General features: G+C 37.8%; 3 protein-coding genes across 3 annotated transcripts; all 3 read left to right on the top strand.

Annotated features, from left to right (window-relative positions):
* Positions 1-3,793: 3,793 nt before the first annotated feature.
* LOC110914067 (extensin-3-like) lies at positions 3,794-4,480 on the top strand. Its single transcript, XM_022158886.1, has one exon. It carries the CDS (start codon positions 3,794-3,796, stop codon positions 4,478-4,480), a length of 687 nt encoding a protein of 228 aa, XP_022014578.1.
* A 486-nt stretch (positions 4,481-4,966) lies between these two features.
* Positions 4,967-8,251, top strand: LOC110912252 (alpha-copaene synthase-like). Its single transcript, XM_022156931.2, has 7 exons — positions 4,967-5,151; positions 5,901-6,171; positions 6,283-6,658; positions 6,758-6,976; positions 7,143-7,269; positions 7,387-7,635; positions 7,890-8,251. The coding sequence occupies exons 1-7, from the start codon at positions 5,020-5,022 to the stop codon at positions 8,181-8,183; spliced, it is 1,668 nt and encodes a 555-aa protein (XP_022012623.1). The 5' UTR covers positions 4,967-5,019; the 3' UTR covers positions 8,184-8,251.
* Positions 8,252-16,031: 7,780 nt separating this feature from the next.
* LOC110914068 (DNA-binding protein HEXBP-like) lies at positions 16,032-16,562 on the top strand. The gene has a single exon (XM_022158887.1). It carries the CDS (start codon positions 16,032-16,034, stop codon positions 16,560-16,562), a length of 531 nt encoding a protein of 176 aa, XP_022014579.1.
* The last annotated feature ends 40,404 nt before the right edge of the window (positions 16,563-56,966 follow it).

Here is a 56,966-nt window from a genome sequence, read left to right on the forward strand (position 1 = left end):
GGTTATCGAACGTTTCAGGTCCGTTGCCTACAAGTTAAACTTACCAGAAGAGCTCAATGGAATTCACAATGTGTTCCACATCTGCAATCTGAAAAAGTGCTTCGCTGATGAATCACTGGTAATACCCCATACAGATGTGCACATAGATGAGAGCTTAAAACTTGTGGAAAAACCTTTGTCGATTGAAGATCGACAGGTAAAGAAGCTTCGAAGGAAGCATGTACCTATAGTGAAGGTCAATTGGGATGCCCGTAGAGGTCCCGAATTCACGTGGGAGGTTGAATCCACGATGAAAGAAAAATACCCTTATTTGTTTCAGTAAATCTCGGGTCGAGATTTATTTTAAGGCGGTGAGGATGTAACACCTCGAAATTTTGTGTCCAATAATGTGTTGACACGTGTCATGAGTTTACACGTGGTATTAAATACTAAATAAAGGACTAAAGTTGACAAACCTTGAAAGTATGTAAATTCTAGGGTTAAAAATGTCAACAAAGGGTAAATATACTGTACAGTAACCCTAAACGATGCTCGTACCTTCAAACGAATAAATCATGGATCGTACGGAGCGAAATGCGGAAGAAAGTGAGAGATTACAAGCTACAGGGGTTAATTGTGTCAACATGTTTAATTTATACCTCTGAGTGACCCTTTGACGAACCCGAGGCTTTGTAACTGTAAAATACGCTCACTAGAATATACGATATAAATTTCGCGAAGTTCTGTTTTAAAACGAGAAAGTTATGATCAAATTCGTATGCGAGGGGTTAAAAGCGTCAACAATAAAAGTTAAGGCTTTTCGGGTAGTAATTAAACTAACCGGGGACTTAACAATGCGGGTAAATGTCACGAGGCCCTTAATTGTAAATAATCGAGGGCCAAATCGCAAAGTTACCCCTTCGAAACCGAAAGGTCAGGTTAATGATTACAAAAGATTTGAAAATCTTGAAAATCAAGTCCAATGCGGGCCGCGTGAGTGAAACCATCAAGATGATGCGGGCCGCGCGCCACCTGCAGATTTGTTTTCTGACTTAAAGATTCAGGCGGCCCGCGTGTGAGTTGCTTGAATCTTAAAGCGGGCCGCGTAAGGCCTACAGATGCAGAAAGTTTGGACATATTCAATGTTTGAGCTTGTGAACGATCATTGATGCATTAATTGAAGCATGGGCACCCTCTACATGCCCCCTAGCACTCAGGGACACCTGCTGATCATCCATAAGCAATTGTAGGGTGAGTTGTAATGATCTTATGCCAAATTTTCACTATAAAAGGCAATGCATTGCACACAATTGAAACACACCTCAAACCTGCTTTCTTGATCACCTCTGGAGCTCTCAAGCATTCTTCTAACATCCCTAGTCGTGCACCAAGCTTCTGTAAGTATGCCCAACCCTTTGTGGCTTAGTTTTTGCATAGTTTAGCTTAAAAGTCAATCCGTCGTAATTAACGATTGACTTTGCGATAAATCACAAATGGTCCAGTGGTTTGCCGAATCAAAGATAGTTATATGTTGGTAATCATGTGGGCTTTAAACCCCTAAAAGGGCACCCTCTGATTTCCACTCTAACTAGTCCGAATGTCGAGTCAAAGGTGCTTAGAAAAAGTCAACAGAAATGCTATTTTGCGATTTCTTACATAATCAGTAATTTAGATGATATGTAACCTGTTTAAACACTCATAAAGCATGATAATAAGTATATTAACTAATCTAAGCTTGTTTGATCCGACCATTTATTATTTTGACCCGGTTCGGAGCCGAAAGTCGTAAAACTTTGACTTTTGCTTTGACTTCAGTTCTGACCCGTTAAAGTATGATTTAGATATGCCTTAGGACTCTCTTAGGACTAGGTTACATGATGGTATGACCCTCTGTGACCGGTTCGTTGTTTGTCCGAGTCTTTTACACATTTCCGCTAAATGCTTAAAAGTTGACCGTAACGCCCATTTAAATTTAAAACGAGAATTTCGGACATGTGAAAGAACCATAACCTTAGTTACCGATTTCTAAGCATGTCCCTAAAATTTCACGTCAATCCGAGGTCCAGAATAGGAGTTATGCTAAATAGCGCAAATTACGGAAACTTTGTAATTAAATAAGCGTAATTAGCATAACGCCTATCTAAACCCAGATTTAGACGCCAACCCTTTTACACACTGATGTAAAATAATAATTTGGGATTTTTAAAGATTTCTAATTATTTTTAACCTGCTCATAACCTGCGGTAATGGCAACGGTTCGATAAATACCGAATATACCCTTTTCGGCCATAACTTGAGTTCTACAAGGTCTTTTGACCCAATTCCAGTTGCTACTGATTTTAAATAATAAATAAAGTATTTTGGACTTTATAAACTGTTCGGCAAACTCAGATTTCCTGTAGAACTCAGAAACCTCCTTTATAATCTTTAAAAAGACCGAAATACCCCTACGGGGCATAATATGAACTTAAACTCGTACGGGCATTATGGAAGGTATCCTACTGATACCACAACCTCTTTAAATCATATTGACTTAGGAAACCAGTGTAGGACTCTTACGGTTACCCGTTGCGCCTTTTGCGCGCACGGTTCGGCTTATGTAACTAGTTTACATGAACTAGCCGAAACGGGTCAAACCATATTGTTTTGACCCCAAAATCCAGAGTGTGGTTATTATACCCATATAAAACAAGTCTTCAAACTTGTTGGGTCCAAATCACATTCCATTCACGGTTTTCGCCTTTCACGCGATTAAACCGTAACTATGCTTTGAAACTGACCGGTCTAAGCTACGGCTAAATTAAAGACCCGTTAGGATTCTAATAGGTTATTTTAAACCTCCGTTCCAGAATAGGAGACCAGTAAAAGCTATCTGCAATTTATTTCGATTTAAGGATTTATACTTGCAAAGGTAAATACTTTTAACTTATTTTCCGTTATACGGGCTTGGGTTACGGTATTTAAAATACCGCTTGGTCGGGCAATTGACCCCAACTCATTAGTAGTTGGGTATTATCAATGTGACCCGTTTAAAAATTTGTTTTGTTGGCTTTACGCCTTTGGGGGCTTAATGACCATGTCCCGGATATCCTTGGCAGCATTTTACGAAATGGCCACGACCTTGACATCCGGGTGTAGGCGTACACCCGGCATTATGTCCATGATTATAAAGGTATAGCCGTTGGTTTTCCCGCCACGGTTTTATACTATGTGGTGTGTCTATTAAACTTTAACCCGGCACGACCCGGGCGACCGAACGCATAGTAAACATGTAATTCTTTACAAGATTTAATTATAAATTATCCCAAGTTATAAAGAGTTTGTGCCTTGTGCATCCAAATCAATTTCATTAAACATTTTACCAAAGTGTCGGTTGAATGTATTTACGAGTGTAAACTGACGTATTTTCCCAAAAAGATTAAATGCAAGTACTAAGCGTAATTGGCTGGCTATTTCTCCTTAGCATCAATAAAGAGTCTCGCAAGCTTAAGATGCCTACGTCTGTTGAACAATACTTATATTTTATTGATCCCCTGTGGATACATTTTCGACTATTCGTAATACATTGATATTGCAAGCAATGGTTGAAATATAATTATCTTTATGCTTCCGCTGTGCATTCATATATTGTGTGGTTTGACTATATTGTTGCCAACTACGTCACGATAATCCCCCACCGGGCCCACCGGTGAGACACGTGGAAATCGGGGTGTGACAGAAAGTACGGTAGAAAAAACTCAATTCTCTAGGGTAGTGTTTGTTATGCAGAAATGAGAGGTGGAATGGAATTAACTATTGCGAGAGAATGAAAAAAATGTGTTTGGTTGGTCAACGTAATGGAATCCCCCATTCCATAAGTCATTCCATTCCCTCAAATTCATTTTATCCACTCCCACTGTTTTTTCCCCATTTCATTCCCTCTCTCACCCTACGTCACAAAAACCGCCCATCACCACCACCACCATCTTCCGCCACCACCACTTGCCATCGTCACCATCCGCCACCAACCTCCGCCGACCACCACCATCGTCCTGCGCCACCACCGCCATTGACTACCATCGTTGCCACCCGCCATTGCAGACCTCGACCACTACCACCACCCTCCGCCGACCACGACCACCACCACCATCCTCCGCTGCCACCACCCGCCACTGTCGACCACCGCCACCCCGACCGCCGACCACCGCCACCCTCCGCCGACTGGCCAACCCGACCACTACCACCACCCTCCACCGACCACCACCACCATCATCATCCGCGGCCACCACCTGCCGTCGTCGACCACGACCACCCACCGTCGTCGCCACGACCACCACCTGCCGCCACCACAATCTCCGCCACCCGCCACCGCAGACCACCGCCAACCCTGAACATCGTCGCCGCCACCGCTAACAACCGTCACCCACCGACCATCGCCACCCACCGTTACTACCACCGCCACCCATCACTGCCACCGCCACTAGCCGCCACCGATCACCGCCACCACTCATCGCTGATTTAGTTCATTCCTCTTTTCTTACCTACCAAACAACACAAGGTAATGATTTATTCATTTCCTTAATGGTAACCAAACAAGACTATGGAATGTAATGATCCATTTCATTCCTTTGTCCATTCCATTACCTCGTCCATTCTATTCCTTCATCTATCCCATTACACCATACCAAACAGACTATGGTAGTGAAAGAATTGATATTCTGCTTAAAACTTTCTACCTTTTCATTCATTCTCAAAGAGTATGCTCCTAAAGAAAAGGAAAAACCTACCCACTACCCCATAACTTTGACTAAAACAAACTACCAATTACTTAATAAAACCACTAAAAATATGTGATTGAAATAAACTTCTAGAAACTTTCTGGATAACCGGTACCCGTTGTTCGATGACCATACAAATAATTAAGAAATCCATGACCATACAAATTAAGAAATCCATGCATGTGAGTGGATACATCATCTATAAATACTACTAAGTAGTGAATGGCCAATATCGATCCATTAAAACAAGAGGCTTTATTGGCTACCAACTCCCATTCCAGAAATGGCTGCAACTGAAGCTAACACTATCCCCCAGGCCAACACAGAATCCACCATACAGTTGGCACGTCCTTTGGCCAACTTTCCTCCTTCGATATGGGGTGATCGCTTCCTATTATTCTGTCCTGACAATTCGGTAAGTGTTCAATCGATTACTCACAAAAACTTGTGGCACACAGTACATACACTTGCAAAACATTGTTGTGTTGGTATGTATGTGGATTATTGATGTAGACTACGAAATGGGATACGAAATCGGACCTGTTGATTCACACAGAATACCAGGAACAATTCTTCCAAAATTCGTTGATTCTCGTGGAATACCGAAGATTGGGGGTTTCACACTCAAAACACTCACAAGTGAATTGGGAGAGAAAAATGACTTTTCATAAACTTCAAAACTGCTTATCTTCCTCCCTTTACATCCATATAAATAATAACGTAAATTCAAAACGGGCCTCAAAACACACTTGGGCCAAAAGCTAGAACGAAATAAAAGTTCACGAAAAGCACTAAAAAACATAAAAATATAAATAACTCATAGAAATAAGCGTTTTTGGGCCTGAACGATAACCCAAACCACCTACGGTGTTTGTAGAAAGATGGGCTTCGTTCTCACGATTGTTGCTCCTGGTCGCACGCCCAAAACGGACACCTGTAGCCCAAGTTAGAGCCATTTTAGTGAAGCCCCTTTTGCCACGCGATCTTGGGCCTCCAAATACAAGATGGCTCGCTCCTCCACACTTGGGCCTGCATCAATTATACTTTAGTACATTCACCTCTCATCAATTTCTATCATAGTCACACAAACTTGTGGCGCATACGCACAGTTGCAAAACATTCTTCTGTTTCTTAATATTAAGAATACGTTGTTTCATTTTCTAGCAATTGGAAGCATATGGTAAAGCTATGGAGCAGCCGAAAGAACAACTGAGAAGATTGATTGTAAACCCTGCTATTGATTCAAACGAAAAACTGAGCTTGATTTATTCAGTGTATCGTCTTGGTTTGGCATATCTTTTCTCGGAAGATATTGATGGCCAACTTGATAAACTTTTCAACCAGCTTAACATGCAAAGTTACCATGAAGCAGATCTCTATACAATATCTATTCACTTTCAAGTCTTTAGAATCTTTGGTTACAAATTTTCTTGTGGTAAGTCAGTCATAAAAATTGCTTAAACAAATATTTACTTGTACGTTTTTTTTTTTAAATTATTTTATGTTAACATGAATTAACTATCACACGATACCCGGGTTTATGCAGACGTGTTCAACAAATTCAAGGATTTTAGTATGGGTGAAATCACGGAAGACATTACTATAGATGCGAGGGGCATGATGAGTTTCTATGAGAGTGCTCAGTTAAGAATAAGTGGAGAATCTATCTTAGATGAAGCCGTTTCATTCCTAGAAAGTAAACTAAAAACCGTAGAGAAAACACTCCAAGGTGCTCTTGCACGACAAGTGAAACATGTGTTGGAGAGACCTTTTCATCGAGGGCATCCAATGTTTGAAGCAAGGCAGTATTTGTTGAATTTTGAAGAAGAAATTTCTGGATATGACTCACTACTAACTCTTGCAAAAGTGCATTTCAACTACTTGCAACTCCTACAGAAGGAAGAACTTCGAATTGTATCAAAGTAAGTTATCGCTGAAGAAAAATTTATGATTTATACTTTTTATCATCGATCCATTTCAAATTTGATAAAAAGTATAAACTATTTATACTTGTGATATAGGTGGTGGAAGGAGTTGGAATTACAAGTGAAAACATCTTATGTAAGAGATAGAGTGCCTGAGTGCTATGTATGGATATTATCACTATTCTCGGAGCCTTATTACTCTCAAGCCCGAATCATAACAACCAAAGTTATACTACTTGTGTTGGTGTTAGATGATACATATGATGCATATGCTACAATCGAAGAGATCCGGCTTCTAACAGATGCAATAAACAGGTATTCTTTATAATGCTCGTATATTAAGTAGAGGTCTTTGTGTACATCTTACAGAGTTAAAAGTGTTAAATCACATATATGTTGGTCTATCCTTTCACTTCAACATGTTAAGTGCTGATCAAATATTTGTTTAGTATGATATTAATTGTTGTTTCGATCTTTTTAGGTGGGACATTAGTGCGATGATGCAACTACCAGAATATATAAAACCATTCTACGAAATTATATTGAATGAGTATGCTGAATTCAAGAAACAAGGATTAACTGATTTTACCGAGGCATCAAAAAAAGCTGTATGGTTTCGCCGTACATTATATTGCGATATATATAATTTCTTATTTAGGAACAAAGTAAAGAAATTATACTATTATTGTTATGATTTTCCCTCATTTATGCTGTTATGAACCTAGTTTCAAGAACAAGCAAGAGGCTACCATCAAGAAGCTGAATGGAGGCATAGAAGAGAGGTGCCGTCATTTGAGGAATATATGAGGATTGGGTTACCAACATCAACACATGACCTTCTATGTAAGTCTGCCTTAATTGGTATGGGCAAGATTGTCACCCAAGAGGCTTATGCTTGGTACCAAAGTCATCCGAAGATCATGATAGCTTCACAGACGATTTCAAGACTCCAAGATGACGTGATGACTGTTGAGGTATTAAATTCACACTAATTATATTGCAACTTAATTATGAAAATGATTTTGTTACATTCCATAAAATTAGACCCCAAGAAGCTTATCGTATAAAACATTTACCATAGTGACTCTTTTGGAGCTTCTTTTAAAATCCATAAATTAGTTTACATGATTTTTTGGAAAGATTTTGTAGTATATAACATGCATATAGATCGCATTATGCTTTTTGTCATGACTAAAATAATCTTACAACGTTTGATATTCATATGAAGTTTGAGCGTGAAAGAGCTCCATCGGCCACAGGTATAGATGCATATATGAAGACTTTTGGGGTGTCAGAAAATGTTGCTGTGGAGGCAATAAAAAAAATGGTTGAAAATGCTTGGAAAGATATAAACGAGGGGTGTCTAAAGCCAAGGGAGGTCCCAATGGATCTACTCGCTCCAATTGTTAACCTTGCACGAATGATAGATGTGGCGTACAAACACAATGATGGGTTCACTTTTCCAGAAAAGACACTTAAGGAAATTATTACACTCTTGCTCTGTGTTTCAGTCCCCATGTAACAACCAGTGTGTTCGTTATTACTGTTTTATATCTTCCTTTATGTATTGATGACTAAGAATATCCAGTACGGCTATGTGTATGGTGTGTTTAATGCCTTCCTTTCCTTTATGTAACGATGAATAATGTTGATATCCATTATGGATACAAGATATTATATGAAATAAATTTATATGAAGTTAAAATGTTCAAATTTGATTAAAAAAGAACATTTTCGACTTTCTTACCCAATTCAAAACAAAAAACAGGACTCCGTTAAGGGCCCTCTTAGATACAAGAAATGAGTAATATTCCTGAAACAAAAACTGAATCTGAGCCTGAACTGTAGCCCAATGTAGAGCACCGCTTCCTGGTGAAGGCGAAGGACCAAGAGGTACATAATTCAAGTATTGATTGGATTGATTTTGCCATGATAACGGAACCAACTCCTAACAAAAATGTAATTGATATTACGATTTATATTGGATGTTAAACCGACAGAGGATATAAGATGATACCTCATAAACCCGCTGTTGAGAATGGCATAATCAGCTAGGTTTAGGACGGAAGGTTTCTGGCAGAACGCCTACGTTACCTTGTGTATACGTATTAAAATAGGCGGGCCCAACCCTTTCTTTGCGCTTCCTTCTCAACAAAGTTGAGGAGCAAGTTCACACGATATCATTTGAACAGCCAGTATACAACAAAATATGTTGGTTCAGGCCTAGTGACACACTACACTAACACACACTAAAAGAATACCACAACTCACGAACCAAAGAATTTATTTTCTGCTTAAAACTTTCTGCCCTTTCATTCATTCTCAAAAACTAAGAAAAGGAAAAAACATACCCACTACCCCATAACTTTGACTAAAACAAACTACTAATTACTTAATAAAACCACTAAAAACATGTGATTAAAAACTTCTAGAAACCTTCCGGATAACCGGTACCCGTTTGATGTTGTTCGGTGACCCGACTTACCCGTACTCGACCCGAACCATCACAATTAACCCAACAAAATATACATTAGTAATGGTCAAACGAAAAATCTGATTAGACAAATAAACCTTTTTAGTTGTAGCAAGTTCAATAAATGCAAAAGCCAAGTCGAGATTGTCATTTGTAGCAAGTTGAACTGCATTTTCAAGCAGTTCACTTGCAATATTCCCACTAAGTTCCTGAAGATTGTTTCTTTAGCTGACTTGATATTGAACCTCAAGGAGGTTCTTAATAACATATCAAAATCAGTGTTAATTATAGTGTAAGACAGGTAAATTCATAATTTAAAGATATAAATAAGCAATTCAACAAGAAACCTTGACCAGATGGAAGCTTATCAGACAAGCCTAAAGCTGAAAAGTCAACTAATATCACCTTGACCAACTAAAGATGGCAATTGTGCTTGTAGAAGCCTTGGAACTGTAGTTCATGAAGAAACATGGTCTGTTCAAGTCCTAAAGTTCGTTGAAGCAACGGTCAGATAATAAAGACAAAACATCTGTCTAGCAAAACAGATGTTTGGAATAATGCAACAGATGACAGCTCAGCAGATGCTTCCCAATGTAACAGTACTTGCTTTCTAATAGTGTTTAGCATAGTTAGAACAGTTGTTTGATTTTATAGATGTTTGCAATATCTGTGGAATCTTTTATGTTATGAATGTTAGATGTCACTATTAGGGTGATGTCACCCAATCACAAACAGAGCATATGTCACACCCTACAAAATCTAATTTGGTGTGATCTGACTGGTATCTTCATTGCACAGCGGAAGTATGAGATGCTAAGACTTCTAGAAAGTTGAACGCCCACTAAGTACTCGAATCACAATGGGTTCTCCTATTCCAAACGTGCCATAGTTTGAATGTGTAACCTGAGAAAGAACATGCAAAAAATCAACATAAAGTTGATGAGTTCATAGTTTGTTTGAAAAAGATTTAAAATAAATCTTCTTGATAACCGGTTTCAATAGTGTTGAGAAAACGTAATAAAACCATTTTCCTTGGCATGTCATTTGAATAAAAACTTTGTACTTGTAAAACTTGTTTAACAGTCAATGTCCGCGTACGACAAAGACAACATGCCCGCATGAGCCTATTACCAACCTCGAGCTAGAGAGTGCCTCGCCAAACCGTTTACTCAAGATGGTAGACTAGCAGGCGGTTATAGTTCCGATATGTAGCGAGTACTTCACTGTATAGTTTTAAGGACCCTACGACCCTTATAGTTGAGTAGAGGACAACCCAGTCCTTGTGTTTGTATGTAGGATAACCCAACCCATTAGTTGTATGTAGGACAATCCAATCCTATGTTTGTATGTAGGACAATCCAATCCCTATGTTTAGATATAGTACAATCCAGTCCCTAATTGTAACTAGGACAATCCCATCACTAGTCTTGAAACTCATGCATGTTTCGAAAAAGAGAACCCGTATGTTTATGTAAAACCGGTATGTTTAGCATAAACCTTTCATAAACCATTTGTGTTAGTTGGAATTTGTTTGTAAAATGGTTTAGAAATATGTAGTTTTCGTTCATCAAAATATTGTATGCTTTTGAAAAATTTGCATGTCTTTCCACCCCCGAAAACATTTACAAAAAAAATGTAAAACTGTAAAAGTGGGGGTTATGAACTCAACTCGATATCATTTTGCAAAGCTAGCTTAATATGATTCCATAATGTCGTTTCCAAAACGTAACTCACTAGCATGTAATCTATAACATTCCTATCAAAAAAAATAATTTATAAGTTTCTACCAAAATGATGTAGCTAAACTATGTGTAATCGAGCTCTACCAAATCGTTAACCGAATGATTCCATGGGAATATGTTAACTTGATGGAAACGATAACTACACTTGTTTAATTCCATTTATTGTCGGTGATAAACACTAAGTTTTGGAAACACTTAGTTTCCAAGAGGTTTAGAACATATATATATTTATATAAAAAATATAAATATATTGATTGAATCGTGTTAGTCGTCCCGAATGGTCGTACGTGTATGTAACGAATATTTATATGAAAACAATATGTTGTAAACTCGTATAATGTATTCACGTGTTTTTCCGAATAGTTGTCGTATCTGTTGACGGGCAATAATACGACTCGTCATAGTTTTCGTAAGATGTACATATGTATATGTAAAGTAAATACATATATGTATATATATGTAAATGTCGTGTAGCCGAAATAGAAATCCTCGTCTTGTATAATTATTGGAATAATTATATATAGTTGTGTGCTTGTTATAATCGAATCTCGTTCGTTTGTTATCAAAATAACTCGGCTAATAATATATGTAGAGATTGTACGGTATCGCGTCATGTTTCGTTTAAACGTTTGAAATAAATATAAATGTAAATAATTATATTTATTTCATAAAGTTATCGATTCGTAGACGTTGGAAATAAATAATACTAATTATATTTATTTCACATAATTGTCGAATAATAGACGTTTGAATTAAATATAAGTAATTATATTTATATGGTATAAGGTTCCGAGTTCCGTTAGTTTGTAAACAACGTTTGTCGAAATGCTATAAACTTGTTTTGTGAGTCGTGTAAACCGTCCAAATAAATTTACATTTATATGTATTTTTATAAACTTCATTTGAATCCTGATACATTCTCGTTGGTGTTGAGACTATAAAAATATATATTTTTAACGAAAACCGGGTTGAGTTTCCTCTGTTTTTTTTTTAACAAAAACTGACAATACAAGTTGTCGATATATTTTCCAAAACACAACAATCATTCATCATCATCATACTTAGTAAATCCCACCAATAGCAAAGCAAGGATAGGGTCTGAGGAGGGTAAGACATAGAGAGCATTGCCTCTACCTCGTAGGAATAGAGATGTTGCTTCCAGTGAGACCCCGGCTCGATAGTAGTTTTGCATCAAGCCTTGGACATAAGGCACATAACACTCAGCAATCGGGACAAAGACCGATTAGTGTGACAACTGTGCCTACAGTTATCACTAACCAATCCCGAACAATTTCGTAAGCAATAAAACCTTGTGTTTTATTTCTTGGATTGTGTAATTATCTATGATACTTGCACAATAACAATCCTTGTTGAAATTCAAACCCTTAAACACTTTCTGGAAAGTTATACGCAAACTAATACGTAAACGTAATCAGTTTAACGAGACAAACACTCCGGAATAGTGACTTATGCTTAACATACCTTAAATAAACTTTACATAACTTAGAAATAAGTTTTAAAGGGTTTGGTATGGCAAAAAGCAAGTTTGTTCGATCGCAGGGACTATTTGCATCAAACTATAAAAGTCTGCCGTTTTGTATGGCAACGTATATTCCGGAACATGATCATAAGCTTAACATACCTTAAATAACCTTTACATAGCTTAGAAATAAGCTTTGAAGGGTTCGGTATGCGAAAATGCGCTTATTTGCTCAATAAGGACTAAAAGCGTCAAAAAGTGCATAAGTTTGCATTTACGCGCATATCTTACATTCTGACCACATCCGGACATCCAAAATTTTTGTAGTCACTAAAATATTTTATTTTAGTGATAGGAATGCAAAAATACCATTCGTCGCTTAATTTGGATCGTTTTCGCGTCCGTCCGAATAACGCGATCGTCCGACCAAACGAACTGACATCCGTGATATTTCCAAGCATATTTCATGTCCCCTATACTTTAACATCCTTGTAGAGGCTTGAAATTGGGTTAACGGGGGTTAAACGCGTTGAAAAAACAAGTTTGGAGCATGAAGGGACCTGTTATGCCAAAACATGAAACTTCTGTCTGACCTCCCTCGCACCACGCGCCAGACCCAGGTGTTCCTGGCGCGACACATGACAGAGTTGTTTTTCATAATTTTCTATTTTCAGCAGCAGCCTTGGTTTTTCAAGTGGTTTTTGATATTGTGGGCTATTTTTGTGATCAACAAGGCTTTAATTCCTTGCCTAACACTTGTAAAGATCTTGTGTTTCCTTGATCATCACACAAAACACATGGCAATGATCGAATGGTGCTTGATTTTCTATAGATACCCAAGCATTTAAACCAGTGTTCCTTGCTCATTTGCTTTTCTTCTCTAAGCTGCTCTAAGTGGAGGCAATCACCTTGTTAAAGGCCACCTACCTTAGCATTCTTAGTCCTCTCTTCAAGCATTGGACCATTGTAAGTGTTCTTTCATGCTTATTTTGTTCAATCAAGCAAGAAAGTCAAACAGTGTTTGACTTTCAGCTTTGACCATGATTTGGTCAAGACAAAGTTCGTTTGAACTTTTAATGTGAGCGTAATCACGATGGTTATAGTCCCTTAGACTATACCTACTGATTACCACGTTGATTAGTCAAAGTGACGAGTCATAGTTTCGATCAAAATGCCGAATATGCGCATTTTGCGATGAAACTATTTTCGGGTATCAAAACACTTTGTTTTGTTATCAAACCTGCTTTCTAACTTAGTTAAACATGTTTTAACATGTTTAACTCGTCACTTTTAGTTTAGTGCTTACTTAGGGTCGTAAGTCAAGCGGTCTAAACAACCGCTTAAACTTTCGAACCCGGCCCGTTTGGTCGATCATTAGGATCCGACCAGACATATTTTGTGACCATAGTCGTATAGGGAATAACCTTCCGAGGTTATACCTTATGGTCACCTTGTTTAATTAAGTTGTATGATAGGTAGTTTATATTCCTTAGGAAAATGACCAAAATTCCCTTTTTGTGCATAATTTCATTTTAAGCATATGTAACTTAATTTTTGACACTTAAACTGATTATGCAATGTTATTAAACATGTTAGGGCATATAAATACTTGTCATAGGACTAGTTAGGCTATTCGTTTGCGCTTTTGCGCAAATGACGCGTTAAAGTAGCATAGACTACCTTAACTAGTCGAAACGGGTCAAAAGCACTTAGGATAACTTTCTAGTTAGAATGTTAGGTCTATTAAATCATGCCATATGAGTTCCAATACTCATTTGATTTAGAGAACTTCATTCTACCCTATCTCCCGATTTAGGATCCAATTATTGACATAGTTTCCTATACTTGGTGTCGTTTGATTCCGTGATCTTGCAAGCTTTATTTGGTCTTATTTTCAAGACTATTAAGCAATCCCAAGTGAGTACATAGTCCCCTCTTTTACCGTTTTCAAATATTTTGGGGTGATACACATGTGCCTACTTGTTATTTTCGTGCTTTTCATGCTTTCATGACGTACACTTTCTCTGTTCAACTAGTACGCATATAGCACATGATTTCCATTATGCTTTTCTATGTATATTGACTGAGCATGCTAGCATATTGTTTTACATTACATTTCTGCTGCATATGTTTACTCAGCATATTGGCACATTGATTTACATTATATTTCTACTTTGTATGTTTACTTAGCATACTTAGTACGTGGTTTTCATATGACATTTGATTATACACGACATTATACTTGTGGTTTGAGTAAAGACTTTTATTCACCATACAAGACATTGGTTGTTATCTGACATTTGATTATACAAGGCATAGTTTATACCTAACATTGTGACATTATACATTGTTTGTGCATAACATTTGACATTGGTTTGACAAGACATTTTGGTGGTTTATTTGGTAAGTGATTTAAATAACGAGGCGTGTGTAATATGATAAAAGCATGGTGGATACGCCGCTGGTACTTCCTATATATAAGTGCTTTTATGATATTACATATCGTAGCGTTATCTAAACCACTTTGACAGAAACAAAGACATGATACATTTTATACAAAGACTCGATATATTGTTTACAAGACACTGTTTTACAAATAACATATTTTATACAAACTCGTTTTTTATTGGTTAATTATTTAACCATACATCTTTCTTTTATATCAACTGATTATCTTATTGATTTTCACATGATTTTATAAAAGAAAACATTTTACAAGATTCATGACTACCTTTTGTTAAACACTTCTTTTAACTTACAAGTCATGAATCCTTCAACAACAAAACCTATGTATCTCACAGGCATGTTTCTGCTGACGTACCTATTTTCACATGTGTTTCAGGAGCTAATGTATGATGATGATCGTGCTACACTTAGGCGGACTTGGGCCTTAGTGACTTAGAATGAAGCAAGACAATTTAACCTATGTTATGTATTCGTTTAAATTCCAAGACATTGTAAACAATCATTCTAATAAAACCAAACTTTAAATACCATGTGTTGTGAAACAATGATTCTGTTACTCCACTCCCGACGTTTCCGCCGCGGTTTGTTGTATTACGCGGTCAGGGTGTGACAGAAAAGTTGGTATCAGAGCCCATGGTTATAGGGAATTAGGTTATTAGTAATGCTCTTGACCTAGTCTATAACCTTCTTAGGACCCTAACGCGAGTTTACTTGCGTTTGGATTCTAAAACAATACCGTCACCTATCTTTAGGTGATAACCACAACAAAAACACAAAATACAAATCCGATTTGAAAATCAATCATCTAATCTTAGATGATTTGTTATAAGGTTTTGAACCATCAAAGTTTTCAAAATCTCGTCAAAGTTCGGGTCTTTATAATGTGAACACGTGCAATCTGGAAAGGTGGGTGCCTGTACCTCGAGTTTTCTGTCTAAGGCTAGAGTGTTCGTACAAATCCGCAGTATCGGACCAGTCACTCTTACCTGGGAACTTTTGGGGTGAGTGTCCACTTATAGGCTAAAGCATGTCTTCGCGATACATTGTTATGACCCGCTTATTTTGATTAGTCACAGTGTCGTTTGTTTGTTTTAATTAACAAATAAATGGTCACAATCCTCATGTTTCACCGATATTTCTTTAACATTCAGCTTTGATTATCCGATAACATCTCACTTGTTTTCCTCTCATATTTCCACTATCTTTAGGATGTCTCCTCATCGTAGCGATACTCAAAGGTCTGAACTGACTGCTACAATTGCCCAACAACTAAGTATAGTACTCTATGGGACCATTAAGTTAGCTGTCGCCATGTCTCATCTCAAAAATGAAACCACCCAAGGGGCACTAAAGAAAACGAAAACCAAGCCTTCAAGAAAGTCAAAGAAGTGTAAGGCTTCACAGAACTTCGTCAGGGTTGCCCAAAACAATCAAGCTGCACCCAACCAACCAGCTCAACCCCCTGCAAAGAAACCTTATGCAGGTACTGCACCGCTATGCAACAGGTGTAATGCACACCACCAAGCTCACCTACAATGTCGTCAGTGCACATCATGTGGGCGACTTGGCCATTTGGCAAGTGCTTGCCGAACTATCCCGAGCCAAGGTGGTCCAAACCAACCTCAAGCCAACCCTGCTCAAGCTCATTTTCCACCTGGTTCATGCTACAACTGTGGCGAGATGGGCCATTTCAGAAACGATTGCCCAAATCTTGTTAATGCAAATCTGGCCCATGGATAAGCATTTGGCTAACTGGAAGACGACGCCGCTTTAAAACAACTGAACTTTATGTTTTGTTTCTTTTGTTATCCAAGTCTATGAAACAATTATTTTGGTTATGAATAAATCTTTATTTGCAAAATCGATGTACAAAAACAAATGTGATTACATATATATATATGACATACCCCTAAGATACCGACACTAAGGGACCATATTCCTTGTAAATCAAACTACTCATGTAGTTCTTGGTCGCTCGCGATCTCCACGAGAATCCTAAGTACTAGTTTCTTTTAAGAAACAAGGTACAAGGTACAAGTTACAACTCTGGACGAATACTCAAAGTACCACTTTAAATCCGTGCTTGAATATCTGAGGATACTTTTCATAAATCCTTAATTGGTCTTATACGATATGTCTATGTACATATCATTACATTCTTGTTTTCATAACAATATACATAGTAAATGATTTCAAAACATCATTCATGATTTCAAAAGACATTTCATATGGTTTAAAACATTTTAACATAGTATATTTACCTAACTGTAACACCTCGAAAATTCATGTCCAATAATATATCAACACGTGTCATGGACTTTAAACATGTAAAGAATTGATTTAGAGAGACTAAAGTTGACAAACAAGGAACCTATGTGTGTAAAAGGATTGAAAATGTCAACAATGGATAAATATACTTTTCAACGACCCTACTCGATGTCTATACCCTTAAACAAATGAATCATGGATCATACGAAGCTAATTGTGGAAGAGAGTGAGAGATTACAAACTACAAGGGTTAAATGTGTCAACATGTTTAAAGTATACCTCTGAGTGACCTTTTAGCAAACCCAAAAGCTTTGTAACAATTAATTATGCTCACTAGAATACGTGATAAAAATTTCACAAGGTTTCGATAAAGTATGAGAAAGTTATGACAATATTCGTATACGAGGGGTTAAAAGCGTCAACGTTGAAATTAAAGGCTTTTCGGGTAATCACAAAGTTAACCAAGGACTTAACAAAGTTTGGTTGTGCCTTGAGGTCCTTAGAAATTATTCTTGAAGGTTAAAAGTGCAATATGGAAGCTTAAAACCATGTTTGGAAGGACCAGGGGCTGAAATGTAATTAATCGAAACTTGTTTGGCTGGTAACTGAGGTGCTGGCGTAGCGCCACCAACAACCCCCTCTGCCGTCGCGCTACGCGACGGCCTTAGCTGGTCAGAATTCATGCACAGGTGCGAGTTCAGCAAGTTAAACCGACTTAGAAACCTTGTATTCGATTCTAGGGGCTTGTTTGATGGTTTTTCCATGCCTAGGGACACCTAGAAGTGATCAAGGAACAACTATAGGCTATTGTGGCATGATCTTGATGAATCAAACTCACTATATAAGAACCTACTTGTTGCACCATTTGATCATTCACTTGCAAACCTTCACAACTCTTCTTCTGGAGATTTTTGGAGCTCAAGCACCCTTCCTAGTGATCATTAGTCGTGCATAGGACCTTGGTAAGTGTCATTAACCTTCCTTAATTTTGTTTTGCTTAGTTAATTAGCCTAAGGTCAAACCATCGTAATTAAGATTTGACTTCGTCATTAATCTTAATTTGTCCAGTCAAATTCCAAATTGAAAATACCTATGAGTGGGTAATTATGTGGGCAATAAACCCTTAAAAGAGCACCCTCTGATTCCCACTCTAACTAGGTCAATTGTCGGGTCAAAGTTAATCTCAAAAAGTCAACAGAAAGCTTATTTTCAAATAAATGCATAATTAACAATGTAGAAGCTATGCAACCTGTTTTGTCATTAATATAACTTGGTAATTAATGTAAGAACATGTCTAAACATGTTCAACTCGACAATTTTCAGTTTAAGCTTGGTTCGGAACCGAAAGTCGCAAAAGTAGACTTTTGCTTTGACTTTCAGTTCTGACCCATTAGAGCATAGTTTAGAAATGCTATAGAGCTGTATTAGGACCAGGTTTCATGTTAGTATAACCCTCTATGATTATACAACTTGGTCCAATAGTTATCCGATTCATATGCATGTTTCCGTTAAGTGCTTAAATGTTGACTATTATGCCCATATGACCTTAAAACGTGATTTTTGAAAATATAAAAGAATAGAAACCTTCATTACTAATTTATAAACTTATCCCTAAAATTTGACATCAGTTTGAGGTCTAGATTAAGAGTTATGCTCATTAGCGTAATAAGAAAGCTTTTTAGTAATTAAACGGCGTAATTAGCATATAGCCTATCTAAACCCAAATTTTAATACCAAAATTTTTACCCTCTAATATAAGATAATATTTTGGGATTTTTGGAGATTTTTATTTATTTTTAGGTTAAACATAACATAGAGTTCCAAGCTTAAATCGGTAGTTGTCGGTTTTGCCCTTTTAGGCTATAAAATGAGTTTTACCAATCCTTTTGATACCAAACCTTTTTCTACTGATCCAATATGATAAATAGAATATTTTAAGCCTTCTGGAATAATAAGAATATCAGATTTTCTTATAAAACCCGAAAATCGCTTAAAATCGCCTTTTTACGCGTTTTAAGCGTATAGTATGTATTAAAACCATTTTAGATATATAAGACTTGATACCTACTAATGTTTTAAGTAAATTTTTATACTTTAGAAGTAAGCAAAAGTTTTAAACTCAGATTTCCAAATTTGACCTTTAAACCTTAGGTGAAATTGCCAAAATGCCCTTTCGGTGCATAGTATGGTTAGAAATGATAAATTTCACATATAGGTAATACCCTACTGATATAGCTTAGTAAATTAAGTATTTTTTTTACTGTTTACATCAGACCTGAAACTCAGATTTTTATATAAACTCTTTTATAACCCTTAAAATGACCAAAATACCCCTACGGGGCGTAATTTGAGTTTAAATCCGTTTTGGGCATAATAGAAGATATCTTACTGATGTCACAACATATTGAACGGATATTAACTTGGGAAACCTGTGTATGACTCATTTGGTTACCCGTTACGCACTTTTCGCGTTCGGATCGGCTTATGTAACTAGTTTGCATATATTAGCCGAAACGGGTCAAACCATATCATTTTCATCTCAAAATCCAGAATGTGTTTAGTTTACCCATATTAAACAAGCATCCAAGCTTGTCGGGTCTAAACCACATTCTAAACTGGTCTTCGCTTTATCATGCGTTTGAACCGTGTCTTCCTCTTTTGAAAACTAACCGGTCTAAGTTTAATTAAAGACCCGTTAGGATTCTAATAGGTTATTAAAAACCTTCGTTCCAGATTAGGAGCCCAGTAAAAGCTACGTGCACTTGCTGTATTTGATTTATACTTTGCTCAGGTAAATACTCTTAACTTATTTTCCCTATACGGGCTTGGGATACGGTATTATAATAATACCGCTTGGTCGGGTATGTAATCATTTAAATCGGATTGTGATTGATGTATTTACATAACTCGTTTTATTCTGTATTATTTGGTGTATGGCCTTTGGGGGTTAAATGACCATGTCCCGGATATCCTTGGCATCATTCAAAAAATGGCCACGACCTAAGCACGGGGTGTAGGCGTACACCTCACAGTTGCATTATGTAAAAACTGGTAATCCACTTAAAGGAATCAACCTTGTGGGCATTATACCTGTGGCGTGTCAGTTAATCTTGTCCCGCCCTACAAACCGGCCTTGATGGACGACAAATAAGTAAAACTGTATACAAGATTATTTTTAAATAATTGTCTCAAGTTATAAAAGATATTTTTGCCTAAGTGCATTCAAATTAATTTTCAAACTTTTTTCAAAATGAGTCAGTTAAGTTGTATTTACTAGTGTAAACTGACGTATTTTCCAAAAAGGTTAAGTGCAGGTACTAGACGAAATAGGCTGGCTACTCCTGGCATCATTAATTAAGTCTCGCAAGCTCTAGATGCTAAAGTCTGTTGAACAATTTCCTTTTTCTTTCGATCCGCCTGTGGATCATTTTCAACTATAATTTCCTTTTTCTTTCGATCCGCCTGTGGATCATTTTCAACTATCTTGTGATACTTAATATTACAATTTATTCAGTTGAAATGAATCTATCTTTTGCTTCTGCTGTGCATTTAAATTTGTGTTGTTTGACTATGATGATATCAACTACGTCGATACTCCCCACCGGGCCCACCGGTAATACGTGGAAATATCGGGGTGTGACACTAATATACCAAGTGCATAATTTCAAAAACATTACATAAGGTTTCAAAAACATTAAACACATTTTCAAAGAATCCCCATACATAGATTTCAAAAAACATTCTGCTTCATATATTGACTTAGCATATCCAACCCCTTGACTTCGTGAACATTTCACTTCGTGTGTTGACTTAGCCCACCTAGTACAAGGGATTCAAAACAATTTCTCGCTACTCAAATTCCAAAATCCTTATGGGATCTTCCTATCTTCATAGTTAGACCATTGTGGATGTTTAAAGCGCAAAATCAAAATCCTTAATTGGATTCTTTTTGTGCTTTAATACATATGTTACGGTTCAATGAGAACAAAACCGAATCCTTATAAGATCTTCCTAATTTCATAGTTAGATTCTTGTAAATATTTAAAGTACTAATTGAAATTCATTTGATTGGATTCCTGGTATACATTAAATGCATATAAACAAAATCAACGACAAGTTAATAACAAATGATAAGATTAATCACAAGCTGATAACAAGTAATCTAATTCACGTCGTTAACATATTATTTATTATATAAACAATATAATCTAATTCACGTCGTTAAGATTTTACCACATCTCGTGTTTGAACCATGTTGACCTGTTAACCATGGTTGGCTGGTTTGACCACGTTGACCATGTTGACTGAGTTGATTGGGTTGACTTGTGTTGACTGAGTTGACCAGGTTTGACCCACACCCAAATCTGACCTTGTTGACCACAGCTCACCCATGTTAACCCAGGTTTGACCCTAACACCAAAACTGAACCAAAGCTACCAGTTGACTGTTGTTGACCCGTGTTGACCTGTTGACCGTTGATCCGAGCCACAAATTGGACCCGAACCGAGACCCGACGTGCTCAAACACCTTAAACATTCCCGAACCCAAACCTTGAACAACCAAAAATAATGACCACCACTGTCGCCGCCGGCAGGCCCGAGTGCCACCGACTACGGCTTATTCTGCCACTTGCCGTCGTCCCAAACGTAATCGACCCCCCCCCCCCCGTCGTCTCTAACACCAGCAGCTCCACTGTTGCTGTTAACCACCGGAGAAGAAACCTTGATTCACGATTGCCGGAGTTGAAACTGCCACTTCTGTTGCTCGAACGGAAAAACTGACGCCGAAAGTGAGTTCGGGAGGTCCGATTTAGGGGGTACAATGTTACTCCGCCGCGAGATTCCACCGCCGCCACCATGTGCGGCGTCACCGCCACCGTGAACCGCTGTGTTCTGCCGCCATGGACTATCACCGACAGTCGCCGAATTTTCACCAGCCCACCGTGCCGTCGCTGAAGTACCGTTGGCTCCGTCGCGTCGTCGGTCAGAGTCCGACTGCCGGATTTAATGAGAGAGAGAGAGTTAAGTGGGTTTGAGTCAAGATTTTTTAAAATGGTGAAAATGGGGTAATGAGATGAATATATAGTAGGGTTTAGGTGGGTTGGGCCCAAGGCTCGTAAGCCCGTTTCTATGTAAGACCCTAGTTCGTATTTGACAAAAAGTCGCAACGGAAATTTGTACCATTAAATTTCTTTTGTTATAAATGTTTTGACTTACTAGAAAGTTCATTTTCCAAACTAACACTTTCACATAAGTTCATCAATCGACTCATTTACTAAATAAAAGCATAACTTATGTTTACTATTGATGCGTGTGTAGTGTAATATGTTTTAGGTATATATTTTAAGCCCTTTTTACACTTTCTTTAGCCAAGTTTTAAATTTATAAAACACGATATTTACTAACACTAAACACACATGTGGGCAAGTGTACCCATCGTGAACGTAGTATAGTGTTGGTAAGATACAGAGGTCGTCCAAGGACACAAGAGCTTTTAGTACCGGTTTATCCTCAACGTCTAATCAAATCAAAATGTTAGAAAAAAGTTTTAAACTAAGAAAATAAAACTAACTAAATGCTGAAAAATAAAAATAAAATAAAAACAGATAGACAAGATGAATCACTTGGATCCGACTCATGTATTAGTATAACCTTTGATTATTTTCGCACTTTTGCACTTGTTTAAGAGATTATCTTAGTTATTGTAGTAGGCCCCTCTTTTGAAGGTGACGTTACCCTCAACCCAGTAGTTTGAGTCAGCAAGGATACAATCCTAAAGGGTCGGATGAGTATGAAGGCTCATACCTTGGTTCATCAAAATATGAGTATGAGGGAGGAGGTTCATACCCTTGGTCTTCATAGGATGTGTATGAAGTCGATGGCTCGTACCCGGGCTCCTCGTAATAGTTGTATGAAGTCGATGGTTGAAATAAGTTACAATATTGTACCGAATGCGGGTTTCCACAATTAGTGCAATAGTCTCTCATATAATCATCCTCCTCATAGGTGTAGTTGTAGCCTCCTGAGTATTGATCCATAAGAATCACTCAACATACCACACTTGAGTCTTGGGACCAGAAAACAAAAACAAAGACGGAAACAGAAGCTGGACATGGCCCCGTGTTTAGTAGACACAGCCCCGTGTTCAGGGTCTGTATCTGGGCGTTTTTAATTAAAGTTACTGGACTTGTTGGACACGGAGGCGTGTTCGGTGGACACGGCCCCGTGTTCAGACTCTGTATCTGGGTATCTAACTAAAAATATGCAGCACGGGGGCGTGTTCAGTGAGCACGGCCCCGTGTTCAGGCTACTGTAAATGCAAACTAAACTAAAATGCATAAAAATGTGCGCGCGTTTAAAAAAAAGGTTTTGAAAAACTGATTAGGCCGTCGATTTTAAGCTTTCTTAAAATCCTTGTGTCCCCGGCAACGGCGCCAAAAACTTGATGCGTGTGTAGTGTAATATGTTTTAGGTATATATTTTAAGCCCTTTTTACACTTTCTTTAGCCAAGTTTTAAATTTATAAAACACGATATTTACTAACACTAAACACACATGTGGGCAAGTGTACCCATCGTGAACGTAGTATAGTGTTGGTAAGATACCGAGGTCGTCCAAGGACACAAGAGGTTTTAGTACCGGTTTATCCTCAACGTCTAATCAAATCAAAATGTTAGAAAAAGGTTTTAAACTAAGAAAATAAAACTAACTAAATGCTGAAAAATAAAAATAAAATAAAAACAGATAGACAAGATGAATCACTTGGATCCGACTCGTGTATTAGTATAACCTTTGATTATTTTCGCACTTTTGCACTTGTTTAAGAGATTATCTTAGTTATTGTAGTAGGCCCCTCTTTTGAAGGTGACGTTACCCTCAACCCAGTAGTTTGAGTCAGCAAGGATACAATCCTAAAGGGTCGGATGAGTATGAAGGCTCATACCTTGGTTCATCAAAATATGAGTATGAGGGAGGAGGTTCATACCCTTGGTCTTCATAGGATGTGTATGAAGTCGATGGCTCGTACCCGGGCTCCTCGTAATAGTTGTATGAAGTCGATGGTTGAAATAAGTTACAATATTGTACCGAACGCGGGTTTCCACAATTAGTGCAATAGTCTCTCATATAATCATCCTCCTCATAGGTGTAGCCTCCTGAGTATTGATCCATAAGAATCACTCAACATACCACACTTGAGTCTTGGGACCAGAAAACAAAAACAAAGACGGAAACAGAAGCTGGACATGGCCCCGTGTTTAGTAGACACGGCCCCGTGTTCAGGGTCTGTATCTGGGCGTTTTTAATTAAAGTTACTGGACTTGTTGGACACGGAGGCGTGTTCGGTGGACACGACCCCGTGTTCAGACTCTGTATCTGGGTATCTAACTAAAAATATGCAGCACGGGGGCGTGTTCAGTGAGCACGGCCCCGTGTTCAGGCTACTGTAAATGCAAACTAAACTAAAATGCAGAAAAATGTGCGCGCGTTTAAAAAAAAGGTTTTGAAAAACTGATTAGGCCGTCGATTTTAAGCTTTCTTAAAATCCTTGTGTCCCCGGCAACGGCGCCAAAAACTTGATGCGTGTGTAGTGTAATATGTTTTAGGTATATATTTTAAGCCCTTTTTACACTTTCTTTAGCCAAGTTTTAAATTTATAAAACACGATATTTACTAACACTAAACACAAATATGGGCAAGTGCACCCATCGTGAACGTAGTATAGTGTTGGTAAGATACCGAGGTCGTCCAAGGACACAAGAGGTTTTAGTACCGGTTTATCCTCAACGTCTAATCAAATCAAAATGTTAGAAAAAGGTTTTAAACTAAGAAAATAAAACTAACTAAATGCTGAAAAATAAAAATAAAATAAAAACAGATAGACAAGATGAATCACTTGGATCTGACTCGTGTATTAGTATAACCTTTGATTATTTTCGCACTTTTGCACTTGTTTAAGAGATTATCTTAGTTGTTATAGTAGGCCCCTCTTTTGAAGGTGTCGTTACCCACAACCCAGTAGTTTGAGTCAGCAAGGATACAATCCTAAAGGGTCGGATTATTGAAAGATAATTAATTAAGTTATTAATGCAAATTATGGTAGGCCCCTCTTTTGGAGGTGACGTTACCCTCGACTAAGTAGTCTGAGTCAGCAGGGATACAATCCTAAATAGCTGGGTTATAGTATTAATAGTAGTTTAACTTATGAGGGGATCAAAGAGTTTGGACCCCCGCCATCCAATACCTTTGGGTATTGAAAGAGGTCCTACTAAATTTGACCCAGGTCCCTTGCAGGACCTCTAAACGCTGAACAAGGGCAAGACTCTTACCAAACCGTTCCCTTAACCCCCGACCAGGTAGCCAACATACCTCCATATAGACCGTGGAGATATGAATGGTGAAAATCTTTTATTTTATATAGACAGTAAAATAATGCCAAGACACCACGGATAAACGATAAGGAAGAATCACCTTCAACATAAGAAACTAGTTATTAAAGTCATTAATACAAAACCAATTAAAGTGTGCAAAAGATTAAAAATAAAAAGTATTATACTAAACACTTGTCTTCACCAAGTGATGTAAGAGACTTAGGCAAACATGTCCTTGATTGTCAAGAACTCTTACGATCAATCTTGGATCCCGAGACGACTCACACACTCTATGATGGACAATGGATGATGGTGGTGGATGATGGTGGTGGATGATGGTGTTGTGATGGTTGTGGGTGGTGGATGAAGTGTGAGAGAGGTGGTGTGCCAAGGGATGAGTTGCAATGGCTCCAAGCACTCCTATTTATAGGCTAAACAGAAGTCTGGGCACGGCCCCATGTCCGCTGGGCACGACCCCGTGCCCGTCTGACACTCTCTCTCTCTTCATTAATTGTAATTTGCAGTTACAATGAATGCGCCTGCAGCACTCTGACCACGCCCTCGTGTCCGCTGGGCACGGCCCCGTGGTGGGCAATATAAGCTTCTATAGGTTTGTCTTTTCTGCTGCTTCTTGGGCACGGCCTCGTGCTCGCTGAGCACGGGGCGTGTTCAGTCTTCTGTCTTCTCTGTTTTGCTTGGGAGGACGCTGTCGAGGGGTCGGGCAATCCACTTTTGTTCCTTTTCTTATATTTATGTCAGATTTCACTGTCTTTTTGCTTCTTTTATTAATTTGAGCTCATTTAATCCTGAAAATACAAAAGGAACACAAAAGCACGCTTTTTCCAACATTAGTACTAAAAAAGGGTTAGTTTTATGCCACAATTGATATAATTTATATGTTGCTTTTTTGCGCGTATCAAATACCCCCACACTTGAATCTTTGCTTGTCCTCAAGCAAAACTCTTTATAATGTGGCTTTCTACATACATGCATAAGATCATACATACCTACCTACATACACTATATACAAACATACATACATTTATGCATACGTGCATAAGTTTATTCATACCTACCAACATACGCATGAACATATATACATACATACATCCCTACTTGCAACATACCTAACTCATACATGCCTACTCACATACATACCTTCATATATCCACGTATACTTGTTTAGATACATATAAACATGCATACTTACCTTCACACATACCTACGTTTACTAAATCATGAATTAAGTTGGTCATACTTAGCTTACGAGTGATTAAAACGCATTTAAATGAGTTCCCAAGACAAAACGAGTCGAGAAAACAATTTTTGCTGAAACGTGCCCCCGTCGCATCGCGCCACGGCCTGGGGCCCTCTCCGTCGCGTAGCGCCACGACCTGATTTGATTAGCAAGTTGCAGCTGGTTGCTGCAGATTCCCAGCACAATCCGGTTTTACGGAAACGAGCATAACTCTCTCGTTTTTGATCCGTTTTGCACGATTCTTTTTCCTACGCGTTCGTACTTTAATTCTATATCACATGGAGTTAACATCCAACATCCATGTTTACAAAATTTTAGACTTTTAAGCTTTCGACTCGTTACCCTTTTTACAAGTTTTGACCCGTTCATGCTTTCATCAACGTAACTTGTTTATTTGACTTCAATTTCTTATAAACCTCATAATTCTTAACATTTGTCTATTATATAAGGTTCCAATCACCGGTTTCTTACAACATCCCAACTCATTTCCACTTAAATGTTATTTTGACCTGTTAAGGGTATTTACGCATTTTTTAAGGACTTTGACTCGCAAAGATCATACTTTTCGCTTTCATACATGTCCAAAGTAATCATTTAATCTAATGGCTTGTTTCTAAACACCCTTTTAAAGTCGTTTGCCCGATATACCTATCAAGGGCATTTTTGTCAACTTCGCTCCATCCTTTACAACAAAGGACTTCATTGCACTTTCAACCAGCCCTATCACTTGACTACAACTCTAAACACACATACCTTGCTTGGATCAAAGTTAAGATCCGTTTAATACTTCATCCACCCAAATAGTTAGATGATAACAACGAGATCCGTTCGCTATTCAATCTGTGAATTCATTATACTTGACAAAACCATTCATTAGTCGATAATGCCAAATGGTGACATCTCCACCATTTGACCCATTAGTTCCAAATGTCCAATTTACCCTTTTTATACATCAACTTTAATTTCTTATCATACCCACATATTCTGACCCGTATCAAATACTTGTCGGAACGTCATACTTCACAAATTTACTTACCATGTTCGCAATCAATACAACGAATAGATATTCTACAAAAAAGGGTGTAAGCTTACTTACCTAGCATTCGAATATGCTTCCCGTGCGCATTAGTCTCATTTGACCCGCTTCCTTCCCAAGCTTCCATGTCGCTTATTAAGCATCAACTATCATATATCATTCTCAAGATAGTTAGCTTATTCATCATTCATCAAATCCTTTTTATCACACGGATCTTATATTAAGTTTATCATTTAACCTTAAAACATGCTAATCCATCATTTCTTATCCAATTTCTTGAAACATACTTACACATATATGATTTTTCAACATTATTAACATAAGCATATCATTACTTCTATCATATCATCAAAAACCCACTTCATAACTACTTTGTTAATCACTTACAAGTGATCTAATCTTAAGTTCTTCATAATTTCATCATACTTTTGATGTGTGTACTACCTCCTAAGCATAGTGTACAACTAGTTCATGCATATCCTTCTAATCTCATTCATAATTCATCAAATTCCTCCTTCTAATCAACATGAATCATTCATGCATAAACATCAAACATACTAGTATCACATTTCTTTCAATTCCTCTAACAAGAATCCATCATAAAAATCAAAATACATCAATTTAACACTAATTATCTCTTCTCTACGTCCCCTTGACGCGACCGCTAGCCCATCACGATGATTATCTCTTCTCTTCTCACTTTCACTAAATAGTGCTTGCTGCTAACGCACTTCATAGCTAGCGGTTCATTCATCATTTTGTTTGCTGGAGGAAATTCCAACTTCCCATTACTAACGTTCCTTTATGTTTATTTCGGTATTCATATCGTTTTCGTCGACTATACGATCTTACTTTGTAATTTATACATACTCATATATGCTTAACTCTAATTGGTACACCATAAAAATGGGTGACTATTCATTTTTTATTCATAAATTATTTAAATAGTTGACTTCTTCCTAACAAATCAATACTTTCCTTATCATACTTTCACATATCATTTTCATTTCCTTGACCTGTCAATAACGGGCCAATATACATGCTCCTTTAACTTGTAATCAGACATACATTCTTATGACCCGTTCTTAACGGATCTGATATCTTCATCTCATCTCAAAAATTACATTCTCTACATGCACTGTATAACATTTAACTTTTGTTTTGTTACCACAACAAAACTACTATTACATAATCCCACCTACGTGCTTAACTCCAACGTTAACCTCATTCTACGTTTTCTACGGTTACTTGTACCTTGCATACCTTTACGTTACTTTAAAATCATTTCCTTCATCTTTCGTTACTATTACTCTCAATTCCTGCATTACTTAATCTACCTAAGTAAACATGTCGTGCGAATTCATCATACAAAAGTTTAATAAATACTCAAAACTTCCTAGTCAAACTTTTGAAATTTACTTTTTAATGACATACTTTCTTCTTATGTCCATTGTAAAAAAAATTAAACATTCCATACCATACCATTCATATCCTATCAGTCATTTCGTAGGTCTTTCTCAACCTACCAATTCATACCTATCCAACATGAATTACACATTTTACTAACCTTGATTTCTTTGCATAATTCAACATTCCGTAAACCAGATCTATCCGCCTCTTCACGAGTACTAGCCATACCAGGCCGGATTTCCTTCATCCGTGTAGTGTGCTTCCGCTCGTGCACAGAAGAAGACGTTTTAGACAAAGACTTTGTCATTGTCGTTAACGATGATGTTAGTGGAACTTGAAGACTGAAGATTGAGACTTTAACCCATTTATAATTAAGGGGGGAGAATGAAAACCTAATTAATTATAAACTGGGTCAAACAAGGTTGGTGTGTTAGATTATTTAATTAGTCTAAATGGGTCAAACGTTAATTATGTATTATGTATTTATGGTCTTGAGGCCACATTACTTTATTACGTCAGGTTGTAATTAGAAATCCAACCAGGTTAAATGATAAGACACATTGTATGGATTAAAGGATGTGATGGTTATGAAGCCGTATCCCAAGCGACGCGTCTCTACACTCGTGTCGTATCAGTCTGTATATATAGTCTGTCAAGAAACGGATTGCATTAATTATCTCTCAATTTTAGAAATCAAAAGTGATCTTGTTATTATGATGTTTGTTTAATTGCTTGTTAGTATGCGAGATTGTTGGTCATGCAAGATGAATAACAAAGGCTTTTGTGATACATGGTCTGATTCAGAGGAAGATCGGTGTCACAACCCCCGCCCCCTATTTGTCCCGAGAACGGGCGGCCGTGAGAATCAGTATTGGTGGTATCGGTATTTATCAATTTGGCAGCGGAAATCACATCAGGACCGTAGTTAGGAAATATTTTATCAGAGTAAAACACCATATTTTATATAAATAAACATATTGGGATAAAATCCAAGTTTTCATTACAAAACGATTTATAGGGATAAATCCCATTTTATTGAAATAAAACGTCTTCTTTATTTAGGTAACTTTTATAGCCACTTTTCCAAGCTTTCAGTGTTGTCCAGCTGGCTTTTAGTTGCCTTTCACATTTTGTTACCTGAAACGCGTTTAAAAACATTTTGTCAGTGGGAAATACTGGTGAGTGAATCCCAATTTAATCAAGAAGAGTTTTATTGATTTGTAGTATTGAGAGCGATTACATTGTTTATATCTACACAATTACTCATTCAGTACTGTCAATCCTGACTGGTGGGTTATATTACACATTGGCTAACTCTTTATCCAATGGTAACGTGTCTCACATTTTGTATACAAAACCCCAACATATCGGCAGTAATTGAAGACTATAAAGACTCAATCACTGCTTAATCACATTGTAAAATATTTAAGGTTTTGTAAAACAGTTTGTAAAAAGGAGATTACTCACATTGTTGTCTTAGGTTTTCTGTAAGGGTTTCCTGGTGATTATCTATAATTTACACAAATGCACACGTGGTAGTATAATAACCCTTAATATTTACATTAGTAATACCCTCCCCGAGACGGCATTCCAACGACTACGTCGGCAGAACCTCGACAACCGTTACGGAACCCTGGATCAATCGGGCAATGTATCTAATACGTAATCGGGGTTATGATTCTTACAACGGAGCAGAACTTCGTTATTTAGGGGGGTATTATACCCGAGAATAGCTTCTACACTTAAGAAATTCGAGAGAGAAAGAGAGGTGTGAGCGAGTTGGGACTGAAGGCCTTCGTTGCAATTTATAGGGCCTGATTTCACCTTTGTCGCGCCCTGCGTAGAACACTGCCAGGGCCTTCGCGGCCTGCGAGGCTCCCTAGGGTAGGCCCTAGGGTTGCTGAGTCGACTACTAGGCACGACACGACTGGAACACGTGGCGGCTCAGGGGCTTGCCCTAACTCCTTGTTGTCGTAGCCCGCGTAGGTGGTAGCCAAGGGCTACGCGACCCGCGAGAGACCATTAAATTTGGTTTTTATTTTATTTTTGCAAATTAACGGTATTCGGGTCCCGTTTTCGCATATGGGGTGTATTTTAGAACATATTGGGAGATTTAAAATATATTATGGTGTCGAAAATATTCAGGAGGGTTGTTATATCATCCCCACCTTGTTTTAGAGCTCGTCCTCGAGATCTACTGGAACAAGTGTGGATATTTCCTTTGCATTTCTGATTCAAGCTCCCATGTGTATTCTGGTCCTCTTTTGGAGTCCCATTTCACTTTAACCAGACCTAATCTCTTGTGCTTGAGATTCTTAATCTTTCTGTCTTCAATCTGTAGAGGCCTTTCTACAAATTTAAGTTGTTCATTTACCTCTATGTCCTTAAGAGGCACTACCAGTGATTCATCATCTAAGCATTTCTTGAGATTAGAGACATGAAATACATCATGTATTCCTGCCTTTTCCTCTTGCAGTTGTAGCTGATAGGCTACAGGTCCTATTCTTCTAATAATCTCAAAAGGTCCAACATACCAGGGGCTTAGCTTTCCCCTTTTGATGAATCTGACTACTCCTTTCCAAGGAGAGACTTTCAATAATACTTTGTCTCCTTCCTTAAATTCCAATGGCTTTCGCCTGTTATCAGCATAACTCTTCTATCGATCACGTGTTGCCTTCAGTCGTTCCTTGACTTGAATGATCTTGTCGGTTGTTTCTTGTACTATCTCAGGTCCAGATAGTTGCTTTTCCCCAATATCTGCCCAAGAGACTGGGGTTCGGCACTTTCGTCCATATAGTGCTTCGAATGGTGCAGCATTGATACTTGTGTGATAGTTGTTATTGTAAGAAAATTCTATCAATGGTAAGTGATCGTCCCAATTACCTCTGAAATCAATTACACAAGCTCTAAGCATGTCCTCCATTGTCTGAGTTGTCCTTTCGCTTTGTCCATCTGTTTGAGGATGATAAGTTGTGCTTAGATTCAACTTGGTTCCCATTGCCTTTTAGAAACTTGCCCAAAAATGAGAGGTGAAACGACTATCTCTATCAGAAACAATTGATAAAGGAATTCCATGTAATGAAACTATTTCATTTACATACAATTTAGCTAACTGTTCCATACTGAAAGTTTCCTTCATGGGTAGGAAATGAGCTGACTTAGTTAGCCTGTCTACAATCACCCAGATTGTATCATTACCTTTTCTTGTTTTGGGTAATTTAGTAACAAAATCCATTGTTATTAATTCCTATTTCCATACTGGCATTTCTAATTGCTGCAATAAACCTGAGGGTTTCTGATGTTCAGCTTTGACTTGTGAACAGGTTAAAAACTTAGAGACATAAGCTGCTATATCCTTTTTCATTCCTATCCAACAAACATTCTTTCTTAGATCCTGATACATCTTATCATTTCCAGGATGCATCGTATACTTAGACTTATGGGCTTCTTCTAATATACGGTGGCATAGGTTTCCTAATTTAGGTATCCACATTCTTTTCTTATGGAATCTCCAAATTCCATCTGTTCCTTGTTCTAATTCCTTAATCATTCCTTTTAACTTTTCAGTATCATCCTTGATTACTGATTCTTGTGTCTTTCTAATCTGATCATTTAAATCTATCTGCGGATTTAACTTAAGAGAACGTACCCTTTTTGGCTTCTCATGATACTTTCGACTTAAAGCATCAGCCACTACATTGGCTTTTCCTGCATGATACTGAATATTACAATCATAATCGCTAATAATTTCCATCCAACGTCTTTGTCTCATATTCAACTCCTTTTGCCCAAAAACATACCTTAAACTCTTATGATCAGTGAAAATAGTAAACTTACTACCGTAAAGGTAATGTCTCCAAATTTTCAGGGCAAAAATTATAGCTCCTAATTCTAGATCATGGGTTGAATAATTCTCTTCATGATTCTTAAGTTGTCTAGATGCATAAGCTATAACCTTTTGGCGTTGCATCAATACACATCCATAACCTAACTTAAAAGCGTCACAATAGACTACAAAGTCTTCAGTTCCTTCTGGTAACGCTAGTATGGGTGCATGGGTTAGTCTTTACTTAAGAATTCTAAAGGCTTCTTCCTGTTTTGGTCCACATTCAAACTTAACAGATTTATAGGTTAGTTTAGTTAAGGGAATGGCTATTTATAGCAAGTTAAACTGCATAAGCCTTTTTCGGTTGCAACTTGTTCGATAAAAGCATAAGCCAAGTCAAGATTGTCATTTATAGCAAGTTGAACTGCATATTCAAGCAGTCCACTTGAAATATTCCCACTAAGATCCTAAAAATTGTTTCTTAGATGACTTGATATTGAACCACGAAGAGGTTCCTAATATGAGAATATCATCTATGAATACAATTATGAATTTATCCAAATATGGCTTACATATTCGGTTCATCATGTCCATAAATGCAGCTGGGGCATTGGTTAAACCAAATGGCATGACAGTAAATTCATAATGGCCATACCTTGTTCTGAATGCGGTCTTAGGAATGTCCTCTTCCTGTACCTTTAATTGATGATATCCTGACCTTAAATCGATTTTAGAGAAAAATCGAGCTCCTTGCAATTGATCGAACAGATCATCGATCCTCGGTAATGGGTACCGATTCTTAATCGTGACCTTGTTCAATTCGCGGTAGTCAATGTACATACGCATCGATTCGTCTTTCTTTTTAACGAATAAAATCGGTGCTCCCCATGGTGATGAACTTGGCTATATGAATCCTTTCTCCAACAATTCGTCTAGTTGTTTCTTCAGTTCCTGCATTTCTGCGGGTGCCAAACGGTAAGGTGCTTTGGCAATTGGTGTTGTTCCTGGTAGCAGATGGATTCTGAATTCGACTTCTCTGTCTGGTGGTAATCCTGGCAATTTTTCTGGTAATACATCTGAAAATTGGGATGCCACTGAATATATTTCAATTCTTTTCCTTTAGTGTTAGTGATTATGGACACCAAATACACTAATGACCCTTTTCTTATATAACTTGCTGTTTTCATCACAGAGATGAATTTCGTGGATCTAGATGGCTTATCTCCTTTAATTGTGATCTTTTCACCCCTTGGTGAATTTACTTTAATTGACTCTTAATCCCATAAAATATTGGCTTTATTGGCTATTAACCAATCCATTCCTAATACAACATCAAATCCTGCCAGATTCATTGGATAAAGGTTTGCAATAAACTTTTGATTTAAAAATTCTATTCTTGCTCCCTGCAAGATTTCAGAAATCCTAACGGTTTCTCCATTTGTTGTCTCTACAAGACATTCTTGTGAGAGTTTAGTTAATGATTGATTTAGAAGTTTGCAAAACGAAGTATTAATAAAACTTTGGTTCGCACCAGATTCAAATAATACTTTAGCAAAAACATCATTAACTAAAAACGTACCGGCTATCACGTCCGGAATCATCTTGGCTTCATCTGCAGTTAGAACAAACGCTCTAGCATTTTTAGTGTTCTTGTTGTTGGTAGCTGGAGCTAGTTTCGGACAGTTTGGCTTGATGTGACCTTGTTCTCCGCAATTGTAGCATATCCTGTTGTTAAGTTTCTTCCTGCAGCCTTCTTCCTTGTGTCTAGATATTTTGCAGAAATTGCAACATATGGAACATCTTCCTGAATGCTTCCTTTTGAAGTACTTGCAATATAGTGCAGAGGTAGAACCTACATTTTTCCCACGGTTGGAATTTCCAAAATGGAATTCCTGGGTAAGCCTTTGAGCTAGGTTCCTCCTTTGATCCTCTTCCCGTGTACGTACTAACTCATCTGTCAAGGTATTTGCTAGTTCTTCTTCTATAGTTTGAGCTCTAGCTGCCTTGACTACATGTCTAATCTCTCTGATTAATCCCCAGATGTAACGGGAGATTAATATTGGTTCGGGTGATGCAAGGGTTGGTACTATTCTAGCATATTCAAAGAATGTAGTAGTATAACCCTTACTATCCACTCCAGTCATCCTAAGGTTCAAGAATTTATTTGCTATCTGTTCCTTTTCATTGGGAGGGCATAATTTCCTTTCCACCATGTTCTTAAATTCCTCCCATTTCATATTGTAAACCCTATCACTTCCTCTAGACTGGAGGATAGTGTTCCACCATTCTAAGGCTGAGTTCTTAAACAGATTGGAAGCAAACATTATCTTATCTTATCTTATTCCGCACACTTGCTTATTTTCAGGACTGCCTCGGTCTTTTCTATCCAGCGTAAAGTTGCAATGGGTCCTTCATTGCTCGAGAATTCTATTGGTTTGCAGGACCAGAATTCTTTATAAGAACAACCATAAGATATGGTTCTTCTTCTTTTAGGAATGGGCACTTGAAGTAAGGGTCCATTGTTTACGCTGTGTTCAGGTTCAGTTGGTCGCTTACTGCTATGTTTACTTTTATTATCAGCTTCCTTAACTGTTTGAATAATAATAAATGGCATTGCATCTATGATTCCTTGTGCCACTATGTGTTGGATGGCACTATTATCCACTTGGTTTACATTGTTATTGTTGTTTGGATTTTCATTATTCGGGTTATTGTCGTTCTAGTTATTCTGGTTTTCCTGGTTCACTTCGTTGTCCATCTGAATTTTAAACATTTACCACATATTAATATCACAAAATAATATTTAATACAACCAATCACACAACGCGCATATTGATCAAAAACGTCGAGCATTGCGACTTACTCTTTCTTATATATTATGCATCTAATACAAACCAATACTGAAATTTAAAATTACAATACAACTTAAATTGAAATTACACTACTAGTAGGCATTTATAGTTATATATTATTATTATTTTTTTCCAAACATACACATATATTATTATATTATTATTACTACTTCCACCATCACCTTCACTGATATGGATTCATCCAGAAATCCATATTGCGCTCGTCGTACATCCAGACGAGTCGCTCTCCCACCTGTCTCATTCACTCGCTACTTTCTAAAATCTCTTCTCCGAAAGTTCGGAGCTCTTGCACATTTTCTGCACTCATTGGGGGTGCAGGTGCTGGGACTGGGTTTGGAATCTGGGGCATGGGTTCCTGGTACGGGTAAGGATTCTCTAAAATTTCCCTAATATATTGATCACTATCGTAGTAGGGATCTAGAGGGTCCAAACTTGGGTAAGCTCCTAGATTCGGCATGGGCATGTCTTCTGGTATCGGGTAACGTTGCACATAGTCCCTATTATCATCTAACCACGGGTCGTAGTCTGGGTCTAAGGGATTGGGTGCTGGTACCCTAGGTATCTCTTATGGGTTAAAATCATGCATTTCGACTTGATTTTCTGGGTTGTTTTCTATTTTCCATTGGCTGGTTAGGGAACAGTGATAGTGGTTGGGGTGCTATCAGTTGCTCCAAGTTAGGGTCGACAGCTGTGGTTGCTAGGATATGGAAATTGGCTAAACTACTATTAAGCATATCCTGTGTATGGGCATCCGTCTCTCTTTTAGCGGCTGCTAGGACTCTCTATTGTTGCAACTTTTTCATTCGTTTCCTACGTTCATGCACTCCCCTACTGAACCATCCTCTCTTTTTAGGAGGGAATGACTCTTCAGACTGAGCCTTAAACACGAATATCCTGTCTTCATTATCAGCAGAATACCCTAAGAGGGCAGGCTGTGAAGAGGTGCCTTCGCTTCTAGGCGAGCTGGACAACTGACGAAACGCGTCGGAAGGTCCTTGGTCGCTCATACTGTAAACTAACAAATAGTCAAATAACACATAACAATAAAATACAAATATGCACGTATTTCCGTAATTTATTTCCTAACACTTTAGATAACTTTTGGTGTCAGCAGAACAGTTCTGTGGCTGAATCAGTGGCTTAGCTCTGATACCACCTTCTGTCGCAACCCCTGCCCCCTATCTGTCCCGGGAACGGGCGGCCACGAGAATCAGTATTGGTGGTATCGGTGTTTATCAATTTGGCAGCGGAAATCACATCAGGACCGTAGTTAGGAAATATTTTATCAGAGTAAAACACCATATTTTATATAAATAAACATATAAACTGATTTATAGGGATAAATCCCATTTTATTGAAATAAAACATCTTCTTTATTTAGGTAAATTTTATAGCCATTTTTCCAAGCCTTCAGTGCTGTCCAGCTGGCTTCTAGTTGGCTTTCACATTTTGTTACCTGAAACGCGTTTAAAAACATTTTGTCAGTGGGAAATACTGGTGAGTGAATCCCAGTTTAATCAAGAAGAGTTTTATTGATTTGCAGTATTGAGAGCGATTACAATGTTTATATCTACACAATTACTCATTCAGTACTGTCAATCCTGACTGGTGGGTCATATTACACATTGGCTAACTCTTTGTCCAATGGTAACGTGTCTCACATTTTGCATACAAAACCCCAACATACCGGCAATAATTGAAGACTACAAAGACTCAATCACTGGTTAATCACATTGTAAAATATTTAAGGTTTTGTAAAACAGTTTGTAAAAAGGTGATTACTCACATTGTTATCTTAGGTTTTCCGTAAGGGTTTCCTGGTGATTATCTATAATTTACACAAATGCACACGGTTTAGTATAATAACCCTTAATATTTACATTAGTAATACCATCCCCGAGACGGCATTCCAACGACTACGTCGGGCAGAACCTCGACAACCGTTACGGAACCCTGGATCAATCGCGCGGCGTATCTAATACGTAACCGGGGTTATGATACTTACAAAGAAGCAGAACTTCGTTATTTAAAGGAGTATTATACCCGAGAATAGCTTCTACACTTAAGAAATTCGAGAGAGAAAGAGACGTGTGAGCGAGTTGGGACTGAAGGCCTTCGTTGCAATTTATAGGGCCTGATTTCACTTTTTTCGCGCCCCGCGTAGAACACGGCCGGGGCCTTCGCGGCCCGTGAGGCTCCCTAGGGTTGGCCCTAGGGTTGCTGAGTCGACCACTAGGCACGACATGACTGGAACACGTGGCGGCTCAGGGGCTCGCCCTAACTCCTTGCTGTCGCGGCCCGCGTAGGTGGTAGCCAAGGGCTACGCGCCCCGCGAGAGACCATTAAATTTGTTTTTTATTTTATTTTTGCAAAAATTAAAGGTATTCGGAGCCCGTTTTCGCATACGAGGCGTATTTTAGAATATATTGGGACATTTAAAATATATTAGGGTGTTGAAAATATTCAGGAGGGATGTTACAATCGGGCCAACACTTCTTACCAAAGTTGAGAAGCAAGTTCACTCTCTATTGTTTGTACATCCTGTATGCAACAAAATATGCACCAGTAATGCTCATACGAAAAATCTGATTAGACTAATAAACCTTTTTCGGTTGCAACTTGTTGGATAAAAGCATAAGCCAAGTCGAGATTGTCATTTATAGCAAGTTGAACTGCATATTCAAGCAGTCCACTTGAAATATTCCCACTAAGATCCTAAAAATTGTTTCTTAGATGACTTGATATTGAACCACGAAGAGGTTCCTAATAACATATCAGAATCAATGTTAATTATAGAGTAAGGCAGGTAAATTCATAATTTAAAAATATAAATAAGCAATTCAACAAGAGACACCTTGAGTAGATGGAAGCTTTTCAGGCAAGCCTAAAGCTGCAAAGTCAACTGATATACACAAGATATGAAAAAAGACACACATTGACCAACTAAAGATGGCAATTGTGCTTGTAGAAGTCATTGAGCAGATGGAAGCATATCACACAAAACGAATATTTGAGATAATATTCGTGACTGACCACCCAAAAGAGATGAATTACCAATTTCAACCGGTAAGTTGACTCTATATAGAGAAGATATCATATTAGACTTAACTTCCCCAACCGTTGGTTGCTGAGCCGGTCCATAATCTTTGTTAGAAACGTCAAGGTTGCCATCAATTTCCCTTACTCTGTCTATAAGAAGGGATGATGGGGTCACTTCCTTCAAATTCACATTAAGATTCTTAAACAATATCTGAAACGACACGACAAAAACATAATTACTAGATGTTTTTAATCAGTTAAGTTAGATCATACCTTAGCCAACTCATCAACAACATTATTAAGTTTAGTGATTACTCTAGCGTCACTAGGCATCATTGTTTGGATGAGAGATATTGCAAGTTCAGCTGACACCTCTGCTTAGCATATATACATGGCAATTATAGGAAGAAATCTCATATTAGTTAAGAAAACTATGAAACCCACATGAATGAATCTCCTTTTGCCACGTGCTACACCTTTTCTGTTGAAACATGTAACAGATTGACACGTGTAACATGTACTAAAAAAATATTTTTTATAACAGGTCTGCAACATGTACTAAAAAACACCTTTTTGTAACAAATATAATCTCCACCCTTCATTTTTTTGAATTGAAGGTTGTGATTAGGTTTCAAGAGTTTTTGTAACTCACATGGGCTTTCGTTCTATCCTCCCCTATAATATATATATATATATATATATATATATATATATATATATATATATATATATATATAGGATAAGGATCATGTGAGAAGTAGTAGGCTATTTGAGAAACTTGAGAAGCATTCTGGACCACACATTTTCCTTAAGCAAAAAAATGCAAAAAAAATGCAATTTTTTTTTTTTTGGAAAAATCGCAGGTTTTTCTTTAAGAATTTAATTTTTTTATTTTTTTTTTAAATTGGGATTTATACACATGTGTATATTGTTAATCTTTTTAACTATACATATATATATATATTGTCAATTATACATATATGTATATACATGTTTAAAATTGAAAAATAAGTGTTATTTAGGGTTTAGCATTAGGGTTTAGGGTTTAGTTTTATGGTTTAGGGTTAAGCTTTAGGGTTTAGCATTAGGGTTTAGCATTAGGGTTTAGTAATAGTATTTAGGGTTTAGCTTTTGGGTTTAGCGTTAGGGTTTAGCTTTAACTTTTGGGTTTAGCTTTATCTTTACGGTTTAGCATTAAGGGTTTAGCTTTAGGGTTTAGTTTTAGCTTTAGGGTTTAGCATTAGGGTTTAGCTTTTGGGTTTAGCATTAGGGTTTAGCTTTAACTTTTGGGTTTAGCTTTAGGGTTTACGGTTTAGCATTAAAGGTTTAGCTTTAGGGTTTAGTTTTAGTTTTAGGGTTTAGCATTGGGGTTTAGCTTTAGGTTTTAGAATTAGGGTTTAGCATTAGGGTTTAGAATTAGGGTTTAGCTTTAGGGTTTAGCATTAAGGTTTAGCTTTAGTGTTTATGGTATAAGGTTTAGGATTTATAACACATATTTTTTCAATTTTAAACATGTATATACATATATGTATAATTGTCAATATACATATATGTATAGTTAAAAGATTAACAATATACACATGTGTATAAAGCCTAATTTTTTTTAAATAAAAAATTTAATCGTTAAAGAAAAAACTGCGATTTTTCCAAAAAAAAAAAAAACAAAAAACAAAATTGCATTTTTTTTACCTTTTTTTGCATTTTTTGCTTAGGGAAAATGTGTGGTCCAGATTGCTTCTCAAGTTTCTCAAATAGGGTGGACTTCTCTTAGGATCTCTACCCTATATATATATATATATATATATATATATATATATATATATATATATATATATATATATATATGGGGTTCATTTGAAAAAAAAAATTAATTGAGAAAAAAAAAGAACCAATAGTATAATTGTAAAATATTAAGTAGTTTTTCTTTAATCTCGTTTATTACTATCTTTAACTAATTAGTTAGTCACTGATGTGTGAAAATGTATTAATTAAATTTAGCAAGTTTTAAAATTGGAAAAACCCATAAACCACACACTACCGGCAAGTGTACTGGTCGTAAGTAGTAAAACAAGTAAGCCCGAGTATCGAACCGTGGACACAATCTAGCGACTCTTGATACTAAACCTCTATCGACCCCTAGCCTAATAAATTAGTTTTGTTGTGAGAAAAATATTTTAAACTAAAAAGCAATTTAATTAAATAGACGACCAAATTAACACCAACAAGCGCAGGCAACTAAAGACTGGACTGAAACTCAAGTATGAGAAAAATAGGTTACCTAGGTAAGAATCCCTAGACTCATGAATAAAATCCTAACATTGGTTCTGAATGAAGACTCTGCCTAACCTGATAAACCCCTGGAAGGTAAACCGAACCTGACAGTATGACAAGTGATGAAGTGCTAAAATGGACTGACTCGAGTTATCGACCACCAAGTCCCACAACCATCAGGTATAAAGTAATTTATTTACTAAAACTCTCAAATTATGAAGCAGAAATAACTAAGAACATCGAGACCCTAGGAAACTCTAGACGCGAATAAACAGATGAACCCGAGTTATCGGCCACCCAAACTCCCAAACAACGCCCAGCTAATAACCTAGCAATTCTAAATTAGATTTCTCACCTCTAGAAAAGATTGCACGTTTTAATTAATTGGTTTTAATAATTATTACACTTGAATTAGATTTCTCACTTTCAATGTCTAGACCGAAAGATTACAACCTATACTGACTCCCGGCTCTAAAGTATATTTCTAAGTATCTAGAGCAATGGAACCAACAAATAAATTATCAAACCAATCAAACCAACACACAAATATTTAGAATCGGGTTCAAAAATTATAACATGTAAATCATCACATTCATTCAAAACCAAAAGTTAATCATTCAAACAATCATCAAGTTCATCAAGTTACTCATATTAATCAAAAGCATAACAAACTCGGTTCGAAAAATCAAGGCAAAACATGGCTCCATACAAAAGATTAGAAAAATAAGCGTAAATTCGAACCCAGAATGCGCCAACTTTAACAGAATGTTTTTTTTCCTTCCTTGCGCGACCCACTCTTTTGCTCCTGTACGTGTGCCTCTTTCTGCCGTCAATTGCCTTTATGTCTTGCTTTTCGAAAAAAAAAACAATAATCACCAAATCCTCCAACTGCACGTCATATATATGCATGTATAATGCCTTTAGGTTTTTTTTTTCTATAATCACCTCCACTTGTTTCAAAGCCCACTCAAAGAAAATAATTCAACAACTCTCGTGAACATGGCTGGCAGTTGAAATTAGCGGCCCACTTTTGATTTTGAATTCAAGTCCAAAGTTGATCCCCTCAAATTTCTGCTGGGCCTTTCATCTTTGTCGAAAATAATAGATCCCCACTAACGCTATCCAAAGCCCTCTATTGTTTTGCTCACAAAATGCACGTGCATTTGCATATGATGCATGTCCACAAAACCAACAATTTTAAACTTCATGCGAAGATCTCTAAAAGATCCTCTAGCCTAATAAGGCTTCACCCTTTTTTTCCTTCTTTCATACGCGCGTTGTTGTGGTCCATGGCATTTCGGACCAGTCCACTCGGTCAATAGAATAGTCTCGCGGCACGCGACAACCTCAATGTTTGGTTTCTTTTATCTTTTTTTTTATTTTCAACTTGATATCACTCGTTCACGATCCGGTACTGGGTTCTAGCATATTATAACTCGTTTTCTTCCTCTTTTCGGCTACTTTTATCAACCAATACCTGTGAAACACAAAACATATCAAAAGTATGCAAATTCGAAATAAAACTAAACTAGAATTAACTAAAATGCGAACAAACTATACAAGATAATCGATGTATTACATCAGTCACAAAGACTATCATCCTCTACACTAATTTTTTATTGCCTACACATAAAAATTTATCCTACACATATTTAAACTTGTCCTACACAACTCGTAATTTATCTACACACCTAGTAACTTTTCCTACACTCTAATTTTTTTTTTTTTTGAAAAAGATATATATTTTGAAAATGGTGGTCTTGTATTTTTGAACAACATAAGATCTGAAGCTTAAATCAAGTGTTAGATGACTTACTACTAGCACTAGTGGCTAGGGAAGAAAACTCAAGAACATGGTGAAGAAAATGAGATGAATGCGGTGGATAAAAGCTCTCCAAGGTGGTCTTTGAGCTTCCAATGCTTGACACCTTCTTAGTTAACCTTGATGCACCCTTGTATATGCTTGAAATACTTGCAAGATCAAAAGAAAATGGAGGTGAAGTGGGAGGTGGTTGTGGCTGAAAATGGGAGGAAGAGAGGAGGAGAGTTGGAGTTTGAATTTCTTTGAAATGAGTTGGTGGTGAAGAGATAAGGTGCTTAACCCATTGTTTTAAAATCTCCCACCTAATGCTTATCCAAGGGATTAAGGGAAAATGGCATCTTTGACCAACATTTGACCAAGACTAGCTTGGAGGTAGATCCCACTAGTTGGGGATGGTCATGCAGGGGGGGGGGGGGTCTTGCATGGTTAAAAATTGGTTAAGTGTTGACAGATATTATTATGTTGAGTTTAGTTAGGTTATACCTTGCATTTAGGGGTTGTAACTACCTTGTAAGCTATGTCTAGTTTGTAGTTCAGACACTTGATCGGTGCTAGTTTCATTAATGGATCCTTAAAAGATCAACTTGTGTAATATGTATAAGGTGAAGTGTTTAGGTACTTAGATGATCATTCCAACATTCTTTCACGTAGTTTATGATGTTCAACATCATCTTTGGATATGTATATATTACCAAATGCTGAATTTTGGGGATAATTTGTTAGTTATGGTCCAAATAGGACATTTTTAGAGCTAGTGTATTTTCCGGAAGATGTTAGTGCATATCCTTGTTTCCCCACTTGGGATTTAATATAACATTATTATTGGACTTAATTCTTGGTCCTAAATCTGCCGTTTAATTAGTTGAGTAAAGGAACTTTGCTGATATAGCTAATCTAACGGGTAAGTCTACTAGTAGTTTTGCAAACTGCTTTAAACTATTTCGTAAGGTGACAAATAAAATGTATGATATGCATAATTAAAATGTATTCTGCGAGATTCCTAGATGTATGACATGGTAAACATGCAGTATTGACGTTTATAACACATAGTTGCATAATATGAATAGTTGTTAAATGTACGGAAGTTACTAGAAAGTGCCGGTTGTCACATAGAATGTCTAGTTTAGGGATAAAATCAATTAGTTTTTATAGGTCATATTTAGCACATTAGTACTTTACTCCAGAAATTTTGTTTTAAATACCTTGCACAATGATGTTGATGCAGTTTTTCTTATGCAATCAAGTTGGACCAAACACCAAACGAAAACAAGCTGGAACGGTTCTTATAATTTTTAATAATCAAAAAACTGTCTGTAGCAATGAGGATTTTGGAACAATTTAAAGACAACCCTAAGCCTCCAAAATAGGCAAAACGCAGAAAAAGGAAATAAACATAGTCCAAAAATCAAATAGCAAAAATAAAAGATATGCCAAATAAAAGAACGAAAATAGTTCCAGCTTGAAAACATCCCCAACCGGACTAGCCTGGACTGCATACTGGGCTGTCCACTTCAGTTGGGCCTGCTGAGCCTATGGCGGGTTCTTTAATCAGGCCTGTTGGGCCGCCAACTGCATCATCCCCCCCCCCTTCGAAAGGACTCGTCCTCGAGTCATATGGGTCATCAAGCTCGGGTATAAATGGTGAAAGATCAGCGACATTGAAGGTGGCAGAAACACTATAATGCCCGGGTAAATCAATCTTATAGGCGTTATCGTTGATGCGCTGCAAAACTCTAAACGGGACATCCGCTCGTGGTTGTAACTTACTCGAACGACCACCCGAAAAACGATCTTTACTTAAATGAATCCAAACAAGGTCACCCTCTTGAAAAACAACCTTCTTACGTCTGACATTGGCCCGTCGTTGGTAAACAATGTTGTTGTTAATAATGCGGTCACGCACTTGTTGGTGAATTAACTTTATTTGGGTCGCTCGGTCCTCTCCATCCGCGCTGAAATATTCAGTAACAGGCAAAGGCGCAAGGTCGAGTGGAGTGAACGGATTTCGTCCGTAAACGACCAAGAATGGACTCATTTCGGTCGAACGATGGGTAGATCGATTATAGGCGAACTCGGCTCGGGGAAGAACCGTGTCCCACTGTTTTGGATTGGACCCAACAAGACTACGCAAAAGATTACCCAAACTTCTATTTGTAACCTTCGTGTGTCCATCACTTTGAGGATGGTGAGCACTACTAACATTGAGGCGAGACCCTAACCGTCTCCACAACGTTCGCCAAAAATGTCTGACAAATTTAACATCCATATCTGACGTTAACGTTTTTGGCACCCCATGTAACCTCACAATCTCTGCAAAATATAAACGAGTGATCTGACTTGCATCATAAGTTTTGGCACATGGAACAAAATGCACCATTTTTTGAGAAACGATCCACCACTACCATTATAGAGTCTTTTTGCCTTTGAGTCCAAGGAAGACCCACCACAAAGTCAAGACTAACATCCTCCCATGGTCCATCGGAAACGGGTAATGGCGTATAAAGCCCGGCATTTGAGTGATGGGTTTTAGCAATATGACAAATACGGAAGCGTTCCACAATTCGTGTGACATCCACACTCATCTTGGGCCAAAAAAATTGTTCTTTTACCAGTTTCAAGGTCTTTTCTCTACCAAAATGCCCTGCCAACGCCCCTTGGTGTCCCTCTAAAATGATGGCGTCTCGCAAAGAACACTTAGGAACACACAACCGAATACCCTTAAATAAAAACCCCTCCTGAAGCGAATAGCCATGGGCCGGAGCGACCCGACAAGCGGCCCATAAGGTCGAAAACTCCGGGTCGTCAGGATAAAGTGTACAAAAGGATTCGAATGCGTCAACCCGAACCTGTAATGACGTAAGAAGTGCAAGCCGACGGCTGAGAGCATCAGCGACTGTATTGGTTGCGCCAGATTTGTGTCTGATGACAAAAGAGAAATCTTGTAGGAACTCGACCCATTTGGCATGACGTGGACTGAGTTTATGTTGACCCGAGATAAACCGAAGTGCTTGATGATCTGAAAATAGAACAAATTCATTGTGGAGGAGGTAATGTTGCTAAAACTCTAAACTTCGTATAATGGTGTAAAACTCTTTGTCATACGTACTGAACTTCTGTTTGGCCTCGCTAAGCTTCTCACTGAAAAAGGCAATCGGATGCCCCTCTTGACTAAGGACTCCCCCAATACCAAACCCGGATGCATCACATTCGACTTGGAATGCTATCTAAAAGTTGGGTAATGCAAGGACGGGTGCTTGTGTAATACAAAGTTTTAATTCCTCAAACGCCTTTGTAGCGGCAGTTGTTCAATAAAAGACTTGCCCCTTTAAACAATCGGTAATAGGCGCCACAATGGTACTGAAATTGCGGATGAACCGACAGTAGAAAGATGCCGGTCCATGAAAACTTCGGACTTCATAAACTGTGCTTGGTGTGGGCCAAGTGGCAATTGCCTGTATCTTGGATTCATCCATACGAATACCCTCCCCCGAAAATTAGGTAGCCCAGAAATAATATTTCCGATGATAAAAAGGGACATTTATTACGATTTGCATACAATTTTTATCCCATAAAATTGTAAATACCTGGCATAAATGGTAGAGGTGTTGGGGTAGATCACGGCTAAAAACTAGGATGTCATCGAAATAAACAACACCACGCTGTCCAATCAGTGGCTTAAAAATATGATTCATCAACCTCATAAACGTACTTGGCGCGTTTGAGAGGCCAAAGGGCATTACCATCCACTCATACAACCCATCCCGTGTTTTGAAAGTCGTTTTCCATTCATCACTGGGGCGTATCCTAATCTGGCGATATCCACTTCTTAAATCAATTTTAGAGAAAATTGTTGATACGTATAGTTGATCGAGAAGGTCATCAAAACGGGGAATGGGAAACCGGTATTTGATTGTGATTTTGTTAACGGACCGACTATCGATACGCATCTGATACGTGCCATTAGCTTTTGGAACCAACAACGCCGGAACTGCACATGGACTCATACTTTCTCGAATAAGGCCTTTATCAAGGAGTTCAGTGACTTGCCTATGTAGTTCCTTGTACTCTTTCGGGTTCATACGGTACGCTGGTTTATTCGGGATAACAGCTCCGGGCATAAAGTTAATGCAGTGTTGGATTTCTCGGACAAGAGGTAGACCCGCAGGTATCTCAAATGGAAAAACATCATGGAATTCAACAAGTATTGGTTGTACCGTTGGTGGTGCATCATGGGTTGCGGGATTGGTTTTAGTGATGACCATAGCAAACATGAGTGAGACTTTTGAGGCTTTAGTGAAATCTGTAGGTCCACTAGCGGAGGATCTAGTTAACCGTATCCTTGTTATGCGACAAACACGGTTGTGCGGAATCCAACCGGTAAGTTAAACCGAGATCGAGACACAAAATAAAGCAAAGAAACAATACAACGTTTAAAGCTTCAGATCTATTATGAACCAGAGAGTTTTGTTTACAAAGATTACAAACGATAAAGCTCTCACAAACCCACTTTGTTCTCTCGTGTCTCTCTGCTTTGTCTTCTGTCTTCAGTCTTGTTTATATAGGACCAGGTACGACGAAACTGAAGCAGGGAGTCGACGAAACAAGTTCAACGATGAACTCTAAGTTCGTCGTCCATCATCACGATGAAATTACATTTGTCTTTGACGAAATCAAAGTGATTTCGTCACTTTGATGGGCCTGGGCTTGGGACTTGGTCTTCGTCGCATGATGAAACTTCGTTGGATTCAAGACTTCGCCAAAGGCAAGCCCAACCAAATGAGTGGCCCAATTTCCTCATGCATATATACGTTCATAATTCTCAACAATTCAGATTTTTAGAATTTAGTCAACAAGTGAGTGACATCATCATGACATCATCATGATGATGTCATGATGATGTCATGATGATGTGGCGGCGGGAAACGCTCACGGCTCCCCGTGCTTCGTGTGTCGAACTATGGGGCGCACAACGAAGGAATGCCATGACGTCGGACTTGAGCTGAAGCTAACCGAGTCAAACTGAACCGAACAGAAACGAATCGAGTCGAGTCGCGTTCATATAAAATGTACCAATAAACTCCCCCTTGGACGCTACTCGTGAGGTTCGACTACCATGTCTTCCATGTCGGAGAATCTTCAAAGTCTTCACGTGTCATAAGCAAGAAGTGTATCAACAAACTCCCCTTGTCATTTAGGAAGTGTGTTAACAAACTCCCCCTTAAGATAAGCTCTCCCTTGAGGTATGCTCGTGAATCTTTTGATCTTCAATTTTTTAGATCCTTGTGGTGTTGATGATAGGTCAGCGGCAACTCGATCATCTTTATCTTTTGAGTGCCTCCATGTCGTATCTTCATTCCAAAGCTTGTCATCGAACATGTTCTGTTCGCCTTTAGCATCTGCACATGCAAGAAATCTAAACGCGTAATGAGAACAAACGCTTGGAATATAATAAACATAAACAAATGACACACATGTGACCATGTTTCAATCAACTACCGTCCGATAGTTTCTTTTGAAAAGTTAACAGATTGTTCAATTTTAGTTTTTAACTTTCAAAACTTGCAAATTTCGACCATTTATGAAGATTCAGTTGTTTTGGTTTTCAATCAGATTTCAGGTAACGAAGACTTGAGTTCCAACATCGTACAATCGAAAATAAGATAGAAATAAAATCTCTTTGGCTTTTATAAAGTTTATATTAAAACACACCTAAAATCTTTTTCGTATTTTTGAATATTTCAAATGTAAAGACGGAAAGCAGTAAATAAATATATACAAAGATGCAGAAACTGAAAGCATTAAATAAATATTTACATACAATCTTTTTGTGTGTTTCGAGGGTAAGAGAATCATATCAATGTACGGTCATGCCAAAACGCTCTTATTGTTCAGTTAGTTAATATTAAGATAAGCATCCTATAACGATTATCGGTATTGTTGTCCACTTAAGCTCAACTTATCAGATGTAATCGCGGCGAGGGGATACGTTAAGATATGATTTATACTTACCGACCAGTGTTCATCCACACACGACACATTCCCGTATCAAGGTATGCACGAGAGTTCATCTTACTGGTGAGTATACCATTTATCATCTGTTTTGACGTATATGAAAATGTGAGATACTCACTTATTTTGGATGAATACAAGCCCTATGTGATAAAATCACTTATTGATGAGGAACTTGATATTCGATGCATGAGGGCACAGGAGCAAGTCCGTGAACAGGTCAGTACTAACGTACAGCAAAGAGATGAATTTGACTCCCGGATAAATGTGATATATTATCACTTATTTTGTTTGGACATGTGATTGTTTATCACTTATTGAGGTCGTATGCAGAATGTACACGTATGTATGGTATCATGGAAGATCTAGACTTGCGTCCCCGTTGTTTTCGGTAAAAGAAACAACCATGATACCCAGATGATAAAAAGCATAAAGACCACATATCTTAGAACCTCGGCAATCTATCAAACGAAATTTCGGTACTAAGACCATATGCCAATGTGCGGTTCCCACCTGGTCTTCAGTCGATTTAGGTTTATATCACCCTGCACACTTTAAAATGATTGTGAGCCTACCGATACATCTTATATAGAGCTGCTTAACATTTTTCATTTAAGGTTTAAAGAGGTTTGGACAGACCACTGATGTACTATCATTTTCTCTTTTTCTCGCCAGGAAATTGTTGGTGCAGTTGTCTGTCGACTACATCTTAGTTCGAGTCTTAGGATAGGGCAAATTGTATAGTGAACAGTAAACGAGAAATCATGTTGTTTATTGGGCTTTAGATAGCTTTTGTGGCCCAATTAGATAGCAGGATCGCTCATATGACATTTGATCTGGACCGCTAATATGTCATTGGGCTGGACCGCTCGTGTGGCAAGAGTGTGGGTCGCTTATTGGACCAGGTCTTATAAGCGATCCCCAAAGTCTATATATAGGGGGTCCATATGAGCGATCCAGGTAGAGAAGTTAGTGTGTGTAAAGGCGAAGCCCTGTCCATTTGTCTCCACGAGCTTGTAATCAGTCAGAAAATCAATAAAGGAGACGTTAAAGTGTGAAATCAAGCTTTACAAAGACTAATTCAATGAATTCCGCCTCTGAACTAGTCTAAGTTCTCTTCTGAACGACTCATCGGGTCAGCAAACGATCCTACATGTGGTATCAGAGCTGAGGAGGAAGAGTTCTTGCCGTTTAGCTCGATTTTCACTCGAAATTCTCACTTCTACACTTTCTTTTTCTGGTTCGACAAGATTTCACGGTCCGTTTTGGCTGATTTTTGAGTATGTTGTGCGAAATGTGTTGATTAAAAACCCTACCAAGTTTCAGCTCGAAATTCCAAGCCGTTTGGGAGATATAGAGGTTTTTCGGTCCGAAATCGCGAAGTTATCAGGTCTGGATCGCTCCAAATTATTCCTGGACCGCTTATTGGACCATCTTGGATCGCTCATAAGCTGGATCGCTCGAAAAATTGACTGGATCGCTCGAAAAATTGGCTGGATCGCTCGAAAAATTGGCTGGTCCGCTCGTCCAAACAGTCTGGTCCGCTCGTCCGAACAGTCTGGTCCGCTCGAATGAACTGTTTTGGCCCGCTCGAGTATTTGGTTCGCTCGAACTGATAACTCTTGGTCCGCTCGAACGACTTGTCTGGACCGCTTATTCTAACTGATTTGGGCCGCTCGATAGAACAATCTTGGATTGCTTATTTTGACATCTCGTTTGATTCGCTTTTGTGATCATTAGTTGTTTCGTGATTGTGAACGACAGAGACTTGTCAGGAGTATTTGAAAAAATGACGATGGTATTTGATGAACAAGAAAACATTAGGCTAGAGGATTTTAATAATTGGTATATGAGAAATATGGATACCGATTATAAGAATGTAAATTCGGACACTTGGGCTAAAAGTTTTGAATTATTCATATGCCAAAAGGAGGAAACGTTGAAAGAGATAGAAAATCGGTTTAAAATCTTAACGGACAATATGTGGTATAGGGGTATTAGGATGTCAAATGATGAATATCTATCAAAATTGACAACTGCTTTACCTGCTAAATGGGATGAGTTTATGGTTAAATTAAAACAGAGAGATTTCTTTCCAGAACTTTTTCCACATCAGTTCTTTAATGAAGTTAGAGCAGAGTGGTATAAGGAAGAAAAGAAATGGAGGGAATTTTTGTCTAAGATGGAAAAGAATTTAAATAAATTGGAGCTGGATGTACTCATTGAAGTTGATAAAAGAGTTTGTGGTTTTCTTGCAACAAAGAGTACTCTGAAATATGATATCAAAAGGAAATGTTATATTGATGATAATATGAATCCTTTTGATTTTGTTAAACTCTTTCGTGCAGGAATCGACAAGATGGAAACGAAGGATGCTCCAAAAGTTGAAGAATTTGTGAAGAATGAAACTTCATGTTCTGAAACAGTATGCTTCAAATGCGACAACTTCAAGACTGAAAATGACAAACTCTTGAAGGATGCGGAAAGTTTGACATCGAAAGTCAAGAAGTTGGAAGACGAGAAGCAAGCTGATATTAAACAGATTCTTATGTTACAAGAAGATTGTGAGAAAATAAAAATTGAAAATGACAAACTGTTAAGTAATCTGAACAGTTTGACATTGGAAAACAAGAAGTTGAAAGAAAATGTAAAGATTTTTGAATGCAAACAGAAATCATCAGAAGATGAAGATTTCTGGATTAAGCTGGAAAACAAAAATCTGAAAGCTAATGAAACAAAATTTCAGGAACAGATAAAAGTTTTGGAAAATGAAAAATCTGTTCTTGAAAATTTGAAACATGAAAATGAAAAAACAATCAAGTCTCATTTTGGGAGAATATCTCAGCTTGAAAGTGAAGCTGAGAATTCGAAGAACAGAATTGATGAACTTGAAAAGAAGTTGATCGGTTTTGTGACTTCATCTGACAAGTTGAATATTCCTTGTCCAAAACCAATCAATTCAGTTCCAATAAGTGACGATGTCACAAACTTTGACTCTGTCAAAGTTGAAGATTGTGATGAGACACCTGATGATGAAAATATTAAAAAAGAAAAACAAAAATTGTTTTTAAATTTGAAAGAAAAATTTCAGAAAACTGTTCTACAATCAACTGAAAAAGGTGAATGTTCTAAACAGAAACCTTTGAAGAAGAAAGTGGAACAGAAACAAAAAGATAATAAAAGTTCATCAGATCGATCATCCAATCAAAAGAAAAAACCACAAAAAGTAAAAAACGAAAACTCAAAAATTGTTGGTAATAAGTGGTGCAGGTTGGATCACAGTGCTTCAAAGCCAAATCCAGCAAGTTTGAGAAAAGAATATCACCAAGCCAAACAATGCTTTGATCTGAGTGTTTGGACTAAAAATGGTGATAGGTACGATAACAGAATGTGCTACAGCTGCGGCTATCATGGACACATTGCTGTTAACTGCCGGAGTTGGAGTTATGAGACCAGAAGGTGCTACAACTGCAACATCAAAGGTCACATTGCCAGAGATTGCCCGAGAAAATCGAATGAAAGATTGAGGGTTAATTCTCAGAAAATGGCAAATATTCCAGTTAAAGTCAAGCCCCAGGAACAGAAGGCTCGGAAACCTAAAGTTCCAGTACAGTCAACTCAAGAAAAGAAAGTAAAGCTTTCACAGGGGCAGAAAGACAGACTGAGGAAGAAAAGAAAGAAAGCAAGAGAGTATTTAGAGAAAATTTTGTCCTCGGGTTCACCGAACAAAAAGATTGAAAGTTCTGATGAATCGATTCCCTCAGCCGCAAAAACAAGCAAGACGAATTCATCAGATACAAATCTGAGGACAGAACAGAGAGGGAAGAAGAAGGAAAAGGTCGGCGATGAATCTGACAGATCAAAGTCGGACAAGCCACCTTCAGGCAATGATTCTGGTTCGTTAAAACCAGAGGAGCTTTTGGTTGAGGTAAAAAAGGAGAATTCAGGTTTAGCAATGGATGATGCAAATTTTCCACCATTGTTGAACAAGAATTCGAAATCACCCAAGGACCGTCAGGCTTGGGTGAATCTGTTTAAATGAAAAACCTGACTTGCCGGAGATCCCAAGATGGTATCGTGGATCATGAATCGGCACATTTCTTGAGAAATTTCACTTTGGTGATTTTTCGATTTACATGTGGTAAATCAGGGACATTAATTTGTACTTGATTTTCTACAGATGGTTTATGTTAAAACTGGAAATGTTAAATCTTTAAAAGGTTTGAAGAAAACAAGATGATGAGATAACCCCAAATCTACAAATGTAACACAAACTAATTTTGTTTCAGAAAATTCATTCTGATTAAAACAAACTTAAGTGTTTCGAGATCACAATGGGGAATTAGTTTGTTGTGAAGGGGAGTTCTGATTGTTTATGCCATATGGATGGAGAATTGAAGTGATTCTCATCATGTTGTCATTTTTGTACAGTTTGTTTCAAATTTTCCCAGAAAATCAAAATTGAGACATATTTTGATTTTAGGGGGAGAAAATTTTAAAAAAAATAGAAAATTTGAAAATGTCAAAAACATTGAAAAATTGTAAAAATGAGTTTTGTTGCAAAACAAGAGGAAATGATAGTAAATCAGTTGGACTATCACAGCATGCTAAAGAAATGTAATGAAAAATGTGATAAAAGGTCTCACTGATGATGTGACGATAGGTTTTTGTACATTTAGTAGATTTATTCGGGATATAAACCTAAAATTTCAAACTTGTGAAATTCGTGGGGAACACTACTTGGATATATAGGTAACCCCTGAAATCTCGTTTGATAGGTCTCGTATTCTGATATACTAGGTGTTTATACTCTATGATGTCTGGGGTATTATTCCGGGACTTCTGCTGAACGGTAGTTCTGACCTAGTCCTTGGCTAATACTTTCCACAAAATGCTTGAAATATAGCATAAAGCCCTCAGTTGATTAGACAATAAAATTGATAATCATCTGTTGTAGCTGAAAAGATCCTCTAAAGGGGACACACTGCTAAGTCGAAGCTGATATCTCTCTGCTGAACGGAAGTTCTGACCTGAGATCCCTCAGTTTTCGCATATTTCCCCTAATTTATATACAGACATCATTGTAGTGTTCATACCTGTAAGACTGAATATTGGGATTCTGGATACGGGAGTATATTCAAGAGGTGGGACACATGAATTGAGCTAAGTTCATAAAACATCTAAAAGTATCCTGAATAGATTGAAAAGTGTATGAAAATTTAAGAGGACAATTATATCGTCAATCTACGTGAATCGTTTAGAACTTAAAACGATTAGAAGCTTAACGGTGCTTGTGATGTGTTCAAAAACTGATATGATCCTCTTGCACAAACTCACAAAAATATGTTTGTTTTGCATTTAAATTTCTGTTTTTGCATTTACATTTTATATTTTGAAAAATCCAAAAAGATTTTCGACAACTGATGGTGAAGAGCTGATTTTCAAAATCTCAAAGGCTAAACTTGATGAACAGACGGGTTGGTTAAATCATTTGAAATGTTTAAAATGATTCATTAGGTTGAATCAGAAATTGAAATATTTCAAATTTGTGAATCAGTGTTTAATTTGAAAAAGTTATCAATTGATTAGTTGATTCATTAAGTTGAATCACAATTATTTTGGCTTGTGATAGAGTGTTTGAGTTTTGCAGGTTTCTGATCCTGTTGCTACGGATAGCCAGGAGACTCATCAGAACCAGAGGAGAGCTTAAACAGAGAAAGCCAGGAGTTGATTTCAATGGTGATAACGATTTCCAGACAGAGATCCCAGCATGATGATAGGGGGAGTCTGACGAAAGTTAAAACCAGAGAAAGATCCAGGCATATGATTCCAGGAAGAAGTTTCTGTAGAAGATTTGATTCCAGGCTGAGTTCCTGAAGAAGACCGAACAAGAGTGAAGAGCTGGAAATGATCAAAGACTCTCACTGAAGATTCCGTCAACATTCAAGGGGGAGTCTGTTGGTGCAGTTGTCTGTCGACTACATCTTAGTTCGAGTCTTAGGATAGGGCAAATTGTATAGTGAACAGTAAACGAGAAATCATGTTGTTTATTGGGCTTTAGATAGCTTTTGTGGCCCAATTAGATAGCAGGATCGCTCATATGACATTTGATCTGGACCGCTAATATGTCATTGGGCTGGACCGCTCGTGTGGCAAGAGTGTGGGTCGCTTATTGGACCAGGTCTTATAAGCGATCCCCAAAGTCTATATATAGGGGGTCCATATGAGCGATCCAGGTAGAGAAGTTAGTGTGTGTAAAGGCGAAGCCCTGTCCATTTGTCTCCACGAGCTTGTAATCAGTCAGAAAATCAATAAAGGAGACGTTAAAGTGTGAAATCAAGCTTTACAAAGACTAATTCAATGAATTCCGCCTCTGAACTAGTCTAAGTTCTCTTCTGAACGACTCATCGGGTCAGCAAACGATCCTACAGAAATTCATTTTTGTTTTTCTATTGTTTTTGTGTTTTTGAAATTTTTCGATGTTTTTTTATTTTTAAAATTTTTCAATGTTTTTGTATTTTTCGATTTTACTCCCCCCTAAATTGCAAAAGTACGAGAAATTAAGAAAACACAAACAAATATTTACAAAAATGATTTTCCGATGTTGGTTTTACTCTGGTTTGACCTTAATGCCGTTTACCATTAGTAAATAGTCAAATCGTGATTTGTCAAAAGCTTTGTTAAAAATGTCGGCATGTTGGTCATCGGTGTGGACCTTAACAACATCGATAAGTCTTTTATCAAAACAATCACGTATAAAGTGATATTTGATTTCGATGTGTTTAGTCTTTGAATGTTGCACATGATTTCTAGTGATCTGTAAGGCAGCATAATTATCAACGAAAATAGGAGTAGATAGGAATTCAAAACCGTAGTCGCGCATTTGTTGTTGGATCCACAGGACTTGGGAGCAACAACTTGAGGCAGCAATGTATTCAGCTTCACAGGTTGATGTAGCGACACAAGTCTGCTTCTTGCACTGCCATGTGACTAGGCGATTTCCTAAAAACTGACATCCAGCCGTTGTGGATTTGCCGTCAATTTTGAAGCCACCAAAATCAGAATCACTGAACGCGATCAAGTCGAAACTATCATCCCTAGGGTACTAGAGACCGGTGTCCGAGCAACCCTTCAAATAGCGAAAAATCCTTTTTACAACTGTTAGATGTGAGGCCTTCGGGTTGGCTTGATAGCGAGCGAGCAGGCACGTAGGATACATTATGTCGGGCCTCGAGGCTGTGAGATACATAAGAGATCCGATCATTGCGCGATAGAATGAAGAGTTAACGCTTTCACCCTTCAAGTCCGGAGTAATCCCGTGATTCTGCGGAAGTGGGGTACCAATGGGCGTCGCTTCGGACATCTGGAACCGGCTCAAGATGTCTCCGACATATTTAGTCTGATGGATGAATATCCCAGAGTCCGTTTGTTGAACTTATAGGCCCAAAAAGAAGTTCATTTCCCGCATGGCGCTCATCTCGAATTTCTCTTGCATAACACACTCGAAGTCCCTACACAAAACATTGTTAGTGGAACCAAAAATAATATCATCTACGTATACCTGAACCAACAGAAGATCTCCATCTTTTTCTTTGATGAAAAGCGTGCAATCGATAAGACCCCGGTGAAAACCGTTCTCCAGAAGATAGTTAGATAAGGTTGCGTACCAAGCTCTCGGTGCTTGATGTAATCCGTAGAGAGCTTTGTTGAGCAACCAAACCCGATCAGGGTGAATAGGATCTTCAAAACCCGGAGGCTGTTCGACATACACCTGTTCTTCAACCACACCATGTAAGAATGCACTTTTCACGTCCATTTGGTAAACCTTGAATCTCTTGAAGGAAGCATAGGCTAGAAAAAATCCGAATAGCTTCAAGACGTGCAACCGGAGCATAAACTTCATTGTAGTCTATCCCTTCAATCTGACTGAAACCTTGAACAACTAATCTCGCCTTGTTTCGATA

This window comes from Helianthus annuus, chromosome 15, assembly GCF_002127325.2.
Source record: "Helianthus annuus cultivar XRQ/B chromosome 15, HanXRQr2.0-SUNRISE, whole genome shotgun sequence".
Classification (NCBI taxonomy): domain Eukaryota; kingdom Viridiplantae; phylum Streptophyta; class Magnoliopsida; order Asterales; family Asteraceae; genus Helianthus; species Helianthus annuus.

Excerpts from the sequence above, each read along its gene's own strand:
- LOC110914067 (XM_022158886.1), top strand. The coding sequence starts at position 3,794 with ATGTGTTTGGTTGGTCAACGTAATGGAATCCCCCATTCCATAAGTCAT.
- LOC110912252 (XM_022156931.2), top strand. The coding sequence starts at position 5,020 with ATGGCTGCAACTGAAGCTAACACTATCCCCCAGGCCAACACAGAATCC. Across the intron at positions 6,659-6,757 it reads GAACTTCGAATTGTATCAAA|GTGGTGGAAGGAGTTGGAAT; the intron begins GTAAGTTATCGC and ends CTTGTGATATAG. Across the intron at positions 7,636-7,889 it reads ATGACGTGATGACTGTTGAG|TTTGAGCGTGAAAGAGCTCC; the intron begins GTATTAAATTCA and ends ATTCATATGAAG.
- LOC110914068 (XM_022158887.1), top strand. The coding sequence starts at position 16,032 with ATGTCTCCTCATCGTAGCGATACTCAAAGGTCTGAACTGACTGCTACA.